This window comes from Amblyomma mixtum, chromosome 8 (assembly GCF_055824585.1).
Source record: "Amblyomma mixtum isolate Tamu chromosome 8, ASM5582458v1, whole genome shotgun sequence".
NCBI classification, from domain to species: domain Eukaryota; kingdom Metazoa; phylum Arthropoda; class Arachnida; order Ixodida; family Ixodidae; genus Amblyomma; species Amblyomma mixtum.
In genome coordinates this window covers 17029612-17090992 of record NC_143019.1, presented here as the reverse complement: position 1 = coordinate 17090992, position 61381 = coordinate 17029612, and the positions used below count along the sequence as shown (strand labels likewise).

Genomic DNA, 61381 nt, shown 5'->3' with positions numbered 1-61381 from the left:
CATGCAGGCTTGGTTGCTACACATCATGGGTACTGCGTGTCTCCAGGACCAACTTCTCTTACTGCCGTTCAGCCCATGGGCCTCCTTGTGACATTTACTACCAGTGTGGACCAGCGTAGACCGACGTACAAGCAGGTGTTTCGGTGCAGCTACTGCAACAAAACCTTCGGAAGGCGGGACCATCTGATTGAACACATCCGCACCCACACTGGTGACCGACCATTCCGGTGTGACAACTGCGACCGCACATTTGCACATAAGAGGAGCCTTGTTGAGCACCAGCGCACCCACACGGGCGAGAGGCCATACCGGTGCCAGCTGTGCCCCATGGCTTTTGCAAAACATTACAACCTTGTTATGCATGTTATGCGAGCCCATAAGGGTAAGAAATAATTCCAGTGCCACTTGTGTGCGAAGACATTCGCTTTGAAGTACAATTTGGAACCGCATGAAGAGAGTTACCATGCTTCAGGCACTCAAGTTCCGTGACGTTGTGGTACCTTTAAGTGGCACCTGCAGTGACCATTCCTAGCAAACTCGTCGAGGTGGTTACATTGACTGTGGCCTGTATCATCAGAATACAAAGTTCCAACAAAATTTGAATTGGGTATCCTATTTTATGGTGTATAAGTTGCAATGTTTTCAGAATATTTGTTTGCGCACCTTGTACACTGATGTTTATATACAACCAAAAATGGCAAGCCGCTTCATGTCATCTTGTAGTGTGTCCAGTAACCATGTTGGAAAATAAAATCAATGTCTAAATAGGGAAAAAAGATTAGAGCATATTGAAATGCTATCTCATGGGTTGAATGGCATAATCTTGCCATGGATGGACTGGATGCATTCATTCCTGCTATGTTCTTCTGGACAGGCATCAATTCATTTGACTTCACTTCTGTGTGGCTTTGGGCGCATCACAAGATATCTTATGCCGCGCACATTGTTCTTGTTGAAAATGACGCCAGCTGTGAGTTGAAGGATGTACAGTGCAAAATTCAAGTTACGTGCTGCTGATTATACCGTGTAGAATGGAAACCAGGTAGCGGGAAGGCAGTTCGAAGTGAACGGAAAAATGATCCTGGACTGGCATGAGGCTGCAATAACACTCCAGTTGATGAAACTTTCAAAAAGCTCACAGGGTGATTAGGAATGTGTAATGCGAACGTTTCAGTGTTGTAGTATGAGAGCTAAGTTTTCAAAAACAGGCCATGCTGGTATACGCTCAGTAACATCTTGACGTGCTGTGAAGTTCGCTGGGCGAGTTGTTGCAACCATCGCTCTTGCCAAAACATAACGATGTCATGTTGCTACTCATACCTCAGCATTTTAACATGCTGGCAAGATGATCTGAGCTACGAACGGTGCCAGCAGCAATGCAAAACTGCAATCTTCTATGTTTTTCCCAAAGACTTTGTACATCAGCTGACACTGTTTGAAATTGTCAAAAAAAAAAAAAACAGTGCTTAGAGCATTCCACTTTGACTTTTAGTGACTTCTGAACACATTTGAATTTTATTGAAACAGGCCTTACCGTATTGATTGTTTTTCTGTACAACCACAAAACATGCTGTGCTGAGAAAAAATAAGATAAACATTAATTTGATTCATCATTGTGCGCGCTTTTAATGGTGAAAAACAGACTGATGTGCCATTGGAGCTTTTGTTTGAATGATGTCAGAAATTTTCCAGTTTTTTTGTGACGTTGCTTAGTTCACATGAGTGTTTCTTTACCATTGGGGGCCAGAATTGCTTTAACCGACCAATCTGGCTGAGTTATGGTTTGCATTGGAATTCCCTCGCTTTGCCGTACTTTAGCACGTAACATTTCACTACATGATATCAGGACACACTATGAGTACATTAGACATTCACCATTACCTCTTGCCATGTCATGATTGCTGTAGGCTGCCTTTAGGATGAACGTGTATGTGACATGAAAATATTTTGATCGGTAGAAGTTTCCTGTTGAGAAATCTATGAATTTTTTTAGCTGTGTCCAAGTGTCTGTTACATAAAATCAGTTAATAAAATGGACTGTGAGGCAAAGGTAATTTCAAAGAGATGATTCATAGCACTGTGTGTGAGCAAAGATAATTGAGTCAGGGCCTGATAGGTCACGTAATCCTGCTCATCAGCATAATTGGTGATACTTTCTTTTACTTCACGGTTCCTATTTCTTCCCCTCTTCTATGGTAACTGTTTTGTCTTTTTTGTACCCCCTGTGAGCTCGAGTCTGTGTGGAGTTCTGGTGTGGGTGCTCTGGTGGAACTTAGTATGATTGTACTTGTCATTTAGTTTGTTCCACTTGTAGTGCCCTGTCTTCGTCGTTTGCTTTTTGAGTGTATGTGTGACATGATTGATTCTCATGTGTGATATAAAGCATCAGAGTTGCCTCTACGTTTGGTGTTCTTTAGTTCTCATTCTGTTCAAATTTTTACACCTTGTATGCTCATGTGGAAGGCACTCTGCTTCATCGTCATGCAGTAGTTTCCATGCTTTGATGGCTTTTCGGAGTGATGGCTTTACTAGCACTTTCCATGCTTTTAAAACTGCTGCGATCATGCGTTTTAACGAAAAGGGACGGACTTAATTTGCTGCCAGAGAGAATGTTGACCAAGTATTCCGAGCTGCGAGCTTTGGATTCCCTCAGGGACATGCCATCTGTGACTAAATTGTGCAGCTGGGCTTCGGAATAAGAGCTGCGATGAAAACTGCGGTATGGTGTGCACTGTCGCGTTTCCCTAGGAGGTGAGGGAAAAGTACAGGTGTCCTAATTTAGGTTTTTCAATTTTGAAAATAAGTTTGAAGTGTTAGCAGTTGGAAGCAAGCAGCTTTATTTTACCAGCTGTAGTAAAATAACCTAATTACACTGTTTCAACATGTTATAATGTTTTTGCATGTACTTATGTCAATTTTCGTTTGAGTTTGGTTCTTCCATTTTCAAGATCATGTTAGCATGAAACAATGTTTCTTAACATAAACATTATTTTTGTGCCAGAATAAAAATGTACTTGGAACAGCCTCTTTTTCTGGAAAGAATGGGCTAAAATACGTTGCCAATATATGGGTAACTCTTGGGGTGGGGGCCAAGGTCATGTTTATTTAATGCATTTCTTGGACAGTCTTCTTTGATAGAAACAAGTACCATACTAGTCATTGCACGTGTTTGTGATCAGAATGAGCACATCTCCTGCCCCTCAATCTGCTGCCTTAAACAGGGACACTGGGTTTCGGAGGTGGGCTTTTTTAAAATTTCTTTTGGCATAGAGCGATGAAATTCAGCACACTTATTGGGAAGTCCATTTAACGATTAAAATACAAAATTGCACTGATATATCTTCAGTAGTTCTGACAAATTTTCCTGTGGTTAAGTGCTATATTAAACTCGCAGCATGCCGCAACAAAAAATTACGGCAGAAGCTTAAGCCTGCGTTCACTCTTAAATTTTAGCCACTTGAATGGTTCATGCAGTGACTTTCTCGAAATATTTTTGTCAGCCTGATGCTTTTCTGCGCAGAACATTACATCCATGCTTGCATAGTGCATACATTATCATGTCAAAACAGTCGCAGAGTAAAAAAAAAGTAAATAAAAATATAGGGATATCAGTGCATAAATTTTATCAAAGAACTGGATAAAAATCTGTTGACATGCTATACTTTTGGCAAGCAGGGACTTCGGAACAGAAAATGATGGGTCGATTTGCATAGTTGGGCCAAATACGAATTAGGTGCACTAGCAGTTCGGTTTTCCCTTCGGTCCCGGTGTTTAGATCCAGTGTTCATGTATAGCAGTTGTTTGGTTAGTGACAATGAGTTAATGCTGATATATGCGGAATTGGTCATTCTCTTCGTTCATAGATAGCTGGGAGTCTTCCTAACACTCCTGGTGCAGTGGCGCAGCGGTCAAGCGATGTGCCACTGCCCTTTTATGGCAGGTGCTGCTATCGGAGCATTCTCTGTCTCTCTCGTACACGTGCACGCACGTGCACACACACACTTGGGGAGGTTTCCCACCATTCGGTGGGAAAGCTAGCATCAATTCTCTTCTGAATGAACATGGAAGGTAAAAAAAAAATGACCAAAATAGTTGGCATCTCGGGTGGAGTTTGGCTCATTATGAAAGAGCACAACCCTGTGAAAGTCTAACAAAGGTGCAGACGCTGTTGATGTTCCACGATGGGAGAAGTTTCGAATGACATTATTTTTTTCTGTGTAGCACCGAAAGGGACCAAATGACATTCGATGCATCGAATGCCATTAGGTTCGAATGACATTAAATTTGCTAGTGTGACGGGTATTACTATGGGGGCCGCCATCTTGAATTCCTAGCCCGCTTTAACGAATTTTCCTTTTCTCTAGCAGATGCGGAAAAGTACAAAGCATATTGGGACGAACAAAAGGAATGCAAAAAAAAAAATTATGGAAGACACTTTGGAAATTATAAAGTGTGCTTGGCGAAAACCTTGTGGTCAACCCACTGCCGCTTCCCCGAAACGCTTGGCGCGGAATCGCTGGGCCGCTTCGGAGCCATGCATCTCACTCACTCGACTGCAACGAGACGTATGGCGAAGGAGCAGTGGTGCAGCTGCCACCGCCGACGCGCGCGCGCTCATTCTAATGCTACTGTGTGACGTCACGGTTGCTATGCACAGCTGCGCCCCCCACCGGCGCGCCGGTTGTTAAGGAGGGGAGGAGGTTGCGCCGCTGTGAGGAGGAGACTCCCAGTGCGCCGAGGCTCCCCTCGAGCTGTTGTTGGGGCGGCGGCGCGACTTCAAGATCCCTCGCAAGGACGAGGACCTCACCCGACGCGGCGGGGACCACCTTCCCCCTCCCTTCCCCTGTCCCCACATTCCCTCTGCCCCTCCCCCTGGTCCCGAAGAGTGATGCCTCTAACTGGCCAACATACGTCGGCACCAGTATCCCCTCACCAAAATATTTCATAGTTCCACCACCACTACCACCACAGTTGGCACGATTCCAGCGCACGGACGGACACCGCGAGCATGAGCCATTAAAGGTTTTCGCCTAAAAAAAATGGCTGCGGCTAAACTCGGCTGAGACAGGTTATACACGGAGCGAAAGGAAACCGAACCTGCAGTGGCCGAAATCGACACGGGAGCATTGGCATCATCCGCTGCCCTTTTCCGCTTACCTCTCGTTCTTCATCGGTTTCATCAACTCGACGAGCCCGCTTTCGCGACTTACCTAGCCAACGCAGCTTCGTGGCGCTCTGTCGTAGGGATTGCTAGAAGCATCCCGCCGCCTCCAATGCTCAGTTAAAGAACTCGTCCCGGTGACCAGTTATGGTTCCATGTCTCTGCGGTGTATAGGTTGTTGTTGTTGTTGCGTCTGCAGGAAGAATGAAAAGGAAAGTGCACGGGCTTGCCCACTGGCTCGGGCTGAGCCACACTCGCTGCCACGTGCAGACAGAAGAGAGTTGAAAGATGTGAGAGGAAAGACAGAAAGATCAGACGCACGTCGCAACAACCGCGTCCGCCGAAGTCGAGAATGACCAATTCCGCATATATGGTCGCATTAACCCCCCAGACAACCACTGATATCCATATGATGTCCACAAATAATCACAATGTCCGATATCATTTGAGGATATCCTTGCAACATCCAGACGACTTTCGGCGGTCAAACGTCAGTAAAAGGATATTGACAAGATATCGTCATGAAGACATTTTTTTTTCCGCGGCGCTTGATTTTACTTGCAGCTTTATTCAAGATTCTGCTGTATTTTGTTCTAAATTTGACAAAAGCGACAAAATTTGACAAAAAGACAAAATTTGACACATGACAAAAGCGGGCCACACGAGAACATATGTTCCCGTAGGTCTAAGTTTAAATGAACCTCTACCGGGTTGACAATTGATAGAAATGTTAAGAGAATAAAATTATTTATAGAAACTCCAAGTCCGGGGCAACAGTGCAAGAAAGTTTTATCTGCACCGGGACGTCGAGCTGTCTCGCGATTATCCTACATCACGGAGATTGCAGATTTAGGCGCCAGCTATGGGCAGAAAGTAATACTTTTCGTTCGTTATTCCCTTGTTATTTCCGCACCGTTGAAATGCGCTGGTTGTTTTAGCCTTATCTGAAACAGTCATGTAAGAATTTTTATTACTGCATATATCTTACTCAGTTTGTACACAGCCAAACTAGCCACCGTAGCGAAGCTCTCCGAAAATGCTGTCCCGTATGCCGCCGTTACCCTCCGTCGTCGCCATCTTTATTTTGCCGCACTCAAAGTTGTTGCGTAGAAAATCACGGTGTAATACACGAAATGGTGAAGTATTTGAGTAAACTTAGCACGGAAATTTCTTTCAGTTATTTAACTCAGAAATTGAATTTAATACGCAATCTAGGGGCATGTGCTGTAAATGCGGCACTACCATGGCCTGTGCGGCGCCTGGCTGGCCTGTCCTGCATGCCTGTAGTTCGTCCATTGCTTTTCGAAGTCGGCGGCGGCGCATGTGAGAGGTAAGTGCTTGTTTCCTGATTTTGGTCTTAGTACGCATTTCTCGCCATGCCTAAAATGAAGCACAAATCGTAGCAAGTTCGTTTTAGTAGAAGAACAGCTAAAAAATCATTTTCACTGTTTGAAGGCAGCGGGAATGCGACGGAGCAGCGCGAGCCAGCAACGCGAGTTCTGTTTGAAAACACGTGTGATCGTGGCGCATCACCCAGTAGCGAATCCACTTTTGTTGGGCGTTCAGAGAAAAGCAATCCAGTGCACCCAGCGCCGATCTAAGCGTTCCATCCAGTTCTGTAGTGATCGACGGCGCACACGAAACGCAAGGGGCTTGTGTTGTTGTGTTTACATCTATGTTAGTGACTGAGCGTTGCAACGATTAGAACAGCGAAGACAGTATTGTGGATACGAAGTATTGAAATGTCTGACATTGCAGCGATTGGAAAAGTAACAATGCAGCGTGTCGTCATTGTGTGTGACTGTACCTGAAGAGCGGCAAATTTTGTATATTCTTCATAGTGTGTGACTTATGTAATTCCAACAGTCTTCTTTATAGTGCTGCTTTTACCTGGTTTATCTTGGGCATGCCAACACTTGTTCAGTCATTGCCTTCGCTGGCTTGGTGAGGTTGATGTCTTTGTTGTTTTGCTTTTGTGTAGTCATATATACTTCTTTCCCTTGCTTCCATACTGTCATACATTGTTTGACATGCCTTGGCTCCTGCTTTGCCGTGTAGGGATGTTGCTCAGATGGATTCTATGTAGTGACCAGCTACTTTTTTCTTTTTATTTTTTTGCTTTTAATGCTGCACGAACATGATTCTGTGTAGCGACCAGCTACTTTTTCCATTTCTTTTTTTGCTTTCAATGCTGCACGAACATGATTACCAAAGCCCGCCGAATTTTTCTACCTACCTGGGGTTTTTCATGAAATTCTCCCAAGGCAGCTATAACAACCACTTTTGCCTGTCCTTGACTCCTGCAAGTACTTTCCTCATCCCTGTTTCATTAAATTAGTGTTTCAGTTCAAAGTCTTTTGGCTTGAACAACTTTATTCTCCTCAATGTCTTCATTTTTTCTCTTTAACGTCTTTCCTATTTGAACTAACATACATAATAAGTGGCCAGCATTAACCAGTGGCCAGTGTTAACGTTTAACCAACTCATTCATGCACTTTTTGATGCCTTGTTGCCTCTAATGTGTTCTATTAAGGTGGCCCCTGATAACAGGTGCTCTCATCATCCCGGAAGGGTTCTTTTCGGCTGTGCCTTGTTAATATTTGTGGCATTAACTCTAGCCACATGTGTAACTTCTCTAATATCCAACCTTACCATGATTAGCCCAGCAGTCTTGTGCAGTACTTAAGTTTTTTGTTCACTTGTGTGGGCATGAAAACTGCTCCATGGTATACTTGTCATCAGTTTATGCTTTTTCTCATTTTCACAGTTCACTGGAAGTGGTGAATGAAGAGAAATGGACCAAGCATTTTTGAAATAAAAATTTCAAAAGAGATATTAGCTTGTCAGTTCAAGTTTTTTATATGTGCATGAAGCAACTGCCTAAATTCGAAGGGGTGTTCAGGGTGCATGCATATTTAATGTTCAGTGGGAATAACTGTCATTCTGGACACCCAGAAGACTGAAAGGAGATGTCAGTAAGACGTCGCAAGGAAACTTAAAATATGTTCTGAAGATGTTGACAGGATATCCTCGTGTCATCTTATTGGGTCTCCCTAGGACATTCTGTGGATTGCCACTTTGTGTCAAAACACGTGTCCAGAGGATGTCCAGTGGACATCATGTGGGTATTAATGGACATCATATGGATATCTGATATCTTCAGGGCGATATCAAGTGGATGTCCAGAGGATGCCACCTGGTTATCTGGGCCATTAACGCTATCGCGTCATACCTTTAAGGCGGAACTTAAGTGACCCCTTCATTTTTTTTTTTTTTGTTCTGAGAGCAGTGTTTTTTTTAAATGCCTACTGATAACAAAAATGTTGCTTCCTTAAACGAGTTAACAGGTTTCAGCGCGGGCTGTGTGCAGGAGTCTCGGTTAACTCGCAGTACTTACTATTTCGTTATAGACCGTTTCATAAGGCTAAGCCGCGTCTATGCCGCCAAACCTCGTGTTGGCTGCCGCTGCAGAAGTCGAAGTCACATACAGCGCACGCGCAGGTCTCTTGTGGATGGCCGGTTTTTGATTGATTGATGAAAACTTTATTATTAGCAGTTGAAGTAGGGAGGATGGTGAATCAGACTGCCGGGAACAGGTGAGCCCCGGCTGCCTCCGCGGCTCAGGCTACTTTGAACGGAAGGGCTAGAGCTGCGCATCATGTGCCTCCCACTCCTCCATGGTGTGGACATTTGGTTGATATTTGCGGACATGTCCACAGAGTGTGGGTTAGGGTTGCGAGTTCGTTGTGAAGCTACACGCATTGGAGTAGCGGTAGGGACAGATATGGGCGCACGGAGTCGGGTGTGGGCTTTTCTGCAGGCTGCACCAGGCATGCCCTGGGCCTTGGACAGCGTCTTGTAATCCCTCCGGGTACCTGCGCCGGGTCTGTCGGTAGGCTTGTGTTATTTCGTGATAGTTGCATGGCGAGCATATATCCTTGTGGGCACCCTCGACATGCCTTCTGGCCTCTGCCCTGTTGGTCAGTTCTTTTCACTTGTTCATAGTGATGAAAATCAGGGAACACCATCCACATCCAGTTTTTTTTTCTGTAATGCATGCCGCTTGCGTGCTGATAACCATCGAAAGGAGCGTCTGCCTCGCGTGAAAGCTGAAGCTCAATGTGCTCATTCCGAAACACGTGGATAATAGAATATGGATTAGGATGTCTCGCTTTCAACCTATATTCCTTTATAGATCTACTCAACTTGGTTGCGTTATAGTTGGGGAGCAAAAACTTTGGTTTCGGTTTATAATCACGTCTCAAAGCGACTCAGGCTGTGAGAGACGCCGTATAGCGAAGGGCTCCAGAAATTTCGACCATCCGGGGTTCTTTAACGTGACGTGCACTGACATATCGTACAGTACACGGGCCTCTAGAATTTCGCCTCCATCGAAATTCGACCGCCGCAGCCGGGATCGAACCCGCGTCTTTCGGGTCAGCAGTCGAGCACCACAACCACTGAGCCACCGCGGCGGCTTGCCTAACCAATGCTCAGGAATCTGAACGCGATAGCGTTAGAAGCAACTCACTTAGCTCTCCTTCGCTACAACACAAGCCCCATTGCGCTAGGCACGCATCCGTCTTGGAGCCTATTTTACACAAACTGACTGCTGACACAACTGAGAAACACTGCTTCGCCGCTTCTCTGCCCCCAAAAGCCACGCGGCGCACCCTATCACATGACTCGACGCGCCAACCACAGGGCAGTGGAAACTTTCCACACGCTCTCCCGATGGGTACTGGGACTCCTTCGGACGTCCTGAACGTCCGCAGTACATCCATGGGAGTTTTAATGTCCATTGGGCTGACTGCTGCGCATCAGGCACCGCGCCAACCTCTCATCCGTCATCCGCTTTGACATCTGGTGAGCGGCGTCTCCCTCTAATTGGTTGATTGTGGTTGTACGTCATAATCTCTGTCGACCAATCCTGAATTAGTGTGACACATGCACGGCTTTTCCTCCCAAAGGCCGCTCTAATGCTTTCGTGTTATAAAGTATATTACCGTTTGGACTCGTCGCTTGACGGTTTCAGGGGGCGTGGTTGCCAAGCTCTCGACATCTGGCAGCAGACGTCTGTACCAGAGACGCCACAGAAGACGCGCTGCGTTTTCCGTCGCAGACACATGCTTTCAAACCTTTACGACAGGGAAATATCGCTTCCCGCGCTTTAAACGCCTTGGACGCTCTTTAAAGCGAGGAGAAATAAAATCAAGTGTACGATCGCAGATTATACCGCTAACGTTCGCCTTCTTAAGATCACGGCCGTGCGAACAGCTGCGTTAATTCGCTCTTTTTGTGCTGTGAAACGATCAGTTTTCTCGACTGCTAGAGCGCGCAGACGGTTTGAAAGATTGCACAGCGGTGGGTTCACTAGATGCAGTCTGGACATTTAATAGCCATTTGCTGCGTGTACTTCCCGAGTGCTCATCCGTATTCAAAGTTTTGCTCGATGGCTGTGGAACAAAGCTCTACGAGCTGCGATCAAGACGACCACTCTTCAAAACAAAGGTACCAAGTTATTTGAGTAGCGCTGGTGTCGTCTGCTGTCTCGACTGTCCGCCGTTTGTTAACTTGTTAACGTACGTACCAAGGTAATGGGAACGGGATTCGTGCCAGCTTGCATTCGCTGGTCTTAGCTGCTATATGCTTTTTCTTGTAAAGTTTTAAAGCGATAGCTCTACCCCTCGGGGTACAACTTCCGATTTTGATGTGCAGTAGGCAATGACCTTCAATGCCTCACAAGGTCAAACTGAATTAACTGCGTGGTGATAAGGTGCAAGATATGATAGTATGACTACGTGATCATAGTACTATGACCATTGGGTACCTTACCTTGACCCTTGACCCTGATATTTTTGACACAGTGGAGCCCATGCTTAACAAAACTTTCACTCGTATAAATAGGTTCAAGCCACGTTGAACACCAGCCATTTTTTTGGGGTAAACATGGTTGCGCTTCTTTTGATAGCATCGAATTAGTGCTCGTCGGCTTCGGTGCAGAAGTTCGTCTGAATGAAACAACTTATTTGAATGAGTTTCGAAACCCTGGAAGTGTCGCCAAACCGCTATGCAACGCTACTGTTCCCACATCATTATCAGTTTTGCTGCTCTCGTAACGTCTCCATTATTTTGCCTTTTTCTCTGATACTTATTCGCCTTTAGTATTTTGCGCTGTCTGAGGCTTCTTTTTTATTCTTGCTCATTCTTAAACGCAGAAAAGTCTTGCTTTTTTGTTTGTTATGTCTTGCGTATTTGTAACCTTAGCCGCTTTGTATACACGAATAAAGCCAACAGTCGCCGAAGCCAAGGAGCACCGTTTATATTTTTTTATTTGCAGTGTGGACCAATGCTGATTTAATGGTGCAAATATGTTATAGCTGAAAGGTAATTGGTTGTATACATTTATGTACTTTTTGCACTTGTCTCCTTTAGTATTTGCATTATACTGCAACAGCTACATGACCTCCATTCCCCCAACATGTAATGTCCATGGTCCTCTAAGGTTGAAATAAATTAGTATGAAAGAAGCTCTTCTCAAGCATACCTGTCTCTGGGAGGAATGATATCTGGTGTCAGACAGGCACGTAAAAATACTAACCTTAAAACAATATGTCTGTTAACCTTATTAAAAAGTAAATATGGTCTAAATAATTAAAAGAAAAACGAGCATGGAGGGTAGGTATGGAACTAATGAGGTATAGAGAAATGTATTGTATTGTTAAAGCTGATTCACGGAAGAGAAAATTAGAAGAAATTATTTGAAAGGTTGGTAAACGGTGGAAGCATTTTCCATACAAAGTAACAAGGCTTCCTAAGGTTCTTGTTGGAAAATGTGCTGTAATTAGAGGAATCATTGCCATGACTCATCATAATCATTTGTTCTACCTCTAAAAACCAAAGGGCATCACATAAGGGGGACAACGTGAAGCACAGGTATTTTCTCACGAAAATCACCCAACGTTACAAAGATCTTGGAACGCAAATATAAGAATATGTTAAGCCGCTGCGGTGGCTGAGTGGTTATGGTGCTCGCCTGCTGACCTGAAAGACGCGGGTTTGATCTCGGCCGCGGTGGTCGAATTTCGGTGGAGGCGAAATTCTAGAGGCCCGTGTACTGTGCGATGTCAGTACACGTTAAAGAACCCCAGGTGGTCGAAATTTCCGGAGCCCTTCACTACGGCGTCCCTCATAGCCTGAGTCGATTTGGGACGTAAAACATTAATAAACCAATAACCATATGTTAAGAAAAAACGACAACTAGAAACGCTGAAGAAGGTTGTTGACCGCAGACAGCAAAGCAGTAACAAGAGAACGAATAAATTACAAAAAATATAATCAAAAACACTTAAAGCGGGCAGTGACCGCAGAGTGAAAATTTTCAGGATATGGGTACGACCCAAAAAGAAAGACAGGCTCTTTCGGTGAGGCATGTTGTAAAAAATCTCGCGAAAAAAAAATTGCACTTAGAATATTGCATATCTCAACGAGGTCAGAAAGAGAGAAGGTTCTCTTGAGGCCTGATTTACACTCTAGATGTCCGGCTGTAATTGGATAGAGGGCTGTTTTATTCTGTAGAGATTGGAGGCGGTTAGTCAGAGTTTGAGAACGGGGGTTCCGAATTAAAGACGCATATTCTAGCTTACACCTAACGAGGGCTTGTCACACGATGAGTTTAGCGTTGGTGCTATAGTAGCATACAACTTAAATGAGCAGTGAAGCTCCGCCCACAATCTAGACCACGAACACGGAATTCCTCCGTGACAAAAAAGTAGTCCGTTAAAACTTTTCTTCTCATCTAAACAAGAAGCTAATCACAAGAACAAAAATTATAAGCTCTATAATTCTGTTACTTGGGTTGATTGATAATGTCAGACATTAAAAACCTGATTTTGTTTACTGTTGTGATTATTTATTTTTAAATGAATTTAAGCGCACAAGAACACGCACATAAGAAGAGGAAACACACAGGACAGCGGAGCAATACGGGACGCCGCGGACCGTGGCCCAGTGCAACAACTGCTGCTTTTTTTAAGCTGTATATCCTACTATGGAAGAACATAAAGGCCGACAGAGAAAAGACGAGGTGCGGCTAGCCGACGATAATAAATTCTCGATATGGACATACTTCCATACATACCAACTTCGGAAACAATGTATGGAAACACCTCGTGTACGCACAAATTACGGTTTTCAGAGGTTAGGATGGCAAATTCCTGACTTAATTAATCAATACCCTATTATTCTGGATACTGCACGCAGCACTCCCTCTATACGTAAATACAAAATGTTAATTAAAGCAATGCTCATAAATGAACCTTAAAGATGAAAACTTAACGTATACCTTTCACTAGTGTATGTTTTGTAAATATTGCTATGGTCGAATTGTGTTTAAAGTATGCTGTTTGTTTTTCCGACGAAAGCAAGTGTTTTGTAAGGATGTCATATATATTGTGTAAAAAATATTGAATGTGTGTTCTATTATGTAATGCTCTTCTTGATATTTGTAGCCTGTGGTGCCGCCTGTCATCCGGGTGGCGTGGCCTCGTCAGGCAATGTATGCCTTTTGCCACGTCACCCTGGACAACCTCTTCGTTGTCTTAAATAAATTCTGAATGAATGAATGAATGAGACACTCTCTTCAGGTGCTCACCGACGAGAGTATAGTTGTATGCAGACGCTTTGCGAGTAGAGAAGATCATGTGCATGTTCTTATAGGTATTAACATCAATCAGCCGATCCCAACGCCATAATGGTATCTTATCGAGGTCGTCTTGAATACCCTTCCAGTCCGATGCACTTTTCACAGTCTTGTATAAGACTCAACCTTCCATAAAAATACATATTGTTGAGGACAATCGGGAGAGTAGGCCCCACGTGACAGCAAAGGCAAAGCGAAGCCCGCTCTCAGGTAGTACTTGCTGGCCCACCAGTCACCCCTGAAGAAGGGACCGAGTTGGTCTCGAAACGTTCGGCTTAAAATAATTTATTGGTTGGTGCGAGAATTTCTCAATTTTTATATAAAACATAACCAGATGGACTTCCGTCGTAGATGTTCTCGTGAAATGAATGCAGTTTAATACCAAGAATATCGCACTAGTTTGGAGATGCGGATAACATGCCACGCGCTCTCGTTTACTTCAGATAAACAGGCCCGCGAGCCTATCATCTTAGCTTTTTTCCCTACGAAGTCCGAGTTGAACAAACATTCTGAAAGCAGGAAACATGATACAGATTGGAGCGAAGCACGCATTTTAAAAACAGAAAGGATCCAAAGTCACTTCCTAGTGCGTACGCCCGCTGTCCAGGGCCCATTTTTAAGCGTAAATAGCCAGCCTTTCACATTTGCACCTCTTTGTGAGCAAGGCTCCCGTGCGGGAGCCGAAACATCATTTAAAAGTTCATTTTCTGGTCGCTGTTCTGCCTTCTTCATGTACACTGCCGACCAGACGGGTTTCCGTAACACCCTCGACTTCATGTTTTTTCTCCTTGCAGATGCTATACCCATGTATTTCACTGGCTCATGTGGATTGCTCTGCTGTCATACGCATTGGGCCGCTTCGTCACCAGCGAAGTTAGTAAGTGTGACATATTTAAGTTGCTGCGAGAGAGCACGCCTCAGGTCTCCGGACAGCTTTTGCCTGAGTTGCAGTGTCAGCTCATTATGAAGGGTAACCGCGTGGAGAACTTCCGAGCGCCAGAATTTCCCGAAGGAAGTGTTTATTGACGGAGTCGTCAGTGATAAAAAAATTGGCTTTGGTTTCGCTCTGGTTCAACCTGGAGTGACGCGAGAGCTGTTGTTGTTGTTGTTGTTGTTGTGACTGAGAGAAGGATGAAAAGGAAATTGCACGGGCCTGCTACTGGCTCGAGCCAAGCCACCACCGCTGCCACGTGCAGATAGAGGAGAGTTAAAAGATAAGAGGAAGGTGGGAGAGGAAAGGAAAGACGCGCGTCGCAGCAACAACTGCGTCCGCCGGAGCGGACGCTGCTCAAAAAACAGATAAGCGGCCGAAGCCGCGCTCGCCGAAGCGAGAACTCCGCCGAGCCGCCTACTTATACAGCTGCAACACCTCTCCCCCCCCCCCCCCCCACACACACTCGACACGGCGCATGCGCACAGCTGTTGCAGCTCTGTTTCGCTGGCGCGCCACGCCGCCGGCAGCAGCAGCTGCTCCGCACCACGTGACCAACCCACGTGACCAACGGCGCCGCCACGGAGCTCAAGGGGCGCCACGCTGAAGTCTCGAAGAGCTGGCGTAGTGTAGCTCTCGCTACAAAATTGTGCCTTAGCACCTTCCGAGGCGCTTCCTTCTTCTCTCATTCCTACCAGTAGCTTTAGAAGCCAGTGTTTGCTGCGGCGCACTTAGAGGTAATAGAGAGATTTAGCATAGGGAAGACGAAGCAACGTATGCCTGCGGCGCAGTGGTCTTACCCAGTCTTGCACCTGCCCCGGCGCGTGCGCAGCAGGCTTTTGATTAATCTGGTCTCCACTATGCTAAATCTCTCTAATAACGATGCTCGTATACCAGTGACTGCACTTGGTGTTTTCAGTGCCTATTTTTGATAGTGTGCTAAACACCAGCCGTACATAAGAAAGAAATGACGTGTAATTCGAACCGACATACGGAGGAAACTAGCAGTCACCGAAATCAAGGAGCTTAGGGGAATGTTTCTATATATTTTTTGTTTGTGTTGTTGATCAATGGAAAATTAGTAGTTTATTATTTCACCGATGAAAGATCATTGGTAAGTAGAAGCAAAAAACAACCACATGATGCCGCTGGTGTGATCCGAACCCACAACCTCCGAATATTTTAAATGGTTAGAAATGGCAGGCGTTTTCACGCAATGAGACTCCATATCGTCCGTTGTACGTAGAGCTGTTCGTCAGCACATTATCTACGACTGGGCACCGGTTTATTTATTATCCTCAAAAAGTGCTTCACGTCTACTTAAAGTCGCATGCCTGATAAGTGCGATCTCCGATATGGAGGCTCTTAGCAAACTCTCGAACGTACTTTGAGACGAGAGCTGCAAATTTCATTCGCATTAAAAAGAAAACAAAACATCAAATAATCGTAAAAACCAAAAGGTCTTTCAGGGAAATTGTAAAATGAATTGGTCATAAGGTTTTTTAAATGTTTATCAGATTTGGCCATTTTTCGCAGTTTTCGAATTCCAGCAGATTTGTGCGCTCAACTAGAAAAAAAAAATTGCACATTCAGAAATACGAATTTTCTCTCACGGTAGCAGAAAGGGGCGACAAAAACTGAGGGCAGGTTTCAGTGTCAAGTTCCTTCTCCATATCCAGTCCCGTAATTGTCCTGACAATGTTCCTTCTCGGAACGCGTAGTATTTTAAGGCGGAAGCCTTTAATGCCTCATCGTTGTAAGCAGGAGCTGTCGACAAGAAATGTCACGCTTTTCAGTTGGTCGAAACGGTCGTAACGTCACAGTGCGCGAATTTCAAACGGGGCCAATTGTACTTTGGCTACTAACCATGCAACCAATTAAAGGGACCATATAGTGATGCTGCAAGTAAGTTTGAGTTTAGTTGATTGCTTACGTAACCAATTAGTCCAATTAACCTTTCTTGTCAGACCAGATAAATAAATAAAACCGAGTAAGAAACTGGCCGAGCTTGGGAATCGAACCCCGGTCTCCGGAGTGCGAGTCGAGCACGCTACCACTCCGCTATGCCAGCTCGATGGTTTGGAATGAACAAAGGTGCGTCTAGTGAATACGGTGTCTTCGTTCACTCCCATCTTCCTCCCTTCCCGTTGCGGCGAGGTTCAGGTGTGCACCGAGATATGCGAGACAGATACATTTCCTTTCCTCAAAAAACAATTTACTGACGAGCAAGGCGTATTTGTCCGCGTTTCAGATTGGTCCAAATTGTCGTGATGTCACCACGCGCGAGAGAGACGCGCCTCAGCAGTCGGGAAGAGCGGACGTGTGTCACGTCGGCTCCGCCGAATTTTATGATCCTTTCCCGAAGCATTTGCCGAAGCGCTGCGACACCATCTGGCTACACTTCCAGAACAACGAGGAGACCACCCACCCTTGTTCAGGTGGGACCGTTTTCTCAAATCCTTCGAGAATTTGAAGACCAAGCGGATCGCGCGAGTTGCTAAGCCTAACAGTTAGGCCACGACTCAGCTGCCCGCCGCGGCTCCGCGGGCAAATTCTGCCGCAAACCATGACGACCCTGATGGGATACGACCCGGAGGGGATGCAGATTGTCACCATGCCGCAGGCGAAAACCCCAGTTTTCGACAAGGTTACGGAGGCGATTTTCCAACGCAAGATAGAAGAGTGGGAACGCGCATCAGCCCGTGACAACCACTCGGCACGGCAAAAAGGTCGAACGCCAGATGGACGCGTCACCGCGGCAGGGGATACGCCGCTGCAGCAGACGCCCCGCACGCAAGTCAAGCGTTGGAAGCCTCCTCCGCAGCCGCGTCTGGACAAGCAAGATGCAGTGATCATAATCAAACCTAAAGGAACGCTGGATCTCAGCAAATTCAGGGGAAGCAACGCGGTCGGAAACGCCTTGCACATTGCTGCTGGCGTCGACAAGGGCTCAGCCGAGCTCAGCGTTTGGCCCATATGGGAACAGAACATCATCGTCGTCGGGGTGCGAGACGCCCAAATAATCAGAAAGATCCTGGCAATTCACGAAATTCAGCTTGGGGACAAGGCACAGGCAGTGTACTCCTATCTCCGCCCCTCCGACGACACTTGCAAAGGAGTAATACAAGTGGACCCGAGGGTTTCCAACGAAGACATCACGAACGCGCTTCGCTCCCCGGACGCACCAGTGGTGAGCGTGAGAAAATTAGGTTCCTCCAACGTGGCGGCCATCACGTTTGAAGGAAGAAAGGTTCCGTTTCACGTCTTCTACTACGGTGAAGCGGTTCCAGTACGCCTATACAAGAAAACAACGCCAGCCTGCGCTCTGTGCGGGAAACTTGGACACCGGGCGGATGTTTGCCCTTGCCCTTCGAAGTCAAGATGTCCGCAGTGCGGTCAGCAAGATGTTCCAGAATCCCACGACTGCCAACCCAAGTGCACGGTCTGCGAAGGTCCACATCCCATGGGGTCGAATCAGTGCAAGTACAAGTACCGAACATCACAAAAAACCAAGCCCAAGACAGGAGAAGTCAACCACCGGTCAAGATCCAGGCTTCGGAACCGGTCCGGCAGCAGAGGTCCATCGAGCAGCGGGGACCGACTGACCCACCAGGACCAGTCCAGCAACAACTCAGCACCACCCGGCTCACGCTCTTCAAGCAATGGACCTGGGACTACCGATAATGTGTCGCACAACAACGGCAGTCGTCCAGCCGAGAAGACAACAGGACCCCATAACAAGGAGCAGCGCAACGGCAGCAAGGTGAGCTGGGCAGATGTAGCTGCCTCCTCCCCCGAAGCGTTGGCTTACAAACGACTTAAAGCAGAGATTGAACAACTAAAATCAGAAAATAGCACATTGAAACAGCAGTTAGTCATCGCAGTCAATCCAAACAACACATTACCTCCATCGACGCAACAGGCATGTCCGATGGAAGAAGATAAGGCAGAGCTACACCCTCCGTCTCCACACCAGTTAGATGCTAGCACCCCCGAGAGGCAAGCAACTACACCAGACGCACCCCACCAGGCACCAACTCCGCAGGCACCACCATCGCAGGCACTAAAGCAGCAATGTACAGAGCACCCCCAAACCCAGGAACGCATCACTCGCTTGGAAAAAACAATTCAGGACCTCATTGAAAATAAATTACAAATTATGATCGAGACGACAATCAAAAGTATGTTCGAATCAGTTATTAAACCCATGATGGAAAACCTCGAACCAGTTTTAATAAGGATGCAATCGCAGGAGATCAGAATTGACCGCAAACTTCAGGAATTATCAGATGTTTCTCACAACAGGGGCACAAAGCTGCAGGGTAAAATGGGAACTCGTCGTCTGCCAAGCACTCAGCCAGATCTACAACCTGAGGGCGCACCACATGATGAGGCACAAGTTTCTAGTGTTCAGCATGGCTCCACAACGTAGACATAAACTTACTATCCTACAGTGGAACTGCAGGGGACTAAAACGGAAGAGGGAAACATTACAGCAATACATAGACTCTCATCCCGATACGCCGCAAATAATAGCCCTGCAAGAAGTGAATATGGAGGCTAAGATCAGAGGATACTCAACACATCAAACAAATCCCTCGACATGCATCTTGGTCCACAAATCATGCACGGCAATCACTGTAGACCTTAATCTAGACAGCGACATTGAATATACCTTCATAAAAATACTGCCACAGCACAGAAACAGCAAGAGCACCTATATACTCAATATATATAGTCGCCCCAAACAGCACCGCGTAGCCTTCGACGTGATCTTTCTTAAAGCCCTAAGAGAAGCCCAAAAAGCTCCCCTAGCTATAGTTGGCGACTTTAATGCTTCTAGCCCCCTATGGGGATACCCCAGGGAAGACACGAAAGGCAGAAAACTAGCATCCGCCATCGCTGACATGGCCCTGACCCTACTCACGGACCCGCAGCACCCGACGCGAGTCGGCACCAGTGTAACGCGGGATACTTCTCCCGACCTCACGCTCGTCCGCAATGCCCGCAACTATGAGTGGCTCAATACAGGAGAGACCCTAGGCAGCGATCACTACGTGCTGCAGACCATCTTCGAAAGCAACAAGCACAGCAAACCACGAGGGCAAGCCAGAATTACAGACTGGGAGACATTCAGAAAGGACACCAAACTAACCACATCCGAACAAATAACCAGCTACGAAGATTGGGCGGCTTCCATTCTCGACCTTAAAGAAAAGCTCACAAAGTCTCTTGCCACCACGGAGGACCACCCAGCTGTTGACAACCACCTCCTACACCTTTGGGAAGCAAGACGTAGTCTTATAAAACGGTGGAAAAAACAAAGACACAATCGGAAACTAAGACTTCGAATAGCCAAGCTTACTATTCAAGCAGACCAATACGCATGGGACCTCGCTCGCACCAATTGGCTAACGAAGTGCGAATCCCTCAAAGGCCGCCTAGACACCAAGGCTACATGGAACCTTCTGCGATGCCTAATTGACCCTCCGAAAGCGAAGAGTGAACAACACAGAAATTTGCATCGAGCCCTACACAGCTTTCAAGGCACAGATCAAGAACTCGTGGATGAACTCACGCGTCGCTATATCTGCACCGCGCGAGACCCACAACCCTACAATAAGGAGTACCGTGGGGAACCGAACGAAGACCTAGACAGAGATTTCACTTCAGAGGAAATCATTGCAGCACTAGCAGATATGCGCCGAGGCACAGCCCCGGGACAAGACAAAATTACTGTCGGACTTCTGGCCAACCTCGGCACGGAGGCTCTGCAGCAACTCACGGATTACATAAACGAATGTTGGCGTACCGGCACCATTCCACAAGCATGGAAAACAGCCAATGTACACTTTATTCCCAAACCCGGCAAGAAAATCAGCATCGAAAACCTGCGCCCCATATCCCTCACGTCGTGCGCAGGCAAACTCATGGAAAAGGCAGTCCACACCCGTCTCTCCAATTATCTTGAGGACAATGAGCTACTGCCACACACGATGTTTGGATTCCGGGCACACTTGTCCACCCATGATGTGCTTCTGCAAATCAAACGTGAAGTCATTGATCCCGTACGCACAAACAGTAACCGAGCGCTTCTAACACTTGACCTCAAGGGAGCGTTTGACAATGTCAAACACTCCACAATCCTCAACAACCTCCACAGCATGAACTGCGGACAGCGAGCCTACTCGTACATCTGCGATTTCCTTACGGACAGAACCGTCAACATCAGCACCGGCTCAAAACACACAACGCAAGTGAAGATGGGCACGAGAGGCACTCCGCAAGGGGCAGTACTATCCCCACTTCTCTTCAACATTGCACTCCTAAATCTCCCACCTCTTCTCAATCAGGTACAGGGCATACGCCACGCCCTGTACGCTGATGATATAACCATCTGGACAACCACGGGAAGTATGGGAATGATTGAAGAACAACTACAAACCGCGGCGACAACAGTTCAAAATTATGCCCGGGCGTGTGGACTAACGTGCTCACCCGAAAAATCCGAACTGATAGTCTTCCGTCAACGCAAGAATCAAGACACCATCAATATCCGCGTAGACAACTCACCCATCAAGGAAGTTCAGACCATGAAGATACTGGGTCTGTACATAAATAACAACGGCAACAACCTTCTTGCCCTACAGAAACTACGGCTCGTGAGCGAGCAAGTCGCCAGGATGATCGCCAGGATAACGACGCGCAAATCGGGGATGCGAGAAGACGATACTCTGCGACTGGTGCAGGCTTTCGTTGTAAGCCGCGTCGTCTACGTAGCGCCCTACCTCCGCCTTAAGAAGCGTGACATCAAAAACCTCGACATCATAATCAGAACTGCCTACAAGAAGGCCCTGGGACTCCCTCTTGCGACATCCACGGACCGGCTCTTGCGACTGGGTGTGCACAACACGATCGATGAGCTGATAGAGACACACCTTACGGCGCAGGTGGTACGGCTCTCCACAACTCGAACTGGCCGACAAGTTCTGAGTGATTTAAACATCAATTGCCCCCGACAGCTAGACACCAAAACCGACATCCCAGCTTCATGGAGAGGACAACTCAAGGCAGCTCCACTACCCAGGAATATGCACCCTGATTTTCACCAGTCAAGACGACAAGCACGAGCCGAAGCCATGAAAAGACACTACGGCGGGCGCGAGGGCGTGTTCTATGTCGATGCTGCGGGTCCCGAGCAGGGAATGACGGCCGTCGCGGTAGTGCACCAAAATACAACAGTCGACGGACTAGTACTGGCTAGCCAGGACATACTGGCTGCGGAAGAAGTGGCGATTGCTCTAGCTGCAACACACACTAGCTCAATATACATTCTCACAGATTCACAGACAGCGTATCGCAATTACCTCAGGGGCAGGGTCGCACCGCTAGCAGCTAAAATCCTGCAAGATAGCTACATCCGTGGCTACCAACCCACACACAAACACTTAATATGGGTACCAGGTCACCAGGGCATCCCAGGGAACGAGAGCGCACATGCCTCAGCCCGAGCATTTCTCCCCCGGGCACCCAGTGCGGATGCCGTGGAACCTCCTACCCCACTACTAACTTACAATGACATACTTCAGCACTTAAGATTATCCCGTCGGGTCTACCCTCCGCCGGCTAAGACACTAGATAAAGGGGAGGAACAGCACCTCCGAAAGCTACAGACCAACACTTACAACAACCCACGAAGACTACATGCCATAGACCCGGAGTCATTTGACTCACAATGCAAATTCTGTGGGGAGAAGGCGGACCTGTACCATATGGTATGGGCCTGCCAACGAAATCAGGCGATCACTGTTAATAACCAGCCAACGCAGGAGGGGTGGGAGGCAGCTCTGTCCAGCTCGGACGAAAAGAGTCAAAAGCAACTCATCGAAAGAGCCCGGACAGCAGCCTACGCCAATGGGGTTCCGGACTGAGAGCTCCAACCACGGCTACAACCTCCTAAACCATTTCATTAAAATATTTTCACCACCACCACCACGCGCGAATTTTGACGGGTGTCCACCGAAATATGTGAGACAGTTACTGCGTAAATACAATTTTCGACTAGCGCTACTGAGATATGCGAGACAGTTAATGCGTAATTTCCTTTCCTCAAATACAATTTTCATTTTCTTCATTACGGCCCCGCTTTCTTCTTTCACTCCACTTCCTCCCTTCCTGTACAGTGCGGCTCAGGGGTCCACCGAAACGACAGAGAATTACTGCGCCATTTACTTTCCTTAAAAAGCGTTGCGTTCAAAGGGCAAGGCATCGCGCCGAACGGGTGGTGGCGTTCAATGGACTCCGTGGCAGCGCTACAACACGCTGTCGCGTTCCACTCCTAAAGGCGAAGCTTTAGCGTCATTAATTGGCAGTTAATTAATGCACCAACAAAATGTGAAGTGAACAATCGTGTAGCAGAATGCAGCACTCAGGCTTTCGCCTTTCAGCACTTTAGCCGCTAAAGTTCCTCGTAATTTTTAATGATGTTTTAGGTTTTTTCACCTGCAGAAAAGGTAAAATATAATTACGGAAAAGTATCTAGGTTCCGCAAAATGTTATGCTTCGTTCTGCGCGAATCCAGACGCAATTTTGCGAAATCGCGAAAGCGACGTCTCTACACGATTAAAAAAAATGTAGTTTTTGGATAACTAAGATCTATTTTTTTTGTATCGACACATTCGCTCATCCCGTATAAAAAATTTAACTGAACACAAAACAATTGTCATGTGATCTCGGTTACCGTTTGGTATCCATGGCTTATCGCGCGTATCCAAGAATTCGCTAGTTACAGCACGTTATAGCAATCCCTATGGCAAAAAGCTGCCGTCATGCTACAACCAACTAGCTCAAAGAAGCTCAAATACGTTTTATTTGAGCTTCTCAAAATATAGCAGCTGGCTTCTGTTGAAGGTTAGTATTGGTATGTATAGGCTTAATGCCCCGAGCGAGCGACATATTGGCTGCGAATAACACTTTAGTTTAGGGCTCCGGAAAAGTTGACCACCTGGAATGTGCTCTAAATTAGACGAATATTAGGAAGCACTAAGAGCTACGATACTTTTGTTGCGAAAGCAACACTACGCGAGTCGCCGAGCCATTTCGCGGAGCCGAGGAAAGGCCATACTGCGCATGCGCGAGTAGCAGTGACGTCACACGGCGCACAGTTGGCGCGCCGCCGCCGTACTCAGAGGTGCCGCCGCCGCGCTCGCCAGTTGCGCATGCGCAGTAGCGGCCCATAGCTAGCGTGCCGGGGCCGCCGCCGCTGCCGCGCGCTCTCCATCGCCTCTCTCTCTCTCTCTCTCTCCTCGTTGCTTTCGCAATCTTCCAGGTTTAACCAGAGCTAGACCACTGCCAAGGTGTGTTACAAAGTATATTAGTTTATTATTATTCTCCCTTCTGTGCGGGAGCAGAGACACAACCCATTGGAATTGCACTCGTCTCTTTCAGCTACAAGCCTCCCCAGGCATCTGCCATACCTCTTTAGCGTCGACATGAGACGTAGTCCGTACGGCATCGATAGGAAGTGGGTGAGATATGTTGTCTTGCTTTCGTTATCCATTTTGCGTATTTCCAGTGATAACGATGAGGGCGCTTTTCATGGCACCACTTATATGGTTGCTTATCTGCAGTGGTACAGGGGTCAATTATTTTGGATCATTATTAAGGCGAAAGCCTTTAATGCCTCATCGTTGTCGACAGAAGGTTGTCAGCAGAGGTGTCACTCTTTTTCGAGTCAGACCGGAAAAAAATCTTTGTGCACGATGAAATTCGAACCACCATCTTTCCGTTCCGCAGCCAATCGTGCTAATGGCTACGCTACTTCCTGCCAAAGCACATGTAGTTCTCCTTGTCTAGGACCCTGGAGAGTGTTTGCAGAAAGGCGTCGAATCAGACGGATGCCTCACAAACGCCCTCCAGTGTCTCCAGCATTTAAGATTCACAAACAATTGTGCACTTAATTAGCATCTTAACCACAGATTAGTGACACAAGCAGCAACACCGCGCTAAAGGCTTTCGCCTCACCGCACTTTAGGTCAACAAAGTGCCCCCTTGAATTTTTTTACGACAGACTGCGTAATTTTTAATGCGAAAGCATTATGTAGCTATGTAGCGTCAGCAAAAAGTGTCCGCAAATCTTGTTCGCACGATCACGTCGTTCTCTGAAGATTTTAAGTGAGTGAAAGTGTCATTGTGATAGTGTGTGATAAAAAATCTCTGCCTCTCCCGTAACCGAGAGTAGAGTAAGCACGAAATGTTTGCGGGCCTAATATCATCTCGGTGGACACCCGAACCGCACCGTACAGGAAGGGAGGAACGCCACCACCCGTTCAGCGCGATGCCTTGCCATTTGAACGCAAGGTTTTTTGAGGAAAGGAAATGGCGCAGTAATTCTCTGCCATCTCGGTGAACACCCGAACCTCACCGTAAAGGAAGGGAGGAACGCCACCACCCGTTCGGTGCGATGCCTTGCCCTTTGAACGCAGCGCTTCTCCCCCGGGCCCCTGTGCGCCTGCGCGGCTTTGCTTCGATGCGCGAAGCCCCTAAGAGATCACGTATGACAACGAAGTGTATCGTGGCATTTATGTGCTTTTTGCACGCGTTATTAGAAATCGGAATTTATAATTCCGTGCATTATCAAACGCACAGCGCGACTGATATCTTGATAAACATTGAGAAGGCACTGGCAGCAGTTATTTTTTGTGACTCTTTTGGAGACCAACCGGCGCTTGCATGCCGGTCGCGTAGGAGGGCTTAGAGAGTCTCGTTAAATAAAAAAGAAACATGAGTATCTGATCCCGCTTCGGCGAGCGCGGCTTCGGCCGCTTATCTGTTTTTTGAGCAGCGTCCGCTCCGGCGGACGCAGTTGTTGCTGCGACGCGCGTCTTTTCTTTGCTTTTTCTCTTTCCTCTGCTCTTTTAACTCTCCTCTATCTGCACGTGGCAGCGGTGGTGGCTTGGCTTGAGCCAGTAGCAGGCCCGTGCAAGTTCCTTTTCATCCTTCTCTTAGTCACAACAACAACAAATCTCGTTAAGTCTCGTACGGTGCCCGGATGTTCTCGGTTCAGAGCCCGGATGATGGCTCTCGGTCTCGGCGTGACGTCACCACACTGCCGACAACGGGAGCTAAAAGCATTTTATGCTTAATATTGCCGAAGGAAAACTTTGGTTGATGAGGTGTACTTAGTTAATTGCGCGTAGAAACTCGAAAAAATACACTTAGGCGTCAAAATAGCCACGGACGTCGATATAGTACATGGAAGTTTTGCTTTCGCATTGCTCCAATGCGGGTCGCCGCAGTCATCTCAAAGTTTTTTTTTACGTTTTACACTCCGGCGAGTAAGACCGTGACTTCTCAACGAATGAATGAATGAATCGGTCAGTCAGTCAATCAATCAATCAATCAATCAATCAATCAATCAATCAATCAATCAATCAATCAATCAATCAATCAATCAATCAATCAATCAATCAATCAATCAATCAATCAATCAATCAATTAATCAATCAATCAATCAATCAATCAATCAATCGGTCTTGTTTAAAACGCAAGGAACCACCGGGAATGAGTTACTACATGGAGGTTAGGTCAATAGGCACAATTTGAAATGTTGCTACTACTACTACTACTACTACTACTACTACTACTACTTCTACTACTACTACTACTACTACTACTACTACTACTACTACTACTACTACTAGTACTACTGATATTAAAGAGAAATCAATCCGCATTTTTCACAAGGACGCTGCGCACATGCGCACCTCTTCTCCTCCAGCTCCACTGGTTAGAGGAAAACCGCCTGCTCCTACTGCGCATGCGCAGTTCATGTTAGTGACAGGCGCATGCGACAGGTGGCGGCAGCTGTCACACACACACACACACACACACGCACACGCACGCACGCACACACACGCACACATACACGCACACGCGCGCACACACACACGCACTTGCCACATCGCTGGCGCAGCTTGCTCCTAGTGCAACAATGTAGCGCCCAACGTTACTAGATTAACTGATGCCACACAAGCGATTTGTCAGGATTCATAAAGTTTTTTTTTTAAAGTGTAGCTCGAATTATAGACTAACGCAGAACGTGGAATGTTCAAATTTCGCATGTGCCATGTTAGAACCGATTGGAAAACGGGGAAAAGAATGCACAAAGCGCACTGACTTTTCTAGTGCAGCTACGAGCGTTCCTAGGAATAGCATATATCGTATAGCATGACACATGCCGTTTCTATTCGCGGTACACTGAAACAAGGCAGCGTTCGTTGTTCGTGCGCAATCGTTCGTGCGCGTTGTTTGTGCGCGGGATTTATGCGCGATTTTCCACCCGGCGTGCTTCCCCCGGGCGTATGTGGACCCATTTGAACTTTTAAGGCGAAAGCCTTTAATGTCTCATCGTTGTAAGCAGCAGTTGTCGACAAAAATGTCACGCTTTTCAATTGGCCGAAACGGTCGTGACGTCACAGTGCGCCAATTTCAAACGGGGCCAATTGTACTTTGGCTACTAACCATGCAACCAATTGAAGGGATCATGTAGTGATGCTCCAAGAAAGTTTGACTGAGTTTAGTTAATTGCTTACTCAACCAATTAGTCGAATTAACCTTTCTAGTCAGACCACATAAATAAATAAAAACGAGTAAGAAATTGGCCGAGCTTGGGAATCGAACCCCGGTCTCCGGAGTGCGAGTCGAGCACGCTACCACTGCGCCATGCCAGCTTTTTTTTTTTTTCTTTATTGCCTGTCTTTGGCTCATGACATTGCACAACAAAAATACACACAACGCTATATACATACGACACTGTCGTGGTCAGCCAGCACGAGACTGGCTTCGTCAGCTTAAAATTCCCGCAACATACACAACGGCTCTAGTCTTGAGAGCCATTCGGGAGGCTCCGCAGCTGCTTTTTGGATTGCAAGAAACCAGTGCACGCTTTCCCGAAAATAAATTCGGGCCGGTCGTGCGTCTTTGTCACAATGGTAGCCTGCCATTCTGGAGCGCCATATACAGTGGAGGCCCAAGAGCATTATGAGATCAAAAGGTGCCCCATCCTCATTATCAGTGCTTAAATAGCGAATTCCGTGCGCGTCAAGTGGTAGCTCTTTCTTTATGGTCCTTTGTAACACGTCCCAAAAATAAACCCCTTCCCAGCAATGCAAAAAAACATGGTCTATTGTTTCAGGCTGTTTACAAATTAAGCAGTTCGATCCCCACGGTAAAAAGAAATCCTTTCCCTCTAGAAAGTTTTTAACTGGTAACGTCCCGGTGTGTAACTTAAAAAAGAAAGTCTTTACTCCTGGTGGCACCTGCATTTTCTTCACCCTTTTTAAAACATCCCCTCCCGGGCCTCCACTGTACAAGGCCCTGTACATGGGCTCTGGGAAAACAATATCACAAAGATCATTGTACAACTTTTTCCTTTTGCTTTTCCACAAATAATCGGTGGAAAAACGTGCCGAAAGAAACCGAACGCTTGCTACAATCTCTTTGTAGTAACCAAAAGTTCCACCAGAGAGCTCTTCTGTGGATACCACAAACTCCGGCAGCAATCGCCGCAGCTTCACTTGGCACACGGTGCGCAAGAACGGGTCTGTGACGTCGCGAAAAAACAAAAAACGGTTCACCAGCTGCCTTAAAAAGAGGTGCCCTAGCCCTAGCCCCCCGTCTTTTACCCGCCGGAACAGGTTCGTTCTGCTACAACGTTCCCATTCGGACGCCCATATGAAAACTGCAAAAATCCTGTGTAGCTTCTGAACGTTCACACGCGAGCAATGCAAAACCTGCATCACATACCAGAGTTTGCTAATAAAAAAAAGATTGCAGACTGTAGCTCTGGCGAAAATTGAAAGGTTGGTGCCTTTCCATTTCCCAGCTCGGTCACGTGCGTCTTTAGTTTGCTCTTTCCAATAGTCCTCGCTATCGCGATAAGCATCGAGCGGAACGCCCAAATACTTGCCCGGGGTCGTCGCCCACGGTACGTTGGCGAAATGGTCCGGGTGGGATGGCCACCATCCATGCCAGAGCCCAAGGCACTTCGACCAGTTAACCCCGCTACCTGTGACTTCGCTGAACGCGCGTACACACCCGACAGCTTCACTTATGCTCCCCTGATCAACCGTAAATACTGCAACGTCATCTGCATAGGCCAGCAGCTTAACTTCAGCTGCTTGTAACCTAAAGCCATTAATACTATTGTTTTCTATGATTTGGCAACAGTGGGAGCTAAGTAAAGAATCTTTAAAAATCAAAGCAATAGAAAGGGCGACATGTATCCGTTATAAGGAAAAACAAGACGAAGCTGAGCTAAGGTCACTGCTTCAAACGCTGATGAAGCAGGAATGCAAAGAGCCTGGGGAATGGATAGAAGATGTCAGGAAAACAAAACAAAAGATAGAGCTTATGGAAGAACGGCGTTATCGCGGAGCACTAGTGAGGGCAAGGGCGGAAGACACAGCTGCTGGCGAAGCGCCATCGAAACGTGCTCTTGGTCTAGAAAAAGCGCGCGCTGAAAGAAATCACATCGATAAAATAGAATGGGGGGGTATCTTATCGGCAGACACTGACCACATCAAAGAAGCCTTTAATGAATGCTACCAGAGGCTTTTTTCATCGACTCCTGTAGACGCAGTAGCCTTTACGCATCAGTTTCTTGGTGCAATGCCACGGCTTGACGAAGAAAGCAAAAAGAAAATGAAACTAACAATAACTCACAGCGAGGTAGAGCACGCGATAGATCAGTTAAACCTAGGAAAATCACCAGGACCAGATGGATTCAGTGCGGCATTTTATAAAGAATTTAAGCACGAAATTGCCCCAGTGCTGTGTACAATTTTCAATGAAGCCTATAAAATAAACGTATTGCCTCCGTCTTTTGGGACCTCCCATACAGTTCTCATACCTAAAACGGATGATATAGAGAAATTACAATTGGTTACAGCGTATCGACCCATAGCACTCACTAATGTGGACTACAAAATTTTTATGAAGGTATTGGCGCGTAGACTGCAGACAGTGATATCGGATATTGTTGGACCCCACCAGACATGTGGAATCAAAGGGCGCTCAATTTTTTCCAACATTCACAAAGCGCGGAGTGTGCTTGAAAGCTGTGATGCCATCAATGGGCGAGTAGCGATGCTTCAGATTGATCTTGAAAAGGCATTTGATTGTGTTTCTCATGAAATTTTGTTTGCCGTTTTAGACCATGTGAACGTCGGTTCAGTTATCCGTAAGGGTGTAGCCCTGGCGTATCGAAACTGCACGACGAGGCTGATTGTTAACAAGAGTCTGGGGGCCCCCATTAGCGTGCAGCGTTCGGTGCGTCAGGGCTGCCCCCTCAGCCCTCTCTTGTTTTGTATTTACATCGAAACGCTGTGCTGCGCCATGCCAGCTCGATGGTTTGGAATGAACAAAGGTGCGTCTAGTGAATAAGGTGTCTTCGTTCACTCCCATCTTCCTCCCCGACATCCCAGCCTCATGGAGAGGACAACTCAAGGCAGCTCCACTACCCAGGAATATGCACCCTGATTTTCACCAGTCAAGACGACAAGCACGAGCCGAAGCCATGAAAAGACACTACGGCGGGCGCGAGGGCGTGTTCTATGTCGATGCTGCGGGTCCCGAGCAGGGAATGACTGCCGTCGCGGTAGTGCACCAAAATACAACAGTCGACGGACTAGTACTAGCTAGCCAGGACATACTGGCTGCGGAAGAAGTGGCGATTGCTCTAGCTGCAACACACACTAGCTCAATATACATTCTCACAGATTCACAGACAGCGTATCGCAATTACCTCAGGGGCAGGGTCGCACCGCTAGCAGCTAAAATCCTCCGTGGCTACCAACCCACACACAAACACAATATGGGTACCAGGTCACCAGGGCATCCCAGGGAACGAGAGCGCACATGCCTCAGCCCGAGCATTTCTCCCCCGGGCACCCAGTGCGGATGCCGTGGAACCTCCTACCCCACTACTAACTTACAATGGCATACTTCAGCACTTAAGATTATCCCGTCGGGTCTACCCTCCGCCGGCTAAGACACTAGATAAAGGGGAGGAACAACACCTCCGAAAGCTACAGACCAACACTTACAACAACCCACGAAGACTACATGCCATAGACCCGGAGTCATTTTTATTTTATTTATTTATTTAATACTGCAGAGTCGCTCGACTCCAAGCAGGCAATTTGACTCACAATGCAAATTCTGCGGGGAGAAGGCGGACCTGTACCATATGGTATGGGCCTGGCAACGAAATCAGGCGATCACTGTTAATAACCAGCCAATGCAGGAGGGGTGGGAGGCAGCTCTGTCCAGCTCGGACGAAAAGAGTCAAAAGCAACTCATCGAAAGAGCCCGGACAGCAGCCTACGCCAATGGGGTTCCCGACTGAGAGCTCCAACCACCGCTACAACCTCCTAAACCATTTCATTAAAATATTTTCACCACCACCCATCTTCCTCCCTTCCCGAGGTTTAGGTGTCCACCGAGATAAGAGAGACAGATACACTTCATTTCCTCAAAAACCAATTTACCAACGAGTAAGGCGTATTTGTCCGCGTTTCAGATTGGTCCAAATTGTCGTGACGCCACCGCGCGCTAATTTTGACGGGTATCCACCGAAATATGTGAGACAGTTACTGCGCAACTTCCTTTTCTCAAATACAATTTCCGACTAGTGTCTACTGAGATATGTGAGACAGTTAATGCGTAATTTCCTTTCCTCAAATACAATTTTCATTTTCTTCATTACGGCCCCTCTTTCTTCTTTCACTCACCCTTCCTTCCTTCTTGTACGGTGCGGCTCAGGTGTCCACCGAGATGACAGAGAATTACAGTCCCATTTCCTTTCCACAAAAACCGTTGCGTTCAAAGGGCAACGCATCGCGCCGAACGGGTGGCGGCGTTCCTTGGACTCCGTGGCAGCGCTACAACACGCTGTCGCGTTCCACTCCTAAAGGCGAAGCTTAAGCGTCATTAATTGGCAGTTAATTAACGGTTGGTTGGTTTATGGGGTTTAACGTCCCAAAGCGACTAAGGCTATGAGAGACGCCGTAGTGGAGGGCTCCGGAAATTTCGACCACCTGGGGTTCTTTAACGTGCACTGACATCGCACAGTACACGGGCCTCGAATTTCTCCTCCAAAGAAATTCAGTCGCCGCGGCCGGGATCGAACCCAACAAAATGTGCAGTGAACAATCGCGTAGCAGAATGCAACTCTCAGGCTTTCGCCTTTCACTACTTTAGCCGCTAAAGTTCCTCGTAATTTTTTTGGACGCTTTGTGTTTTTGAGCACTTGCGTTCCCAGTGAGTGTGCGTGCACCAGGCGACATCGGTCGCCGTAATGTATCTTTGTTTTTGTAGAGGGACGGATGTCCCTTTTTTGATCGAGGGTCCAATAAGCTTCTCTTAATTCTGTTATTTCACCTTGGTGGGGAAGTTTTCTTGCAACTTCGTAGGGTGTGAAGGGCACGGTTGTAATACATTGTAATGCATAATCACCGCCCAGCTATCCTTAACGCACTACAATGTATTGCAACCGTGCCCTTCACACCCTACGAAGTTGCAAGAAAACTTCCCCACCAAGGTGAAATAACAGAATTAAGAGAAGCTTATTGGACCCTCGATCAAAAAAGGAACATCCGTCCCTCTACAAAAACAAAGATACATTACGGCGACCGATGCATAATCACCCCCCAGCTATCCTTAACGCACGCCGCCGCGGTGGCTCAGCGGTTATGGTGCTCGGCTGCTGACCCGAAAGACGCGGGTTCGATCCCGGCCGCGGCGGCTGGAATTTCTTTGGAGGAGAAATTCTAGAGGCCCGTGTACTGTGCGATGTCAGTGCACGTTAAAGAACCCCAGGTGGTCGAAATTTCCGGAGCCCTCCACTACGGCGTCTCTCATAGCCTTAGTCGCTTTGGGACGTTAAACCCCATAAACCAAACCAACCAAACCCTATCCTTAACGCACGGGGGGCTTAGTGTAGTACGTAAAAAAAAAGCTGAAAAAAATTGCCTGTGGTTTAGCTAAGAGAGAGAGAGAGAGGAAAACTTTATTTGAAGAGGAATTAGGGGCACGCCCCAGGGTCCCCGCACGACCCCACTGCACTCACGTGTTTATGTTCCGAAGGTTAAGCCTGGATATCTCGAAGCGAAAAGCTGCGGTGAGGCGGAGGAGGAGCCGCGCGTGCAGTGAATACGGTGCTGTCTTAGAAGGTTGCTTCAGAGACATGTACTGTGGTGTGCATTCCTTACGGGTGTACACCAAGATATGAGAGACAGGTATTTGCTTTCCTTAAAACCAATTTTCATTTCATTTCATTTCACCGAGATATGAGAGAGACAGGCGTCGTTTGCTTTTCTTAAAACCAATTTTCTTTTCATTTTCCTTCCCTTACGGCGCGGTTCGGGTGTTCACCGAGATATGAGTTTCCTGGCGCACTGTCTGTTGCTTCGTGTTCTCCTTCCATGGCGAGTGTCTGCGCCTGTTCTAGGTTGGTTGGTTGTAACTGAGAGAAGGATGAAAAGGAAAGTGCACGGGCCTGCCGACTGGCTCAAGCCGAGCCACCACCGCTGCCACGAGCAGATAGAGGAGAGTTCAAGGGTAAGAGGAAAGAAAGAAAAGAAAAGGAAAGACGCGCGTCGCAACAACCGCGTCCGCCGAAGCGGACGCTGGCTGAAAAAACAGATAAACTGCCGTAGCCTACAATGGGCAAGCGCGCCTTATATACCCCTCCTTTCAAAAGTGCACTGCGCACCAACGTTTAGTAACGTTGTAGCGCCTGCGTCTCTCACGAGCGTTTGTTTTCAGCCAGTAGCAGACGAATTTTCGCCACTCCCCAGAGGGCGCAATCTTGTGAAAAAGGTAGGGTGTCTCGATGCCAGCGCCGCCGTGGTACATCGAGCCACCCTAGAAAAAGGCGGGTTGCGCTGCTTCCTCACGCTCACCATTTAGGAACCAAGATAAAATGTCGCCTCCAGTTTGGTGACGAAGCGCGGCTACGGCCGCTTATCTGTTGTTTTTTTTTAAGCCAGCGTCCGCTTCGGCGGACGCGGTTGTTGCTGCGACGCGCGTCTTTTCTTTCCCTTTTCTCTTTCCTCTGATCTTTTAACTCTCCTCTATCTGCACGTGGCAGCGGTGGATGCTCGGCTGGAGCCAGTAGGCAGGCCCGTGCAATTTCCTTTTCATCCTTCTCTCAGTCACAACAACACAACAACAACACAACACAGTGTGATATGCTCGAAGACATGAGTGAGACTGACTTGCTTGAGCATGGTTGATTGCGAACCGTACTGCATATCACGTCTACTGCCCGACCACAGGACCTTTCGGACCAGGAGTGGAGAGAAGGACGGCTGTTCATGGTGAAGGCCTGGCCCTGGCTGCTTCTGCACGCCGTCGTCGGCCGGCTACTCGGTCACGCCGTGCCGTCGGTGAGGCCTGGGCTCCGTTGCACTCCTCGTTTGCCCTCAACCGCTGTCGTCAGACTTAAACGCGAGAGCGTTATAGGTCCCGTTATTCAGAAAATCCGGTGTCGGTGTTGTCGGCGTCGACGCTGTGAGAAAAAATCACGAGCTGGACTCGGGCAGGCGGTCTCCACAGGCGGGAGGGGACCTAGGTCACGTGACCTTGTGGCGTCATCAAAACCTTCCCACGAGATAGTGAGCAAGCTGCCAACCGTGGCATGTGCCATTTAAATTAATGGTTGGTCGCTCGGGAAGAGCAATCTGGGTCGCACAAGGCCCACCGCTGGCAGCACCTACCATCGCAGGACAGTGGCGCATCTTTTAACCGCGGCGCCACTGCGCCAGGAGTGGTATCAGGACTCGCAGAAATCTATGAGTAATGTAAAGTAGAGAATGACCTTCTGCATACATGGGAACTAACCAACTACGCTATCGCTTCATACCCTTAAGGCGGAGCTTAAGTGTGCCCTCCCATTTTTTCCGTCCATGGACAACGTTTGGTATCGTTCGCGGCGTACAATGCAGTATCACTCATAGCGTCATGAAACTGAAACGCTCCCATTGGATGGCTTACGGGGTGATGGGGCGGAGATTGCGCAGTGCAGCTCAGAGCAAGTGGCGTTCAGCGGATTAGAAAAACGCTCTTGTTGTAACCGGGATACACAATTTTCAAGATGGCGGCCACTATTTCGCCAATGCAAGCGGGCCTCCATCACCCCCTACTTCACGAAGACATGGTGGCGCTGATGTCGGCAGCATGCCTACTAGTACATGTCGACATGTATCCTTACACAGTAGAATCCTCCTCACGACGCGGCTCGCAGTCGAAAGGTGAGGATGCGGAAAAGTCAAGGGTCAAGCCGAGGGTGGTGGTGGAACCGTCACAGTGCATTACGAATTCTGAAAATAAAGCCGCAATACAATGTGGAAGCAAATATGGAAGCACGAAGCGCAAATAGCTAGCGCTGATCATTGGCATAACACAGCTGCGAGCGCAATTCATTTGTCTGGCATGGTTCCCCTGATGGCCTGCCCGTTCTCTGTAATTGGACACAAGGTAAGCGACTTTAATATTAAAGTTTAGCTTGTTCCCAGGCTCATTTTCATGTGCTGCGTCTGTTTCATCGTCTTTTATTAAAAATGTACTCTTTGGCGTTCTCTACAGCCCCTCGTGTGTGGAGAGACGGAGAGAAACCCTTTAATGAAAAAGCGTACAATTTAGCCGACGTTTAAAAGTCGCTGGCATGCTAATCTGCGTGGGGAAGGGAATTTGGGTGATAAAGACAGAAGGAGGGCGGCGCAGAAAAGGTAAAATAAAAGAAAAATAGGAGAAGATAAATTGCAGGCATGAAATGCTTACTAACGTGATGTAACATAATGATATAACATGAAATGACGAAGTGCATATCCGACAAATGGGCTAACAAAGTTCACACCGTGAAGAATGGATGAGGATGCAGAAACCAGCATGGGGATGTTTAATTTACTTGGACGCCACAGAAATCACGATATGTGACTAAAGATCAAGAACGCATAGGAACGGGCGTCTTGAATGCGCAGTACTTACTGAAATATTTGCTATTAACTTGCAGCTGGTACCTCACTACCACGCCGCCTACTCTTTACTATTCGTGTCCCTGGTGTTGGGCTTGCCGAGTGCGGCCTTTTTCCTCTTCGAGCACGCCGTCTTCTTCGCACTGGCCTGGTTGAGACTGCCCGTGCTCACTTACGTGGCCGCCTTCCTCATGGTGTCGCACTTCGACCTGTTCGGGCACGACTTCTTCATAGTGAGTACACTAGAGAGCCATTTCCTCTGGGGTGTATTTGAGTGCCTTCCAGCGTACTAAGGAGGTGTCGGTTTTTGCCTCCTAAATGGACAGATAATCTTCGCAAGGAGTCGTTCAACAGCAACATAGTGCCTACAATATAACAATGCGTTGTAGGCAACATAGCTGTGTACGAGTACACGCGACAGTCACTTCCGTAAGTGCTGCAACTGTAAGGCAAGGTACCGTAGTTCAAGACGCTTCAGGAGGAAGTCACACGAGACCCGTGTAGTACCGGTTATGTAGTTGATTCAAATGTAAAGGTTGCGTACGCTTCGTTTTAGACAGGCCAGATGTGAAATAGGATGCCTCCTCTTGCTGTCACTTTTATCGTCTGCAAGACATTGGACAAACTTTAAATGACTGCACTTTTCACCTTCTCATGAACGGATCGAAAGTACCTTCATTAGGTGGCCTTCGGATGAAGTAGTTCATGCAACAATCATTGAAGTGGACGGTCACAGCGTACAACTTCTTGCTCGTGTCGGTACTGGGCTCGATCTTGCTCTAAGTTCGTAAAATCAATCAATCAACCAATCAATCAACCAACCAACCAACCAATCAATCAATCAATCAATCAATCAATCAATCAATCAATCAATCAATCAATCAATCAATCAATCAATCAATCAATCAATCAATCAATCAATCAATCAATAATTGCCGTACCGCATCACTTGTAGCAATAGCAGCAGCGATGGCGTAGAGGTAGAGCATCCGCCTCGCGTGCAAGAGGACCGTGGTTCGAAACACGGTGGCACGCAATTCTCCACCGGGTTAAAAAAAAAAAAACTCCGCGTGTCGATGGAATTGCATAACCAGGCCAGGGGTGAGAGGCCTGATCTCGGTGCCCAGAACCGACAACGCACTCCCTCACCAGAACAGGAATTGGTTATCCTGGTGTAGTAGTACTTGGCCAGCACCTCCTATATATGAACAAAGCAGTTAACTCTCGGCCATAATCGATGCTTCTTAAGGGTAACTTACTGGATTCCAAGGGGAGCTTAGCAGGGGGCGGCAGAAAGTTAGGTGGGCGGATGAGATGAAGTTTGCGTGGATAGGGTGGTGGTGAAAAACAGGGACAGGAGGTATGTTTGGATCAGCCCGTAAGAGTCCGATCCTTACAAGCACTAGGTGGAGGTCCCTCTCACCGGGCTGTTTTCTCCTCCCCACCCGATCAGGAACGCAATTTTAATCCGGTCTATACCTTCGAAGATGTTACAACCTACTATCAAAATAGTCATCGCCCTTACCCTCGCCCATGTAAAGGCCAGAAGAAGGCGGACGAGCGGCTCCTTCTCCGCCTTCTCACCAATACTTTGCTGTGCCCGGCAACACAAAAACATTTTGACCCCTCCTTTAGCGGCAGTGCCTTCGGACACCTATCACATGGTGAGGGCCTGCCCCTCCAACCCGGCCATTCCCCCCATCCCCAACCCAACCCGGGAGGACTGGGAGGCGACCCTGCTCGGCTGCCACGACTTACTGGTCCAACAAGCCTTTGTCGGACGCGCTCGGGCCGCGGCCACCGCCATTGGGGTCCCATACTAGGGACCTCCACCTAGTGCTTGCGGGGATAGGGTAGCCGCAGCTGGCGCAGGACAGTGTTAATTTGTGAGAAATGGTAGAGGCCTTTGTGCTGCAGTGGGCTTAGTCAGGCTGACGATGATGAGCGCATCACTGAGTGCATTTTTTCCGAGATCACTATGCCTGCCTTTGCGGCTGTTCACAGATAGTGTTGAAAAGGAACGGCCACAACTCGTACTTCGTCACCGTGGTCGCCTTCTACTGGACGGTGCTGCGCTGTCTCAGTTTCTGCATGGACTGCAACTCTTGTAGCGATGACAAGATGGCCGCCAACCGGAGAAGGCTGCGACGCTTGCCCAGCTACTGGAAGACGCTCTCTTACACGGTCTACTTGCCTCCTCTGTTCCTGGGTCCGGTGCAGACTTACGAGGACTTCCTCTCCTCGGTGCGACGTTTTATCTTCTTGCACAGCTGCGCGATAACTGATCGTCCCAAAGCGACTCAGGCTAACTGATCGAAACGGGTTTATGGGGAGTTTAAGGTCCCAAAGCGATTCAGGTTATGAGGGACGCCGTAGTGGATGGCTCCGTAAATTTCGCCCACCTGGGGTTCTTTAACGTGCACTGACATCGCACAGTACACGGGCCTCTAGAATTTCGCCTCCATCGAAATTCAACCGCCACACCTGGGATCGAACCCGCATCTTTCGGGTCAGCAGACAAGCGCCGTAACCACTGAGCCACCGCAGCGGTCTTGCAAGTATAAACGTCGTTAAAAGAATTATCCAGGCTATAAAACCGTTTTTAACATTTATCCTGCAAGGAAACGTCGTTGGATAAATTTTAGAAACTGTTTTATAGTCTGGTAAATCCGCCAACGCACATGGCTGAATAATTATTTTAACCATGAAAGGGAGGAGGAATTGGAAGAGGGCGTCACGTGACAGTCTCGATACCTTGTTACCGGAAATGAAGTTGATAATGTTGTTTCAAAAGTTGCCCATGTGGCATCAAAGGGCGCCACCCTTGCATGTCGCGTAAGAAGACGAAGAGCCGCACGTCGTGCTTCCCACGCCTAGGCTTCAGTCTTCTTCTTCTTCATATGGTGAAGAAGAAGAAGACTGAAGCCTATGCGTGGGAAGCACGTGGCGAGAGCCGAATTTAGAGTGCGCCCCAAAGGAACGACATGAGCAGATATTGGTTGATGGAGGCTGGATATACTGCAAGAAATGAAACGCGAACAGGGAAAATGAATAGCGGACTGCAAAATACGCAGCTCGTAGCCAGGGGAAGCTCATTACTTGCTCTTACTATTTTAATTTCAAAGGCGCGAAGACTCTTCTTCAGGAGTGTTATTCAACCTCGCTTGTATTTCCAATCGAGGAGCTAATATGTTGGTGTTATTGTGCTGAAACTTCACTTTTCTTGTTCACGTTTCAGTCGTTGCTGATAGTACTGCATAGCATGTTTCCTTCCTTTATGATGCTAAGCAAACGCACTGACAGCTGCTTGTCCTTCTAAATGGAACGCCGTCGTATTCTTGTGGTTTTTATTTTTGGTGTTTATTTAGAAAGGGTAAGGTGTGTGACACACAGGGGAATCATTGAAGGAACGCGCACCGACCGGTGGCAGGCTTAGGGAACACTATTCTTTAAACACGTTTGTGCCCGAAGAACGCGTATGCTTATAATGGGTACAGCACAGACATTCACGTTTAATGGCCAAGCAACCCCACATGTCTATATGAAATTTCGACTACCCTTGCTCACAGTGCTTGGCTGGTTGGTTTTGTTAAAGATTGGAAATGGCGCACTATCTGTCTCACATATCTCGGCGGACACCTGAACCGCGCCGTAAGGGAAGGGAGGAAGATGGGAGTGAAAGAAGAAAGAGGAGAGAAAGAGGTGACGTAGAGGAGGGCTTTGGAATAATTTCGACCACCTGGGGATCTTTAACATGCACTGAAATCGCACAGCACACGGGCGCCTTTTGCGTTTCGCCTCCTGAACCCGGGTGCTCCGGCTCAGTAGACGAGCACCCTAACCACTGAGCCACCACGGCGGGTTGCTTACGGCGAAAAGCTTCATTTTTGATGAAAGCTCCTTTGCGAATGGAATGCGGTACCCTATCGATAGAGTCCAACTTACAATTGTCCTCAGTGTCCGCTAAAGCGATCTTTCGCGTACTCGAGTTTCTATGAAAATTTTGTAGGAGGTTATTTATTTATTTATTGATACCTTAAAGGCCCCTTTACGGGATATTGCATGAGGGGTGAGCGTGGAGTACGGCAGCACAGGTGATCTTACAGGATATTTTCAATGGCGGTCTTGAATTGATGATGGTCTGTTGACAAGGTGATGTGCGCGGGAAGTTCTCTCCAGTCTTGCGCTGTTCGTAGGAAAAATGATTTCTGAAATGATGTTGTAGTATGCTGTTGTAGATTACATTTGCCTTTTTATATTTGTTATTTACATTATACTATTCTTAGAATTGAAAAGAGGTTAATGTAGCTGTGCTGTTCCATCAAGTTCAATGGCTACTGGAAAGGGTGGATACACTGCATGCACTCTTCTGGCGTATCGATTCGCAGACGGAGAAACCGAAGCCAGCGTTTACGCTGCGGGAGTTCATAGCCTGCGTGGCTGGACTTCTGCGGACCGGGGCTCATTTCCTTCTCATGGACCTGATGTGCCACTACTTCTACAGGTAAGTCGGAGAGAAGAAAGACGACAGAACCATTTCCCTTTAGCCAAACACAAAGTCTTATATGGTCGGATACAACTTAAGTCTGCACTGAAGCTCTGCCCACATTCAGGACCGCCGCACAGAATTACTCCGCGAAAAAAAAGTAGTCCGTTGTTAAAGCTGCTCTTGTCGCCTAAACAAGAAGCTAATCGCAAGGAAAAAAAAGTTATAAGCTCTAGAATATTGATACCTGACTTGTTTGATAAAGTCAAACAGTAGAAAGCTCATTTCATTTACTGTTGTGATTAGCTAGCGGAGTAATACAGCACGCTGCGGACCGTGCATGGCCCGTTGTTAACAGCTGCTGTTTTTTTACGTTGTATCCTAGTATAGTATTTTGGAACTCTGTTTTTTAGTTACAACAGCATTTTATAGGTAAGTTCTGCACGAATTCTGTAGGGTTCATGCAAGTTTTGGGATCACGAATGAGACAGTTCTCTTGCGACGAGGGCAGACGCGCTAGAAAATGCGGTTGCTGTATGACAAGAATTCCGATAGTTGGTAGAGGAGGACATATTTTTGGTCGCCGTTCAGGGCATACACCGTCTTCAGTTGCAATTGAGCAATGGCTAGATCGCACCAACAAAGGAAGAAAAAATTATGTTCATGTTATTATGGCTTTAAGTATAGGCGTAAATTGCTTGCTGCGCGGAGCAATGTTCAGCATAAACATAAACTGATGGCGACCGTATCATGAAGAAACTGCAGGTATGTGGTGCTTGAGCCCAGCCTTTTAAATCCATATAGGCAGCAGTCATACAATACGCCGTGTGCGTAATGCTTCATTTTTTCTGTGACAGGTGATATAACGGCGCCATTCTAGATTAGTTCAAGTTGTCACTCATCGCAGTTTCTTTTTTTATCGGAATGAAGAAAATGGGAACGAACGATCGATAAAGCTTGCGTCAACAAGTGGGGTGCTGTAAGCTTGACAACGCCGCTGAATGCAGACACCACAAGCATAAATCGCTTTCAAAGCGCTAGTAAGGAGCTTTAATAAGCTCGAAGCGTGAAGGACTAGAATTCTTTTGGCATGAAGACACTCATATTCTGAACTGTAGTTGGCTTGTCACCTTTCAACGTGTTTTGCGGATCACAACTGAATCAATTCCGATCGTGAGAATGCAAAGTTTAAGAAAGGGTTTTTGTACTTAGGAGAATATATAGCATGGTACTTTTGCGAACATTTATTTTTATTGATGAGCGCATTATAGTAACACATTTTAGAAGCATATAAGTGGCGCTGGGGGCCTCCGACAAATAGTTTATTAAAATACATTGTCGGACCAGCTGGTGCGTGTACTACTAGATATTTCCTGACACAATCAGTACAAACGCGAAAAAAAAATAAAAACATGGCATCACGAGCATACGTTGTTGGTTTGGAAATACCTACGGAAAGCGCTTGAAAGAGCGCTTTACGCCGTCGACTGAAGTGCCACCAAACTGTGATTTCCATTAAATGTTTAGATCTGACGTTCAGTGGTTATGGCACTCGGCCGCTAACAGAAAGACAAGGGTTCGAACCCGGCCGTGGTGGGTGAATTTCGATGGCGGCGAAATTCTAGAGGCCCGTGTTCTGTTCGATGTCAGTGCACGTTAAAGAATCCCAGGTGGTCGAAATTTCCGCGGCCCTTGACTATGGCGTCCCTCATTGCCGGAGTCGCTTTGGGACATTGAACCCTCATAAACCAACCAACCATTTTCATCCAGCTGGTTATCTTATACCACACAGTTCCGCATTGACGAAGGTGCCTTACCTGGTCACGAAACTCGACCTCACGAGCCTCGTGGGCTACGGGATGGCGCTCAGCATGCTGTTCTTCATGAAGTACCGCATCCAGTACGGCTTGTCCGGTGGCGTTGCCAGGATCGAGGGACACCAGCTCCCGGCTCCTCCGAAATGCATCTTCAGGAGCCACCTCTGTTCACATTTCTGGAGGTTTGTTCTAGCATGTATATTCCTTCCTTGATGTGACGATGTGACTGTATAGTCGGATCTGGCTTAGGTCTGCAGTGAAACTCCTCCCATATTCTTGACCGCTATATGCACTGTTCCCACTGCTACAAGGAAGTAGCCCGTCGTAGTAGACTCGATTGTAAAAAAAAAAAAAAACGCTCACAAGACGACGTTATGAACGCGGTGATTTTAAGGCTAAAGCCTTTAATGGCTCATACTCGCGGTGTCCGTCCGCGCACTGGAATCGTGCCAACTGTGGCCTCTCCTTCGCGCAGCGGCGCAACCTTCTCCCCTCCTTAGCAACCGGCGCCCCGTTGGGGGGCGCAGCTGTGCATAGCAACCGCGACGTCACACAGTAGCGGTAGAACGAGCGCGCGCGGGTTGGCGGTGGCAGCTGCACCGCCGCTCCTTCGCCAGACGTCTCGTCGCAGTGGAGTGAGTTAGACGCATGGCTCCGAAGCGGCCCAGAGTCCCTCGTTTACTACAAGCACCTTTGGGTAATTCAAAGGGATATCGGCGAACACTGTGACCATTCCACTGGGGCGCCATGTACAACATGGTATATGCAGTGGGTTGACCACAAGGCTTTTGCCAAGCACACTTTTGAATTTTCAAAGTGTCTTAGGTAATTTTTTGATGCACCGGACTTCTTAAGTAGAATGAAACATTAAAATGCTGATTTCATTGAAAGCGATTAATAAACAGCCCTGCAGGCATGATCTGCGGACCATCGACTGTTGTTGCCAACGGCTGTTTTATTACAACAGCATTATGAACCTTATCGGGGAAAAAAATGTGTCGTCAGAAGCTAAATTCGCTGATTGGCTGGAGGGAAGTAGCGTCACCAGACCGGCGCATTCCCATTGGCTGGAGGGAAGTGACGTCAGCAGACAGGAAGTGACGTCACTTCTGGTAAAGGCGACATCATCTGCTAGTATTATCGCAGTGCCAACGCATAATGAAATTAAGTGTCTCTGTGAGCTTTGCAAAATATTTTTCCTCGATCCTCTTATAGGAGTTGCCAACTTTCATGCGTAAGAGCACGAAATGCTACTTCGGCTGAAGTATTTGACCTTGATTTCCGTAGTCTAATGTTTGGTACAGAACATCTAAGGTGGGGTAGATTTTGAAGCAACCAAAGCATTTGTTCAAAATAGTAATGTAACAGATGCCTGATTTAACAGAGTTTGTGTTTTTGAAACTCTTGAAGACCGCAACGCAATTCAGACAAAATCTACTGCAAAAAGAAACAATTCGTCATTGCCTTGGGTTCAAAATACATCGACATTTGCTGATATGTCATTTGTTGTTGGCGTTGTTATTTCCTATCCACTGTGTACCAGCGCCGTCAGAAATTTCTTTGCGCACAGTTTGCAAGAACATAACTTTGTCTTTGAGTATAGTCTTTTTCGCTTCTTCTAGCTCTTAAGAAATTTTCACTGCAGTTCAGAACGAATTTTCGCAGGAATAACGCTGTTTCATGCTATTTTCCAGATACTTCGACCACGGCCTTCATCTGTGGATTAAAAAGTATGGGTGCTCTTACTACTGGTTTCAGAAAAGTGTGGGTCAGTAAACCAACGTCAGTTATGATATCCGAACTGGAATCAATACGACGACGAAACGGGCATGGGCAGGGCATGTAATGGGAAGGAAAGATAACCAATGGTTCCTTAAGCTAATGAAATGGTTTCCAAGACTAGGCAAACGCAGCCCTCGGTAGCAGAGAATCAGACGGACAGATGGGTTCAAGAGGTTTATGGGGATAAGGCGGAGGCAGTTGGCACAGGACAGGGTTAATTGGAGTTCAGTGGTAGATCTCTTTGTCCTGATGTGGACGCAGTTTGGCTGTTTTTTGTTTATTACGACTACTGACGTCATACTGAAGATAACCTCACAACCATTCAGCTTATCAGTTTTGAGAATGGCGTCACAACTTGTTCGAGTCACAATGTTTCGCATAACGGAATATTTATTACTGTTAAAGGCAGCAAAAGTCTAGAGTTCTCAGTTCGTGTTCTTTTACCTTATTTTGCTACAGCTTGAAGAAGAACACAAACACGATCGTTTTGTCCGCAGGTACATCTACCTGCCCATTGTTGGCGTTGAGAGGAAGGCCCACAGGAAGTTGCTGGCCGTCGCCGTTGCTTTCACCACCGTCTGGGTGTGGCACGGTATGACCACCGCCGTCACCTTCTGGGCCTCGCTCAGCTTCTTGGGCATCGCCCTCGAGCTGGTGCTGGCGCAGATCAGGACGCTGGACTGCTGCAAGAGGTTCGAAGTACGCAACTCGCCGTTGTGCAAAGAATTATCGTATCTGGGTGGAATCTTCTGTAGTCGTTAAAGGATCACTGAAGAGGAATCTGAACTTGTCTTTTTGCCGCAGGAACTTGATCTACACGTTCCGAGCTTTCTTAGAAACTGCGATTTATTGCCCTGTGTGGCCGATTTCCCTAATTAAATCGAATTAACGTCCGGCTCCCACCTTTTTTTTTTTTAATTCTCCCCCCTACGGTGGGCGGAGTCGACCAACGCGTGGAGTGCCTTTCACCCTGTCCCGAGGCGGCTTGCCGCTCTGCCATCGGTGGAGTAATACGTAGTAGTCCGTAGTAGCAAATAGTCCGCGCGTATTTTTATTTCTGCGGGATTATTTTGCGGCTATATTATCTGGGAATGAAACTATTTATTCATGCCAACCTAAAAAACAAAATAAAGCGAAAGCAAAGCCTCCATGGAGCTGGCTGAAAGGCACCTCGCGCGTTTGTCGACTCCGCCCACCGTACGGGGAGAATTCAAAAAAAGAAGGCGGGAGCCGGACGTTAATTCGATTTTATTAGGGAAATCGGCCACATAGGGCAATAAGTCGCGGTTTCTAAGAATGCTAGGAACGTGTATATGGAGTTTAAGTCTGCTCATCTATAGTGTTGTATCTATAGTGGACTTTGGCGGGCATGTGGTACCTGAAACAAAAATGGGGTGGTAGGTTAAGGTAACAGAGTGGACCCAAGGAAACGGAGACGCAGGACCGAGAGTGGCAAAGAATCAGGCCATCGTCATTCATCATCAGCCTGACTACGCCCACTGCAGGGCAAAGGCCTTTCCAATATCTCTCGAATTAACCCTGTTCTTTGCCAGCTGCAGCCACCGTATCCCCGCAAACTTCTTGATCTCATCAGAGACGAAATTAAGGAGTCTGCAGCCATAGGGTAGCCGCAGCTTGATCAGGACAGACGTATATGGGAGAGGCCTTTGTTTTGAAGTGGACGAATCGGAATCATGATAATGATGACCATTATGCCCCATCGAAACCATGCGCATCTTCATAATCTAAAGCAGGTAGTGTCGTCCAATAAGAGATGACGTCCTTGATGTCGTTTCCATGCGAGGCTGCTCGTGATTTTGGGTGATTCGTTCAAGACGTCGGTCAGCGTCTTCCCTATTGTGTATTTATCATTATCGGCGGGTTGGTGCATAGTCGCCAGCCAATCACTAACTTTTTTTTTGTATTGAGCATCCTTTAAGCTCCAGCTGTCACAAAGTCCTATGGTTTTTATAGTTTAAGGGGGTTTAAGGGTACCAAAGCGACTCAGTCTATGAGGGACACCCCCTCGGTTTTACTAGGGTGGAGCATATATTGCTACGGACGGTGGGAGGACGACGAAGTGTTTTTGAAACGAAGACGACGCTGAGGTGCGCGCTTGTGTGCTGTGCGACTGTCCCATAATTCCATCTTTAATTCCTCTGAATTCTTACCCAAATGTAAATCGTTAGCTTGGCAATCAAAGTTAAACAATTAGTTTGGCGCCAATTTGCCTTCTTTGGGCTCTCCTCACTGAACCCTGGCCTATCTCTCGTCGTGGGTATGTACCATGCCGCCAAGGCAACAACGACGACTGTCCCAAGCCGTCGATCCTTTGCCTAGCAGATTACCTCTGCTGGTTCTAGCCGCCACGTAACAATATAGCGCGTTGCTCAGTGTGTCGTAGCTATTGGAGTAACAAACTCGGGCCCCAGTATAGCAGTCGTGTCGCATACATTGCAGTAACTCGAACCGCCACCAGTCGCGCGCCCTTGCTCTTGCTGGAAGAGGCGCTGCTTTTTTTTAGATAAGATAAGAATTTATTGAGTACAAATCGGTTACATAAATTCAGTATACAGGCGAGGGTCCCAAAGTCAAGCGACTGTCACGGGACCCCCGGTAGATTAATACTAACTTGATTAAAAAACAAGCAGCATCACAGACAGGTACAATTAGCAGTAAGAACAATGGTATTTTAAATAAGTAACAATTATATAATGAGAATGAAATAGATTAGCAGGGCAAAAACAAACAGACAAGCAAAACCAGAATAACAACCCACTATAAATAATATTGAACAAAATACAGCGTTGTGAAAAGACATATAAAGAAATAATTGAGAATACAAGGATACAGTTGTCAAGAAACAAAAAAACAAAGTAGAAATTTCTAGCAAATAATTAAGTACAAGAATTTTCTAAAGGGAATAGAAGCAGTTCACTCCACATTTTGCTGCAAAAGAAAACTTTTTAAATACGATTTAAACATAGACAAAGACATAGGCGATTTTAAACTCGGGGGTAAATTATTCCACAGGGAAATGCATGAGAAATGAGAATGACGTTTTCCATAATTAGTAAAAACTTGGGGAAGCAAAAAATTTTTTTGAGCCGCAAATCTCGTAGGGTTATAATTTTTCAAAAAACATTTGGCGATAAATTCAAAAGAAAGTGCATTGTTCATTAATCTAAAAAACATGATGGCTAGGTTGTAATCAAATAAATTTCTAACGGATAAGATATTATATTGACGAAGCAAAGGGATAGCAGTAACAAGGTATGAACTGCGGGTAATGATACGAATAGCCTGATTTTGAATGTGCTGGATAGAGTGTAAATGAGAGTTGTAAGTGTTCCCCCATACTACAATGCCGTAATTAATGTGAGCGTGAATAAAAGCAAAGTAAAGTGATAAGAGTGCTGATGATGGGAAAAAATGACGAGCCTTTATTAATGCACGAATTCCAAATGCAGTTTTTTTCTTCACATGGTCCAAATGATGATGAAATTTCAGTTGAGAATCGAGTTGAATACCAAGGAAAGTCACGTTGTCGCAAGGGGAAATAGAAGTATGACCAAGCGATAATGAAGGCAAGTGTGCTGGGATTTTTTGTTTTGTTCTAAAAAGCATAAACTTAGTTTTAACGGGGTTTATAATTAGGTGATTATCATGGCACCAGGACATAATGCTAACCAAAGAGGCATTTAATTCGGCAGATAGCGAGATTATACATTTATCACAAGAAGAAATTGTAGTGTCATCCGCGTATAATACACAATGAGTGTTAGTAAGAGCGTCAGGAAGATCATTAATGTAGATTAAAAAGAGCAAAGGGCCAAGAATCGATCCTTGAGGGACACCTATGTTAGTAACCTTAAAATCAGAAAATGCATTAGCCACGAACACCACGTTATGTCTATCTAATAAATAAGTTTTTAAAAAGGCTAGGGCGGGACCAGTTATGCCATAAGCTTCAAGTTTGGTAAATAAAATATTGTGATTAATCGTATCGAAAGCTTTAGTGAAATCTAAAAATACTGAGCCAACAAGTTTACCACTGTCCAGTGATTGTTTAATATAGTCAGTTAGGCAAAGCAATGCAAGATTGGTAGAACTTCCCGACCGAAAACCGAATTGACAATTTTTTAGTAAGTTAAACTTACTTAAGTAATTATTTATTCTTAGGGTAAACAACTTTTCAATAACTTTACTAAGCGATGAGAGTATGGAGATGGGTCGATAATTATTTACAAGCTCTTTGTCACCTTTTTTAAACACTGGAATGATTTTAGCTTTTTTGAGAATATCAGGAAAAATTCCAGTCTTGAAGACCAGGTTGATTATATAGCTGATTACATTAGATAGAAGAGGGGCTGCTAATTTCAAATGGCGCACACAAATGCTGTCCAAGCCAGGGCTCGTATTTTTTAGTTCAGAAATAGTTCGGTGTACTTCCTCAGGGGTAACTGGAAAGAGATAGAATGAATGCGGTGTACGGAGCATGCTTATCTCTGAAGTTGGGTGTGGGTGATTGTAGGATGATAAAAAGTGATTGCAGAAAGCATTCGCAATATCTTTAGGTTGGTTGTATGATATGCCATTGAAAGTAATTTTAGATATAGGGGCATTCAGAGAACGCCTGTTTAAAAATTCGTTGAATAGTTTCCACTGTTTCTTGGAATCATTTTTGTTTAAGTTGAACGCTCGCTCATAATAACGTTTTTTTGCAAGGCTTAATAGAGAGTTCAAAATGTTGCGGTATTTTCTATAGCGGGCTGCAAGCGCAAGGTTAAACGGCTGTTTTTTAGTTTTTTTATACAGATTATCTTTTTTGCGAATGCTTTCCAGAAGTGCACTAGTCATCCAAGGGTTAAATGTGAATTTGTGTTTCTTTTTACATTTGACAGTAGAAGTGCTAGAGGAAACGGCCTGAAGGAAAGACGTGCAAAAGTACTCAAGTGCCAGCACAGGGTCGCGAAGATTGTAAACAACTGACCAATCGGTAGCAGATAGCGATTCAATAAAAGTTGTGTCATTAAATACCGACGTAAAGTACGAACGGTTGGGGCAGGATGCTGTGGAGTTAATGGATACGAAAATAGGAAAATGGTCAGTAATTTCGACGTTTACTACTCCCGAAATGAGGGGAAGCGATAAATTTGAAAGTGCATGGTCGATGAGCGAATGAGTGCCATGAGAGGCAATTCTTGTAGGGGACTCAATTAGGCATTCAAAACCGTAACCAGAAAAACAATCCGTATAAGCTTTATATGTTGAGGAGCTGGTGTCGAGAAGATTGATATTTATGTCTCCCATAATTAATACTTGTTTATTTTCGCTGGATAGCTTACGAAGGATTGCATCAAGTGAATCAAGAAAATCGGACTCAGAAGATGAAGGAGATCGATAAATGCAGCCTATGACTAGTTTATTGTTATGATTACCAGGAAATGATGAATCAGTTTCAATCAAGACAGCTTCGCAGTAGGCAGCATTAATTAGTAAGTCATGCCTACGAGTATATGTGACACGAGGTGAAATGAAAATGGCAGAGCCACCATGACTGTTATTAGGGCGATGACAATATTCAGCTTGATAAGAATGAAAACCGTATAAATTGGAGTCATCAACTGCAAGCCAAGTTTCAGATATGCAAATGAAAGAAAACGAGTGATGCAGCGAAGCAATAAAGTTACTAATGCCATCTTTATTTTTGCGGAGGCTCCGCGCATTGAAATGAATCAGCGAAAGTTGATTTTTATCTAGTAAACTTTTCAGCTCAGGAGGAGAGAGCATTGTGACCGGGAAAAATGGGTAGATAGAAGAAGGGCGTCAAGAAAAAAAGAAACTTAGGTGAAGATGCTTAGGTCAGACTCCGAAGATATGCGATAAACCGTGCTGTCGACAGTTTGCCTTGCCCTGATTGTGCAGTGGTCAGTCCACAAAAACTGCCAACCATGTTCTTTCTTTAGGGCGCGTGCTTTAGAAAACAGCTTCTTCTTTTCAAGGGTTAAATGGTCATTCACATAAACAGGTGATGCTTTGGCTGGGGGAAAACCAATCTGGGTAGTCTGTAGGCGCGCCTTGCGTGCTTTCTTGATGAAGTCAGTTTTCTTATCGCGACATAAGAAGCGAGCGATGATGGCTTTGTCATCGGATTTAGAGGACACGCGGTGGATGGTATCGAGGTCAGAACTAGAAACAGGACAGCCGATGGCATCACCCATTTGCTCCAAAATGGCGTAGCAGTCCTCACCCTTCGTTGAAGGGACGCCTTTTATTTCAATATTGTTCAGCCTGGAGTACTGTTCCAAATCTCCAACTCTTTTCTCCAACAGAGCATTTTGGGCTTTCAGATCTTCGTTGGATGCCGTGAGCTCTTTGTTGGACGCCATGAGCTGTTCCTGTTTCACAATCATTTCATCAAATTTGTCACTCAAAAACTGCACGCTCTCTTTCAAGGAGGAGCATTCGTCGAGACCGAAGTTTTGAAATTTAATCTGAATTTTCGACTGGATGTCATCAATCAACGATGCTAGCTTTTTCTCGAACGATTCCTCAAGGAATTCTAGCTTCTTGGCTAGTTCCGCGTTTGTAGGCATTACAGAATGCAAGGCTATCGCCACAGAAACTGCAATGAAGACAAGACCACAGACGAGAGATGCTATTCAGCAGCGGGTACACCAGCAGTTGCGACTCGAAATTTGACGAAATTGTGAAGGAAGAAAACAGACCAACCTGCACGGACAAGCGATGTGTTTAGGGCAGCTCAAGATGCCGCAACTGCCCCGCTGCTGCTGCTAAGTGAAGCCGGGTGCCGATCAGTCGTCCTTTTTTGTACTTCCTCCTGGTGGCGAACAGTGGCCGACGCAGCCGCAGTAGGTGGAAAACCACGCAGCCGCAGCAGGTCCTCAGGCAGACGAAACGCAGATCACACTTGTTGGGGCGTCGGGAGGAAATGGGCTGTAGACAGATGATAAGATCGGGATCGGGATCGGTCAGGGTAGAATGATACACCTGCACGGACAAGCGATGTGTTTAGGGCAGCTCAAGATGCCGCAACTGCCCCGCTGCTGCTGCTAAGTGAACCCGGGTGCCGATCAGTCGTCCTTTTTTGTACTTCCTCCTGGTGGCGAACAGTGGCCGACGCAGCCGCAGTAGGTGGAAAACCACGCAGCCGCAGCAGGTCCTCAGGCAGACGAAACGCAGATCACACTTGTTGGGGCGTCGGGAGGAAATGGGCTGTAGACAGATGATAAGATCGGGATCGGGATCGGTCAGGGTAGAATGATACACCTGCACGGACAAGCGATGTGTTTAGGGCAGCTCAAGATGCCGCAACTGCCCCGCTGCTGCTGCTAAGTCCTTTGCTGCCACGCTGCCTTTGCTGCCACGCTTACTATGTCGGCAGTACTTGGACCTTTCCGCTTCTTGCTTGGTTACAAGGCGTGCGGCACTGACAGGGACGTTCACGATACAGCTTTGTCCCTTTGGAAACGAGCAGTAATCGCACTGTGCTCTTTTTGCAGTGGGCAAAGCGTCACGAAACAAAAAGCGCACCATGTATACAGCGTGCGCTTTTGAAGCGCTGACCCGGATCGAGGTCAGCGCTGCAGTGTGGACAGGAAAGTTTCGCCGTGAAGGGCCGACGCGGATTGGGTCCGCGATAATGGGCGCTTCTACTTGTACGTAAAAAAAATGGTAGTAGTCACAAGGATTAGGGATGAACAGAAGCTATTCGCTCCTCTTTGCAGTCTAAGCACATGAATCCTGGACGAAGACGGTTCATCAAGGCCATCCTGGGATCGCCCCACTACCTGCTCTCCATGTTCGCCTGCATGTTCTACCTAGCCGACATGGAGATAACCACTATGTTCCTCAACAGGGTCATTCTCGGTAAGTTTCCACTCTAATTTGTTTTGCAATAAGGCGCAATGTGCAGACTTCTGCAACGGTATTACTAGATGAACCCCCCCCCCCCCCCCCCCCTCTTTAATTATTGCTTGCTTTTTAGCGCAGTGGAAAACCTCTACTCTGTGAAAAACTCGAGTTTCAGTCCGGTGTGCGTATATGACATTGGAGTGACCTTCGATTTCATAGCAACAGTCTTAAGTCAGATGCCGAAGCGTACTTTGACTATGGCCAGTGCGGTGGTGTCTCAAAATTAGATCCGAATCGTTTCCAAAATGTTGCTCTTCCCACCCCTCAAATTTGACTCACCCACCCCCGAAATTGGACCTTCGTCTATTTGGACCAAAATCGATGTCCAGGCAAAATTTGAATGTACTCGATACAATGGTGGTCTCTAAATTTGACATAATCTGAATGAAAATACCCACATAGCAGCCGCAAGCAACCATTCAAACCAAGACGAAAGAAACAGCCAAATCACAGTAGAAGAAAGAAATGCTATCGCTCTATCATTTGGTGAAACATAATTAAACTACTGCTAGTTTTTTGTTCTTAATTCCTGGTCTCTGAAAAGCTGTCAAAAGCCAGAAAACGTATCTGCGCTTTTATGGCAGATAAATACAATTAACTTGAAGCGAAGATCCTCTGTAGCCTATACTACACATATGAGGAAAGTTCCGTGCTTGTCTTAGAATGGAAACGAAACTGAGCCCAGGTCTTCTGCAGGGCATCACTAATGCAACTCCATGCACCGATCGCTTGCATTTGCAGTCGACTGTGTATGATCAGAAGTTGCTCGTGGTATTTCCTACCTGCATTGACCTGAACTGAAAGAAAATAGCTCTTTGTAATGTGTCCTTTGAAATGAAAGGTCCTGCGGCGTTTGTATTTGAAAATTAAACGGATGGTACGTGTGATCTTTACTCGGACAGTATTTTCTCCGTCCACGAGCAGACTATGCAATACTACCCTTACGTTGATCAGATCGAACCATTTTTGAAAGCAGCTAATTGGGCAGTTAGGCAAATCTGTGTTGTTCTTGACACAAAGCAACAAACACGCGACCAGGAAAGGCGAGTACAGCAAGGATTAAGCAGCGCGGGAGGACCAACACAAGACTAGCCCAAGTCCCTACCATAGTGAACAAGAAAAATACCTCATCACTTGTAGACGCTTACTTTATGAGGGGCCCTAATATCTAAGCTGGTCCTTAAGGGTAACGGAGGCGATTCCAAGAGAAGGCAAACGTAGCAGGGGACGGTAGAAAGTTAGGTGGGGGCGGATGAGATTAAGAAGTTTGCGGGGATACAGTGGACGCAGCTGGCAAATGACAGGGTTAATTGGAGAGACATGGTAGAGGCCTTGGCCCTGCAGTGAGCGTAGTCAGGGTGATGATGATGATGATAAAGCGCTTTGGCCCGCAGACTTCAGTCTTGGTGCAGTTCCACAGCCCAGAGAAATGGAGAGTTTGTGGTGTCTTGTACACTGGTGGAAACCATTCGTTCGTCTTGATGCGTGCAGTACTTGTTGAACTCCTCGTCCTTTCTCTCTCCAAAGTCGTTCTTCATTTCCTCCCTCATGCCGCAGGGTTTCCTCTGCCGCTGGTGCCCGTGCTAGTGACCCTTTACTTCGCCGCCCACGCCTCACAGGACGCCATGGATTGCGAGGCCTCACGTGCTGCAAAAGAAGCAACTCCAGGCCGCACATTGCCCTTGTTTACTCAAGAAGCGGCCAAGCATTCCACGTTCCAGCCTTTGGAAGTGCTGTGATCAATTTGTTCGGTGCCTTTAAGGAACTGATGTTGAACGAACGTTGCACTTTGGTTAAGGACCTGACGTTGCACGTTTCACTTTGGTTTGGAAAGGGAGAGCCAGCGCAAAAGGACTCAACACAGCACAGAAAGGTGCCAGCCATTATCCTCTGCCCTTATTCTCTTTTGTGTTGGGTCGTTTTGTGCTGGTTCTTTCTTTTCAAACCTGTTCACTAACGGGCCTGTCATTCAGTCTTGTTGTGCTTTGGGGTCTGTGACTCTACGTAATCACGTCTTTGAGTGTTTTGTCTCATATTTGCCTTGAGCGTGCTTTACAAAGGAAGTTGAAGGAATTAAAAAAAAAATAACTCAGTTGTATATGGCGTGCGAGGGGTAGAAACGTGGTAGGAGGCATCTTAGTAGAGTGCGGCCGAAAGACTTACCTGAAAGCAACGCGAGCGAAGTGTCCACGAGGTGCTGGTAATGAACGCCCGTATTACAGTTCATTCAATTTTAAAGGCTTACCTGCTCGCTAACTTTGATTTCTTGAATCCAACGCACAAAATTACAGATAATACGTGGTGACTTACAATTTGTTATACGGTGTAGCATATCTGAAATAACCTTAAGCAAAGAAAACAAACGGAAAAAATAATCGTATGGGCACCTAAGTTCATTATTGTGTCGGAAATGCGATAACATTATCAACTCTTGGTTATTTTACCGGAAGCAACGTCACTTACAGTTTGGTGACGTCGCTTCCCTACAGCCATTGGGCGAATTTTATGACTGACGAAGCGTTCTGGTCCCATGGGGCTTTTAATGCTGTCGCATCAATGTCAGGAATATTAAAAATGACAAATCAGAACCTTCTTATCATATTACGCGGCTGCTTGGCTCGTAATGTGAAAATAACCCCTTAAGCTCTTTAATTTTGACAAAGGTTCCACATTACTTGTTATTGCGTTATCATTAGAACGCCCATTATTGCAAAATGTCTCCGGCTTTGGCGTGTGAAGCTTGGGTGGAGAGGAGGCAAAGTGGGGAGAGGAAAATTCATAACCACTTTCAGGGTGAGTGAGTGACGGAGAGGGGACAGGGAGGAAGGGTAGGTAGGAGGCGGGTGCTGAAAGGGAAACTACGGTCACCAGTCAGAGTCCGGGGGAGGGGGAGTGGCGACGGGGTACGGCGTGACACACATTGATTGGTGGACTGGATCATGCCTACCGCTTGCTCCGTCCAGGCAGGGGCTAACGCACGCTCTGCTACATGAATAGCATTGATTCACTGTGAATTTTCTTTCTGCTTGCGCGTTCATCATGCCATTCTGCGCGCATTCGGGTCTCTTTTTATTACGATTGTGTATTCACCTTAAAGCTCTGTCGGTCCGGTGCCATGAAAGACGAAGAGTAATGCTGCCTAATCAAGATGCTTGCGGTACCATCTTTTTCTTCTCAGACGCTAATGTGACAGATAAGAATAAACTATCAGATTTGACTTGAACACCACCTCTTTCGAGAGTTTTTGTTCCTCGCTGTTTAAGATCTTCGGCAAATCAGTGCAGAAGACGACAGGCGCATGGTCCGTTATGCGTTGAGATATAAATTAATGTGGAGGTGAAGTCAGACGCGTCGCTCCTGCGCCGTGCTGCGCTTTCATTCTGGGTGGTGCGTCAGTGCGTTTATTGAAGATAGTGTTAGCGCAACTTATGACGTCATAGGCTGTTCTTGTAGCGTTCGAAACGGATGAGAAAGAAAAGAGGGCTCGAGCGGTGCACAACGAGTGACGTCTATATGAAGAAGCATAATGAGCGTCGTAGGGACGACTACGAATTCTACGCGCAGGGAAGTTGTCAAGCGACCTTTTCGTTGCTTGTACAGTTCTTTTTAGAACGTTGCGGATACAGCCGGGGGGCATATCAACGAGACCGCTCGTTTTCGGAACAGTCACGCTTCTCCGCGGTTCGACGCGCGCTATTGGTAGCTTCGCCGCGTGACGTCAGGCTGGCTGTTTCATGCTGAGCAGTACTTTAGAAACAGAAATATTGGAATTGAAGGCTTGGTTGAAAAGCCCAATGAGGACGTGACTAGCGTTGTCTGTGATCTTGGTGTGCTTGCCGGCCTGGCCATAGCTGCTGGAAACATTGAGGCTTGTCATCGCGTCCCGTCCAAAAGCAAGCCGAATTGTATTGTCATTCAGTTTTGTCAGAACCAAAAGAGGGATTTCTTGCTCAAGAAGACTAGAAAACTGCGCCTTTGGCAGTACTTCGGAGTCGCCTGTGTATACAAATGAACACCTGCGCCTTACTCCTTTGGGGGTTGGCTGCGGCAAAAAAAAAAAGAGAAAACGTTCTTGTGGCTGGAAGTATGTTTGGTACCTCAACGAAGAAATTTACGCAAAAAAATCAAATGACTCTGAGGTACTGATAATTAAGCAGGAACAAGATATTGAAAATATACATTGAAAGGGTTCTTGCGTCAGCCAAGGCTAATAAAAACATTGGCGCAGAACATGGAAAGTACTTGCGCTTTGTGTACGGGAGTTGTTAGATCTAAAAGAAAAAGTCGCACGTTGAACGTGTGTCTGTATCACCAGCTCACGAGAAATGCCACAGAATATGATGGAAGTTTCCGTACTATGGCACAGCAGACTACAACGAAGTAAGTGTGGCACCAGCATTAGTCCTTGCGGTGGGAGCAAATGATAGGTCTGCATCGCCCTTTCATAACAGGTACACTAGGTTTGAAGTTGATTTTGACATGGCGCATGTTATCAGTTCATGCCTGCAGTTGTTCTGGGTCTTGTTTCGTATGTACAGAGCACTAAAGGTCGAAGCACTGTCGATATCACTCGCACAAAGCATTCTAAATGGAACATCATATCTAACAGGCGAACGAACAGGCTTCAACACAAGCGAATAACAGGCTTCAAATATGAGTGGTGCACAGCAGCGCGAAGTCGTCTTTACGCGTATTCCATGAATTGGTCGCTTGATAATGCCTGACCGAGACATGAATCTGTCCCCATTCTTTCACACTATCTGCGTACAAAGCAACCTATTTCACGCAACGGAATGTGACGGCCGCGCATTTGCTCATTCTCTCAATTGCTTGAACTGCATACATTTTAATCAGCAGGAGTGAGAGTAAAATCTTGATATTTTCTTCAGCGAAGCCAGTATTACATATAATGTAGTAATGTTTTCAGAAACATGGTTTGACTGCGAAGAGGATGTTTTTAAACTCCACGTCTGCAAACCTTACTTTATTAACTGTGTAGGTATCTATGCTGATTTCTAATGAAATCGAATGCGAATTGCTCCTTGATTTTTGTTGTGTTATCCTGACTACGAGGCGGTGCTATTAAAATAATGGAAATGTCTATTCAAGTAGCCCTGGTGCAGTAGCATAGGCAGAAATATTTTTTCGGGGGTTGTTATACGCCGCCGGTAAAAAAATAGAAAGAAAGACAGCCTGCACCCAAACAATATCTTAGTAATATTTCTGCTGTAATAAAGCCGGAGGGTTAGTTGTTTCCTTCACTGTAATATCTACATAATACGAGTGCACAAACGACTCCGAGGACTTGATTCGTAAAGAACATTTATTTTGTCACAAAAAACACTTGAACAAACAATTTCGGATATTTACAATATTTTCACATAATTTACAACAACAAAGTGCTCTGCTCTACTGCTCTACAACAAAGTCAGCAAAAGCGAACGAGTGGCACTCAGAACTTCTACCCCATGTATGCCAGTCTGCGCCCGGACACATATGTGCTTAAAAAAAAATGCACTTTTTATTTTCGCGATAGTCTATGATCATTTGAGGCCAGTGCAAAGGATGAAAAAGCAGGCTGTCGTGAAAAGGTATGTTTCATTCGGTGAACTGTGCCTATACATATAATAGGAGTGCTATACATCGTGAGATGGCGAAGAAGAGCGACTATTTTCTGCTGTAACTTCGGCCTCCTATTGCAACACGAACTATTTTTTCAACAAACCGACACTCTTCTTATTTTCGTTTTTACATTTTAATACATCGATGCGATGCAAATAGCACGTGCGAAAAAGGTCGAAAGGAGGTCGGGGAAGGGGGAATGCAGCGCTCAGAGAATTTCGGGCAGCGTCCTGTCCCCGAACGCCCCCCCCCCCCCCCCCCCCCCCCCCCACAACCACCACCATGAAGGCAATGAATACCTTACTGAGAGATTCTTGGTCTCTTTTTTTATTTCGAGGTTCGAAAGCTTGATCGGAATATGCCGCAGCTGCAGTAATCAATGCAAGTGCGCAAATCTTCGCGACGCATGGCATCCCAGCCAAGTTATGTTATCAAAATGGCTCTCCCTTCAACAGTGGGAGCTTCCAATCTTTCACAAGTCAGTTGAAGAACAACGACATCCCGATCAACCCATAGTGACCGCGAGGCGAGGGGTTGGCAGAACGCGCCCTTTAAAAGCTATAAAGCTTTGGAAAATTCCCGTTTCCCACCATTTAATTTTACAGCGCCTTGTTCGAATGGAGGAACACTCCGAATGACGAACGTCAGCATTGCCCAGCTCATAGGCTAACGAAGCGTCACACCAGAACACGACTTCCTGCCCTCAACTGTCACCTGGAACTAAAGACGGTCCCCACTGACGCCGTTCGACAGCGACTACAAGAAATAAGACACAAGCATTCCTACTACTACAACAGAACGACACGCAGTCTATGAGACCTTCACAATGGAAACCGGATGTCCGTGTATGACACAGGCAAAACGTGAGCTCCGGCCATAGAGTTGGCCCTGCAGGGTCAACGCCATCATACAGAGAGTTAACGGCAGTTACGACGCCAGAGAGTATACTGTCACGTTGTAGTGTCTGCAGTCCAGCGGTCAGGAAGACACCAAAAAGTCTTGTAAACGAAGCTCTTTATTTGGGCTGACTTGCGCCCGCAAAAAGAACTGAATCACTCGGCGGCGGCAGCGTAGCAACAAACGTGCTCGTCAGTCGTGGAGCTACGAAAATGCCCGCTGCTCGCGTCATCGTTCAATTTAAAGCCGGCAAGGAAACTTCGAGATAACAGGTCGAGTTCATCTAGAGTAATCTGGAAACACGTAGATGCAGCTCGGCATAGCTGTGATCAATCGAGATTAGTCCGGTCGCTTCTCGCGTCACGAACAGAAATGATAACACCCCTTTCCTGCGGCATTGCGCGAACGAACGGACACTACAATGATACGTGGCAATATATCTGAGGGCCACAGAAGCCGTGGAGCATGCCCCTGCATCCCAAGTACAGCCCCGAGGGCACTTTTTGTCAAGTAGACTGCCTACGGACACAATTAAAGGAGCCTTCGGTGTGAACTCATACGCCGAGTGCTGCAGCGTTATCCACAAGCAGAACGTAAAACATAGCAACGATAGCCTGGTGTACAGAAGTTCGTAATTTTCGTCCATTTTTGCATTCCTGATGTTTGTTACCGTTTTTTCCTTTCCAACTAAGGAAAGATGCGACAGAGAGCAATGTCATGCTTTGCAAAGCCAACGACTGCGCATGCCTCCTACGCCGGCCATTTAACACAAGCGTCCTTAATTATGGCTGCGTTGCTTCATTAAGCGTCTTTTCTTCCTTGCTGGTCGTCTAGTTTTCAGCAACGACAGGGTACAAAGCCGCCGTTCGAAGCCTGTCAATGTTAATATTCGTGACCTGACTCGATCGATTTCACTTGATGTGTACAGTCTCGAGCAAGGCAAAGGCGAATGCCAGGGCCCGCCCACGGAGGCCCGAGGTCGGCGTTCATATACGGATCTGACTTGCCACCCCGATGAGAGCGCTGACATGGAGATGGCTGAGCCGGCTATTGGGGAACCGGCAGATGTGAACCCGGAGCTCGATCTGGTTGGTTGGTTGGTTGGTTGGTTGGTTGGTTGGCCTCAAATAAAAATGGCACGTACCCAATACCGGGGAGTGGCCAAGATACAGGCGGTGAATTGATGGAAACAGGAGCGTTTAGAGAGGAGAGACAAATGGACGGAAAGGCAGCGACGTTAAACAGGCGATGCCCAGTTGGCTACCCTACACTTGGGGAGGGGAACAAAGGGGAAAAAAGGAAAAAGAGCGGCTAAGTGTCCAGCGATCACTATGTTACGGGGACAGAGGGCGCGCACTGAAAACTTAGATTATAGACGGGAATACAACCCCGAGTCCCTTAAGAGTCTCAGGAGCACTTTCACCGCTTTCCTTTGTGAGGAAGGTTGTGTCCAAGGCCCCAGAACGTTGGACTCTGTTAGATGACGCGAGTCCAAGCAGTACAGAGTAGCAATCAGGAAACCGAGCCCTCGCTCAAAGAGAGAGAGAGAAAGGAATTTTAATGAGAGAAAGGTGGAGAGGTCGGCCGGTGGTAACATGGCCCTGGCCTGCTACTCCACACAGGGGAAAGGGAAGAGGAGGAAAAGGAAAGTGCGAATGAAGGCTGATGATGGCATAATACAATGAGTTTCTCGGGTGATGTGTACACACACACACACCACACACACCACACTGGCTGGCACTCGCATCGCGGTGAGTAGACGCACATAAAACTGATAAAACTGGTGTCAGCAATACAAACACCGACACATGTCATTAACCATGTAGGTTGTGCACAGGCGGTCACAGACGAGCGCTCAAAACGAGGGCAGTCACAGAGGAGGTGTCCGATCGTTTCATCACAACCGCACTGGTCACACGCTGAGGAGTCTAGAGTTTAGAGGGAAAAAACAACTAATAATAGGGCAGTCACAGAGGAGGTGTCCGATCGTTTCATCACAACCGCACTGGTCACACGATGGAGAGTCTAGAGTTTAGAGGGGAAAAACAACTAATAATAGGGTATAGTTGGATCTGAGTGAATAGGAGGAGTGGGAAGAAGATGAGGAGGTAGAGGAAGTGGACTGACACTAGGACGAAGAGGAGGCTCTAGGCACTAGGACTGGCGTGTGGCCAGGCGCTCGAGCTCCTTCGCTACAAGATCTTCCAGGTATTCGGGACTTTGGTTGGCATCTCCTGCGCACTAGCCATATACGGCGTGGTGAGTGTTACGTAACTACTTTTTGCCGATTATTGCCTGTTAGGAATGGGGGTTGGGGTGAGAACAATAGGCCTTAATTTGCAGACGCCAGAATGTCCCCCATCGCAGCATCGATCACATTATTAACAATACTGACCGTACAAACTTTCTTCCTGGAAATGGTACAGTGATATTCTTGTCGATTGGATAGCTTAAATTAGATAACCTTGTGACTCCCAATGTAGCCCGTTGGAAGAAGAGAACGCTGCAGAACTGGTCCTTAACTGTCGGCTTCCTCGATGTAAGAACGTGGACGTCGACCTTGACTGAGGGCAGTAGCAGGGCATTTCTCTGAGCGCACCCATACCCTCTCTCCAGGCAACAGAGGAGGCAGCGCTCGCGTAGCATGTCTGTTGCTCCTTGTAGGCCTTGCTCCTATTTGTCACCCCGGCAGGTGAGGGCTGTCTGGGGTGTTCTCCGTCTGGAGTTGTTGGAAGGCGAGTCCTGATTCGACGCCCAAACAACAGCTAGAGCTGGACTGTATCCCAAAACTCCTGGAGTGTTTTCCGTCTCCATTGGGTATGGGTGCGCTCAGAGAAATGCCCTGCTACTGTCCTCAGTCCAGGTCAACGTCCACGTTCTTACATCGTGGAAGCCGACAGTGAAGGTCCGGTTCTGCAGCGTAACCGAAGGGAGCTAGTGGCCTTCGCACCCGCCGCATCTCCAGCCACACCGGAAGCCGAGGAGATCTGTCCTCTTCCAGCAGAGGA

The 61381-nt window shown here is 46.9% G+C and overlaps 2 protein-coding genes across 2 annotated transcripts; both read left to right on the top strand.

Annotated features, from left to right (window-relative positions):
* The first annotated feature begins 10445 nt into the window (after positions 1-10445).
* Positions 10446-53621, top strand: LOC149331507 (protein-cysteine N-palmitoyltransferase HHAT-like). Its single transcript, XM_089555507.1, has 12 exons — positions 10446-10672; positions 14657-14739; positions 24241-24320; positions 34134-34244; positions 35870-36064; positions 37836-38075; positions 40220-40335; positions 42110-42316; positions 43829-43864; positions 44414-44615; positions 51668-51809; positions 53412-53621. Exons 1-12 carry the CDS (start codon positions 10539-10541, stop codon positions 53591-53593), a joined length of 1728 nt encoding a protein of 575 aa, XP_089411633.1. The 5' UTR covers positions 10446-10538; the 3' UTR covers positions 53594-53621.
* LOC149331508 (uncharacterized) lies at positions 17127-19225 on the top strand. The gene is made up of 2 exons (XM_089556689.1): positions 17127-18556; positions 18716-19225. Exons 1-2 carry the CDS (start codon positions 17360-17362, stop codon positions 19223-19225), a joined length of 1707 nt encoding a protein of 568 aa, XP_089412815.1. The 5' UTR covers positions 17127-17359.
* Positions 53622-61381: the final 7760 nt, after the last annotated feature.

Excerpts from the sequence above, each read along its gene's own strand:
- LOC149331507 (XM_089555507.1), top strand. The coding sequence starts at position 10,539 with ATGCAGTCTGGACATTTAATAGCCATTTGCTGCGTGTACTTCCCGAGT. Across the intron at positions 24,321-34,133 it reads ACGGCATCGATAGGAAGTGG|GACCTTTCGGACCAGGAGTG; the intron begins GTGAGATATGTT and ends GCCCGACCACAG. Across the intron at positions 34,245-35,869 it reads TCGGTCACGCCGTGCCGTCG|CTGGTACCTCACTACCACGC; the intron begins GTGAGGCCTGGG and ends ATTAACTTGCAG.
- LOC149331508 (XM_089556689.1), top strand. The coding sequence starts at position 17,360 with ATGACGACCCTGATGGGATACGACCCGGAGGGGATGCAGATTGTCACC. Across the intron at positions 18,557-18,715 it reads AGCAGCGCAACGGCAGCAAG|GCATGTCCGATGGAAGAAGA; the intron begins GTGAGCTGGGCA and ends TCGACGCAACAG.